The sequence below is a fragment of the Budorcas taxicolor genome, chromosome 4 (genome assembly GCF_023091745.1).
Source record: "Budorcas taxicolor isolate Tak-1 chromosome 4, Takin1.1, whole genome shotgun sequence".
NCBI classification, from domain to species: domain Eukaryota; kingdom Metazoa; phylum Chordata; class Mammalia; order Artiodactyla; family Bovidae; genus Budorcas; species Budorcas taxicolor.
This window is the reverse complement of record NC_068913.1, coordinates 49083225-49155313: the sequence shown is the minus strand read 5'-3', so window position 1 is coordinate 49155313 and position 72089 is coordinate 49083225. Positions and strand designations below refer to the sequence as shown.

General features: G+C 40.7%; 1 protein-coding gene across 2 annotated transcripts; it reads left to right on the top strand.

The window, feature by feature from the left end:
• Positions 1-26877: 26877 nt before the first annotated feature.
• Positions 26878-57405, top strand: SYPL1 (synaptophysin like 1). Of its 2 annotated transcripts, XM_052638552.1 has the most exons (6): positions 26878-26928; positions 27168-27239; positions 47037-47158; positions 48425-48632; positions 49551-49560; positions 53005-53187. In XM_052638552.1, the coding sequence occupies exons 1-6, from the start codon at positions 26878-26880 to the stop codon at positions 53064-53066; spliced, it is 525 nt and encodes a 174-aa protein (XP_052494512.1). In that variant the 3' UTR covers positions 53067-53187. The 2 variants fall into 2 exon arrangements, with proteins under 2 accessions (XP_052494512.1, XP_052494511.1); XM_052638551.1 differs by lacking the exons at positions 26878-26928; positions 49551-49560 and adding an exon at positions 55844-57405 and having other exon boundaries at positions 27106-27239; positions 53005-53193.
• Positions 57406-72089: the final 14684 nt, after the last annotated feature.

Here is a 72089-nt window from a genome sequence, read left to right as displayed (position 1 = left end):
AGATTCAAGGAGGCAGCATATGTACACCTATGGTTAGTTCATGTTGATGTATCACAGAAATCAAACCAATGTTGCAAACCAATCAATCAATTAAAAATAAATAAATATTAAAAGGAAAAAAAGAAGAAGAACGGTTAACATTTACCAAGCACTCATTCTATGCCAGGCACTTTTCATATATTATCTCATATAACTCTCATGAACACCCATGATGTAGATACTATTATTATCCCATTTTACTGACGAGGATGGACTTCTCAGGTGGTGCTAGAGATAAAGAACATGCCTGCCAAGAGAAGCAGGTGGGTTCATTTCCTGGGTTGGGAAGATCCCCTAGAGGAGGGCATGGCAACCCACTCCAGTATTCTTGCCTGGAGAATCCCATGGACAGAGGAGCCTGGCAAGCTACAGTCCACTGGATTGCAAAGAGTTGGACATGACTGAAGTGACTTAGCATGGATACAAATTGAGGATGGGGAAATTAACTAACTAGGCCAACATCACATGACTAGTAGTTGGTATACCTGAGAACTGAACCCCCAAACCTGACTTCAGAGCTTATTCTCTCTCCAGGGTGCAGTCCCCAGAGGAGGATGACCTCTTTGTCAGCTCTCCATTTCTAGAGGTCAGGTGACTTGTCCTAAAAATTCACCAGCTATTTCAAATTCAATTTTTATACTTCAGCCTGTTCTGAGAAGTAGAATTTAGCAACTGTGGGGATTCCAAACACTGGACTTGCATGAGCTCAAACCAGATCTTTATTTAAGCCTTGGATAGCAAATTCCCTGGAAAGGACCAACTAGGAATTTAGATAAATCACTTCTGAACACATAGCCCAGGAAAGACTAATAGCCCCACGATCCTTATTCCAAAAGGGAAGCTCAGGTTTGAAGCTTGTATAAAATGTCAAAATCTGAGCCAAGGCATCCCTGAAGCAATACAGAGGGGGAACTAACAGCTGGATGTCAAGATTTAGTATAAAGGTACAGTAACTAAGAAAATATGTTGATACAAGAGTAGAAAAGTAGAGCACTGTGTATAGTGGAGATCTCTCAACCCACACATATAGGGACTCTTGGCTCAGGATGAAGGTAGCTCATGGGGAAGGACCATGCTTTAACATTCATTGTTTGGTTTAGTTTTGGCTATGCTGGGTCTTTGTTGCTGTACAGGTTTGTTCTCTAGCTGTGGAGCTTCTCATTGCAGTGGCTTCTCTTGTTGTGGAACACAGGCTCTGGGGCGTGCGGGCTCAGTAGTCGCAGCTCCTGGTCTCGAGAGTGCAGGCTCAATAGCTGTGGCACAGAGCTTCGTTGCCCTCGGCACGTGGGGTCTTCCTGGATCACAGATTGAACCCCAAGTCTCCTGCACTGGCAGGTGGACTCCTTACCACTGAGCCACCGGGGAAGCCCAGGACCATTTTTTAGTAAACCTGATGTTGCGGGGGAAGAAATGAAGCCTTTCCTGTATCTCACACCATACGTGAAAACATTTGCCAGAGGACTTTACATCCAGTGACTAAAGGCAACTGAGCAGAAAATCTAGAAGAATATCTTTTAGACCTCAGGTTATGAAAAGTTCCTTAAACAGGTCATAGATATATTGATAAACTGGACATTACAGATAAGAACTTAAGCTCACCAAAAGATATTCTTTTTTTTTTTTTCCAAAAGATATTCTTATAAAAGTGAAAAGGCAAACCACCAAGTGGGAGAAGATATTTTCAACTGTTGACATAGAATGTCACCCACCCTATCAGTAGGGCTATCAGGCCATCAGCCACTACCACTGCCTAGATGGGGCGCCCTTAGGGGATACAGGATGGAAGAAAAAAGACAAAACAGGATATCGGCCCTAAATAGTTAAGGTTCTTATAAAAAAAAAAAGTTATCAGTGAGCATAGACTCTTGAATCTTCCCCAGCAAAGTACTAAATTCATTCACTTGAGAGGTCTATTTTTAATTAACAGCAATCTTTTGATGTTCTAACTACCTGGTTTTTGTTGCGACACCCCTAAATATCCTGACTCCTCCCTTACCTCTTTGAAACAGTCCCTCAGAGCTATCTGAAACACTGCCTCCTGGGCTAAAATCCTCAGTTTTTCCACCGAATAAGATAATTCTCAACTTTTTGGTTGTGTACTTTTTTTCAGTTGACACAGCTCATACCAACAATAAGGCACTCCCACAAATCAGTGAGAAAAAGAGGAACACCAGAGTAGGAAAATAGACCAGAGAACTGAATAGGCACATCACAAGAAATCTAAATGGCCAACAAATATACGGAAAGGTGCTCAGTCTTACTGGAAATCCAACAGATGTGAATTAAGACCACAATGAGACTAGTTTAATCAAGCCTTTACACCTAACTTCCAATTTACAAAAAGTATCAGGGAAGAACAGGTGAGACACCAAGAGGGAACATCAGACGAATGCAGAATGTGATGTTTCTTCAAGACAACTGGCCTGGTTAGTGTCATCAAAACAAAAGAGACTAGATATGCACTAACCAAATGCAAAGTATTTGAATGGATCCTTATTATTTTTAACTAGATATGAAAACCATTTTTGGGTCAATTGAGGAAATTTCAATATGGACTAAATATTGTATGATACTATGTAATTATTATTACTTCTCTTGGTTATTGTGTTTAAACAGTAAAATATCCATCTTCTTAAGAGGGTCGTTTTTAAGAGTGAGTGTTATCATAATTTTTTATATGATTCACACACACAAAACAGGTAAAGAATAAATATGCCAAAATATTTAATTACTGACTTAATGGTAGGTATGTGGGTGTTCTGTGTACATTATTCCTTGTATGTTTGAAATCTGTAATAAAAATTGAGTTAATCTGATAATAAATTTAGGCTAGAAAAAGATCTCATGTCCACACACAGTTATATACCAATGCACACCAAAATAAAAGCTAAACTTGCAAAGACTAGTGTTACCAAGCATTGGAGAGAACGTGAGGTGCTGAGACCTCCCACACACAGCTGATGGGAGTATAAATCAGCAGAATCACCTTGTCATTATCCAGTAAATTTAAAGGAACATAACCTATGACCTGGTCATTCTACTCCAAGGTATCCAGCCTACTTAAATGTGTGTACTTGAATACAGGGAGACACAGATGAGAATGCTCAGAGCTGATGTAGTCATCAAATCCCCAAATAGGTAACAAGCTAGGTGGATGTGTAAACACCTGTTGATTGCCTAAATACTATACTAGAGTAACAATTAACTACAGCTGTGTGCAACAACGTGCAGGAACCTCACACACACTGTGTTGATGAAAGCAGCCAGACACAAAGAACACATGCTGTGTGGACACACTTCTATATACTTAAAGACTTTGACATAAAAGATTCAAACAGCATTGTCCATGGGTGTCTATCTATTTATACAGTCAGATTTTAAAGTAAAACAAAGATGTGACTGACCATAAAAGTCGGGACAGCGATGATCTTTGAAAGGGGGAACTGCAGCGGAGAAGGGATATATAGGAGGGATCGGGGGAGCAAGGAGGGCAGTGTTTTACTTCTTGACCTGATGCATTTACTTTGCAGAAAAATTAAATTGTGTATTATGTTGTATATACTTTTCTCTATGACTGCTATAGCTCACAATGAAGAGACTGAAAATAAATGGCGAAAACTATCTGTAGAAAAATTAAAACCTGGCCCCAAACCCCTCAGTGTTATTGGGCAGGACTCCTCTGAACCATGTTTACCTGGGGGAAGATGGCATCTGAAATGAAACCATAGGTCTCTGGGCTCCTCCAAGGAAAACCTTTCCACTGACCTTGCTGAAGAAGAAATGGTCAGCTGTCACCAGACTTTGAGCTTTGGTGTCCAGGAAATAAGCTAAATTTTTTCTTTCAGAATTGTGCCCATCCTACCAGAGAGGTAATTCTCATTCCTCCAGTCTATATGCTCTGTAAGAGAGAATGAAAATCTCCCGTATTTGTTACACCCAGGACCTGAAGCCCAAGGCAGAACATAGAAGGCATCACCACATGACAGAGGGTGGGGTGCTCAGAGCTAGGTAGTCCTGCCTGGACACTGGGCACCTGGGATACAGTGACAGGTGCACAGAGCAGGATAACAGATCCAGGCCTCAAACCCAGGCCAAGCACATCACCTATGCTCCTAGAAGGAAAGCTTCTCTGTTTCTGGGCCCTTGGAGATTTTCCTTAATCATTCACTATTACAGAATTTAATTCAGCTGTGAGTAACAGAGCCCAACAGAACCAGTGAGGTTTTCACTTTCTTTCATTTAACGATCATTCTTCAGGTAAGTGGTGGTTGGTGTAGAGTCAATGACTAGGGGAGGAGGGGATACCACTACTATCTTCTAGACCTTTTCTTCATGGCCCCAAACCAGGACCAGCATTAGGATATATGATGCCTTTGTGCAAGGTACAAACAGTTGTCCTACTGAGCAGATGAAGAGTAACAGGACTCACTCACCCCCAGACAAACAGTTTATTGAAAGACACCCCACTAACAAAATCTGGTTTTATAGCTGTATCTACCAGACTCACCAAGGTAGTCAAGACATCTCCAATGAACCTCAGGAGTTCTTCTTATAGTACCGAAATCTACATTATATGAAGCCTAGGACCTAAATTCTGAAATTAAAAGGACCACCAGCCCAAACTCACACTGACTTCTGGAAATTAAATATTCAGAGGTTCATTTACTGGCAAAACTTAAGCAATCCATCAGACAGGCTCAGAAAGTTCACTCTCAAGTTGGGAGTGTGGGGAGAGGGGAATGTGGCAGGTGTCCCCTCAGACGCAGGTGCCAAGTTCAATGGCATGGCAGTTTCAGTGCCTGTGGACATGTACCATAGCCTGTGCAGGCCCCAGGTTACGAAACTGTTAGCTCTGCTGCGGCATTCACTTTTACACTTTGGTCAGCATCCCTTGACAATAGGGGGAAAAATATCAAGGGTTGGGCAGTGGTTTTCATCACACACAGGTGGAAATGGGGGCGAGGTGGGGGAAGGGTGTGTGCACAGCAGGTTAGCATTTGAATAAGCATTCTTCCTACATACAACTTGACCACTCCAAAGCCTTAATGGGGAAAGATCTGCAAAACAGGCATAGCAACTGCATTTATAAAGTATGAATCAAACTCTGACCTTTATAGCTGCCAGATAAGTCGCAAATTCAGGAAAGTGCATGATATTTTCTCTCCCAATTCTACATCAATCCCTAAAAAGGATTTCAGAGAAGCCTTGTCTGAGTCTGTTTCTGGAAATCAAAAGACCACCCTCTCTGATTAGATTTTACCCTACTTTCAAGTTAGGTTCAGTTCAGTCGCTCAATCGTGTCTGACTCTTTGCGCCCCCACGAATCGCAGCACGCCAGGCCTCCCTGTCCATCACCAGCTCCTGGAGTTTACCCAAATTCATGTGCATCGAGTCAGTGATGCCATCCAGCCATATCATCCTCTGTCGTCCCCTCCTCCTCCTGCCCCCAATCCCTCCCGGCATCAGGGTCTTTTCTAGTGTTGCTATTTGTCTCATGTTGCCGGAAGAGAGGGAACAGAGACAAGAAACCTCGTTGCAGCACAGCAGGCAGCAGACCATCAGCATCAATGCTGCATCAGGCCTCCCCCAGTCTCACCGGAGCAGCCAAGATGGCCTAACCTAGAAGAACACCACGCATGCAGTCGGATGTACCTGTCACTAAGCCTGGGGAACCACTGCTTTTATAGCAAGCAAGCCTGCTCTTTGTCCAGGAGGAGACAATATCTTGACTCCCAATGTTACCAACTACATAAACAACCTTGAGAAATGGCTGAAGTAACAGACTGCTCAGGTTTTTGTATTCTGGGCACACACAGCCCAGGGTGTGAGCCCAAGAAGACCAGGGAGATCCCTGTGTCCCAGCAGTGACCGCCTCTGTGGCTAGAAAGCCAAGCCTCCTAATTAATAGCCCCACTGGAACCTCATTCTGCAAAGGAAAGTAGCAATTCCCAAAAGAGGGCTTGCAGGCATAAACAAACGCGAAAACAAAACAGAATCAGATGTGGTCCTACCTAAACCACTGTCCTCTTGCGTGCACACTGCAGATGCCGTCAGGAAATGGGAGTGTCCACTGCTGTATTTCTGCCGTGAGTCTTTCCAGGAAAACCCTCTGTCACGCTCTTTGCTCCTGCTAAGCTGTGGGAATGGCCTTGCTGCTGCCTCCGGGGGCCACAGAGAAGTGAGCGCTACCCCTAGAGTCTCCGAAGGGCTCAAATACGACGTCGGAAGCCACAGGTGTCCACCAGGGAAGAGGGAGCACCGGCCTTTATCCTTGGGTTTCTGACCAAAACAGCATTCCTATCATCCAGAGTCGGACACATTTCAAAGAGCAACTTTGGCCATTTTACTGCCAATTCTCTCCATCTCCAAATTAAACTCAGAAGCTGTGCATGGTTGGGGGCCGGATGGAGGGCAAGGGGCTGGACAGAAGGCGTGGGGCAGGGGCCCAGGGCAAGGGAGGGGGCAGAAGTCTTCCTCGGCTCAGCTTCAGGTGGCCACACTCTGCACTGATTGTGAATGGTCTCACCAGGCTTAGCTCGTTTGCAGCACTCTGCCCTAAGGACGTTTCTCTCCTGGGAAATTTCTTAGCCTCCGTGGGCCGCCAATGCAGGAGACGTGGGTTCGATCCCTGGACCAGACGATCCTCTGGAGGAGGAAATGGCAACCCACTCCAGTATTCCCATGGACAGAGGAGGCTGGCAGGCTAAGTCCATGGGGCTGCAAAGAGTCATGACTGAATGACTGAGAACGCAGGCACACACGCAATGACTCAGGTTGGTACCTTACAGGTTTTGAGAGTTGCCAAAATGTGTCAAGGGTGGACTTTATTTAGGTTCAAATTCAACCATGTTAGTGTATAGAAACAATTTTAATGTTTCAGAACATAACAGTCTCTCTTGTTCTGCCTTCCTTTTTGCTTCCCCTCCTTTATCAGCTCTTAATGGCTGAAACCAAAGAGGAAGGGGTAGGGAAGTACTGTCAGACTTGGAAACTGTCAGGACTAGTGGAAACAAACCATTTCGGTTCCTTTCCAAATTAAATTTCCTGTTGGGAAATTTAAACATTTCAGCAAAGATTCCCACAGCCCCCAAGTGATACGCAGCATCTTTGCAGCCCTCTAGCAGTGGAGGCCTCCTCGCTGTTCTTGTTACCGGTGCTGATGGGTGGGAGGCAAGTAGCAGAGAGTGAAGTAGACACTGCTGAGGGTACAGTGTTGGACATGGACTTCAGGTGACCGGTTTCACTCACACTCTCTTCTCTGTGTCCTTGTGACCAATGCATTTGATTTCTAAGAGAGCTAGTAAAGATTAAGAACCTATGGAAGAAAGAAAGGCCAAGCATGGCCTCCTGAGCACAATGAATGAGCTATTCTCCAAATTCTAGCCCAGCTCTTGAGCTGGGATGGCACGCCAGTCTACCTTTTGTTACCAACACACAGTGATCGATACTGGCTTCCTAAAACAGAGATCAGGTTTCCCACATTTCCATACACGGTCAGATAATAAGGATTTTAGGCTTTTGGACTCTATGGTCTCTGTGGCAGTTACTCAACTCTGCCACTGGAGTGGGAAAGTGGCCACAGACAATCCATAATCAAGTGAGTGTGGCTGTGTCCCAATAAAACTTTATAAAAACAAGCAGCAGGCAGGATAAGGCCTTCCCACCATAGTTTGCCAACCTGCCCCATCTAGCAACCACTGTGTTGTAATGGAGTATCAAGGTGCCTCCAGACTCAGGGGGAGGGTTGTAATCAATTAGCTTTGTTTGCACAGATGTGTTAGGAGAGTAACAGGTTCTAGATCAATTGTCTACGAAGTGGGCTGTGCTTACCCCAGGATGCGTATAACATGATTCATTGAGCTATGTGAAAAAAATTAGAATTTTTATTTCTTTTTATATTATCTGTTTTCATACTAGATGGTTGATCTTGGTCTACTTACCATGGATCCATGGAATTTGCAGTGAGTCAGTCTTATATAATGTGCTAATTAGAAGTCAGACTTACAAATCTCTGAAGAGAATGGCATAACACATGCACCTTCAAGTGGCAAAACCTGCCCACTGCCTCTCCCTGCTGGTCTGATCTGAGCTCTGCATGCTCCAGGAATTCACCCAAGAGGAGAGCAGTGGTTCCTAATTCCTCCAAGACAGTTTTTTAGGGGGCGTATGGTGGACTTACCATGCTAGAGGAGTCTTGGACTCACAACCTTAAATCTGAGCATTGGGCTCGGCTACTGGTCAGAACTCAAAGACAGGGAGCACACCATCACCCCTGACCCTGCACATGCACACACATCGTTCACAAGAGCACTGAACAGCTGTACTTCCCTGGCTTCTGGTTGTCCCGCTCTTCCTTGGTAGTCAGACCTGCCATGGACAGGTGAACAGATTTATGCTGCACAAGGGGCCTAGGTAAGGTGGTATTACTCACAGAGTAAATATGGTAGGCGTATTTATTATGTCAATTTTCTGATAGATGAAAGTGTTGGTTGCTCAGTCCTATCAAACTCTTTGCGACTCCCAGGACTGCAGCCCACCAGCCTCCTCTGTCCATGGAATTCTCCAGGCAAGAATACTGGAATGGTTGCCATTTCCTACTCCAGGAGATCTTCCACACCCAGGGATTGAACCTGGGACTCCTGCATCTCAGGCAGATTGTTGACCATATGAGCTACCAGGGAAGCAGCATCTTATTCTAACATTACGACAGTTTCTGACCAATGGATGTGAAGTATTTTGAGTAAAGAGTGCCTTTGTCATTCCACAAAGGCAGTGCATAGGTTAGCAGCAGCCATAGCTATATGACCCTTCAGTAGGTAAAGAATAGAGAGGAAGGGAAATACACAGAATACAATAGATTAAAACTCTTCTGAGGCAGAGGTATCTTGTGGGCGGCCTTTACAGTGTGGCGGGGGGAGTGGGGGTGGACCTTTTCAGAATGAGCTAGAGTTTGAGTGCTCAGTTATGAGCACAAGTCTCCATGGGTCTGCCCTCAAAAGTCACCCCTACTGGTGACTGGAAGAGAAGGGGCAAAAGCACAGAAATTATTTCTTTCCTCATTCTCACTGCTCCCCTTTCACACAGAGAAGAGCCCAAAGAAGCAGTCAAAGCAGAGAACTGTGTCTTGATGTTAACCCCATAGAAGCAAGTGATCAAGTGGGATTCTCTGGAGAAAAGGCCCAGCTGCTCCCTGGTATCCCTTTTCCTTTCTCCTGGTAATAGCTCCTACTTCCCGTTTGGGAAATAAAATCTGAATCGCCCAACAAAACACCCTGCCTTGTGCTGGCCAGGGGAGTGCTGACGCGATTCCAGCTAGGCCAATAGGGCCTCCCCAGTCCTCTCTGTAGCAAGTAATGTTATGTGTCAACTTGACTGGGCCGTGGGCTGCCCAGATGTTCGGCCAGATATGATTCTGGGTGTTTCTGCAAGGGTCTTTTGGGGTGAGGTTAACATTTCAAACAGTTGGAGTAAAACAAATCGCTCTCATATGTAGGTGAGATCCCCCTGAATAGAACAGAACAAAAAGACCGTCCATCCCCATGTAACAGTTTCCCAGCTTTATCTCCAACATTGCTCTTCCTGCCTAATAGCCTTTGAAGTGAAACATTAGCTCTACCTGAGTCCTCAACTCTGACCTGCCAGCCACCCTGCAGATTGGTTGCCAGCCTCCATAATCATGAGTCAATTCCTTATTGTAAGTCAATCTCTCTTTGTTTCTAGATAGATAGATCCTATTGGTTCTGTTTTCTTCTCAAAAACTCTAATACTCTTTGCCCCTGGATTTTGCTGCATATGTCAGTTCAGTTCAGCTCAGTCACTCAGTCGTGTCCGACCCTTTGCAACCCCACGAATCACAGCATGCCAGGCCTCCCTGTCCATCACCAACTCCTGGAGTACACTCAGACTCACGTCCATTGAGTCAGTGATGCCATCCAGCCATCTCATCCTCTGTCGTCCCCTTCTCCTCCTGCCCCCAATCCCTCCCAGCATCAGAGTCTTTTCCAATGAGTCAACTCTTCGTATGAGGTGGACAAAGTACTGGAGTTTCAGCTTTAGCATCATTCCCTCCAAAGAACACCCAGGGCTGATCTCCTTCAGAATGGACTGGTTGGATCTCCTTGCAGTTCAAGGGACTCTCAAGAGTTGCATATGCACAGGCACTCAAAAATGTAAATATACTTGGAGAGCATTCATTCCAGCAGCGATAGGACTGTCAGGGACTGAGTTCCTGCTACCTAAACCCCTCCAGAGATATTCTCATTTTCACCTTTTTCAAAAACTGATTCTCAGTCTTACTAACAATTTTTTGATCCAATCTGTATCTTTTTTAGTTCCACAAACATTTACCTACTATATGCAATGGTCAATGCCTACTATATACTCAAGGTACTCTCCTACTGAGGAAGCAGCAGAGAACAAGCTGGCCTCTGTGCTCATAGAACTTATTTTCTGATAAACCCTTTTCTTCTCAAGTAGGTGAACTCGTATTAAAGAATTGGTTTCTGTTGCTTGCCACCAACTTTCACCCTCCAGAGAATGCTAGCTCCACCCCTTCTCTGGGTCACCTTGGATAAGCCAGATGCTAGTCCTCTAGAAGTCAGAAGTAAAGATCCTGGCTCTGTGCAGTTATTTTTTTTTGTTTGTTTAATCTTTTTTTTAATTTTTATTTTTACTTTATTTTACTTTACAATACTGTATTGGTTTTGCCATACATTGACATGAATCCGCCACGGGTGTACATGAGTTCCCAATCCTGAACCCCCCTCCCACCCCATATCATCTCTCTGTGCAGTTCTTGAGAGACACTTCTCTGTTATCACCCCAACGAAAAACCTGAGAACCAACCAGTGGACTTGTCTAAGGTACTCATTTTAGAATAGTAAATGGCTTGGCTGGAACACTACATCAGAGGTACTTCTCAACCAGATGCCCTCCATCGAAACCCATCTTCTCTCCCACTCACGGCCTGAGCATACACCACAATGAGCGTTAAATTGCTTGTGCCTCATTAGCACTGCTTCAGGTTTAATCTTCTTTGCCAGAAGGCTTTTTAATGCCCTCCCCCAAGGCCCACAGGATTTATTCTGGGATTAAATAGGAGACAAAATGAGAGAAGCTGATCGAAGTGGCCAGACATAGCTTTCTCCTCAGGTAGCAACAGACAGTTATTAAACGCAACTGCAACTCTATCGTGCAATGAGTAAACATGCTGTTTGCTTCACTGTGGGGGGGGGCTCCGTGACTATGGCTGGGAATTGTCACAGTTGAGTTTAGCACTTCCTGCAAACTTTGGAGCCAGCTTGCATAATGCAGTGGCTAAAGAACATGATTCCAGTCAAACAGAACATGTTCGCAGCTTTAAAAAGGACTCGGTCACATAACAACTCATACATAAACCATGAGGCTGCCGAACCAAATGAAATAATAGTCGCCAAGGGTTCCTGCACACCTGCCCCAGTCACTCAGAGCCTGCACTCACTGGGAATTGCCAGCACACGGCAACCAGCCCTGCCCTGAAGTCAAATGGCAAAAATAAACGTACGTACTGACCCAGTTAAATCAAGAAACACAAGTCCACCTTTAAGCAGGCAGCAGTTCAGGTGGCCTCTCCAGGCCAGGCCTCCTTGGGGATTTAGCTCTGTGTTCAAAGAGAATTAACTGTTGTAGATCCAGTGGCTTGAAAGCTGAGATTGAGTTGATGTGAATTCCACCCTCATTGATGAGTTTTCACCGCACATGCACCTGTGATGCTCTGAACAGAATACACCAAACTTGGAGCCCCTGACTCCTTCTAAACAGATAACCCTCTGCTCGGGCTGGCAAAGAGGTAAGAATTACAAAAGAAAGATTTGGGCTCCCATACCAGAAAACACACAAAAACAGGATCATGGGTCTAATTGGAAAGGCCGTCCCAGAAAAAGAAAAGAACTCTCACGCCTGGTGTAAAACTAAGCCATCAGTACAGCTGATACTGTGATATGCCGCCAGAAAAAAGGATGTAGAGGAACCAAAAGGAAAGAGGTTCCCTCCAACCCCACCGCCCTCTTGCCCTCAGCAGTCCTCTGGCCTTGGAAAATTGCTTCTCCTCCTTGTGCCTCTCTTCCCTTCTTTAAAATTGGTCTGCAGCACTTCTTTCCTTTTCAAACTCTCCGAAATGGCGGAAAGTTTAATTGGAGGCTGTGTCAGTTCTTTGTTTCTGGTTGTGAAATTCTAGAGCAATAATACCCTCAGTGCTTCAATCACCTGGGGAGTTTGTAAGAATTACAAGTACCTGGGATTACAATACCAGAGATTCTTGAGTGCTAGGCCCAGGGCACAGGTAGATTTAGTGTAATTTAGTGTTATTTTTTTAGCGTTATTTTAATATTTATTTATTTATTTTTGACTGTGCTGGGTCTTTGTTGCTGAACTTTTCTCTAGTTGTGGCAAGCAGGGGCTACAGTCTAGCTGCGAGGCACAGGCTTCTCATTGCGGTGGCTTCTCTTGTTGCAGAGTACAGCCTCTAGGCATGTGGGCTCCATAATTGCAGCACGTGGGTTCAGTAGTTCTGGCCCGCAGGCTGCAGAGTGCATGCTCACTAGTTGCCCCATGGCATGTGAGATCTGTCTGGACCAGGGATCAAACCTGTGTCCTCTGCATGGCAGAGTGGATTCTTAACCATTGGACCACCAGGGTAGCCTAGCACACGTAGATTTTAAGAGCCTCCCCACTAGGTGATTGCAATGTACAGCCAGGGTTGAGAACCATGAGCCATGATGGGGAGCAGTGTTGCTCTATTGCATCCCTAGGGGATGGAGGCAGACGGAAAACATGTGGGTGCTCCCACCTCCTCCACATCTGCAAATGATTTCCTTTCATGGGGTTGGACAGATTGTTTCATTCCCAGATTTTCTCTCACCAACTTCTCCCACCCCTCTGCCAGCATTGTTCAGCAAAGGAATAAGCTAAATTCCTTCAAAAGGTGACTAGTAACTCTTCATGGTTTTTAACTGGAGCAACCTTCTAAGTTACATGTAAGGGTATTACGGCCTTTACCTCCAAGAAGTTTATCTTTCAGGGATTATTCAGCACTGGAACATTTGAAGAAATGGCAGCTCACTCCAGTATTCTTGCCTGGAGAACCCTATGGACAGAGGAGCCTGGTGGGCTACAATCCATGGGGTTGCAAAGAGTCAGACACCACTGAAGCGACTTAGCACAGCACAGGAGCATTTGTAACCAACCAGAGGGTCCTACAATCCTTAGTCTGTGCTACTGTGTTCACAACAGGCTGCTGCCTTCACACCTGGCTGGGGATATCACAGCCTCTGCTGAGCTATAGGTCCTTAGTAAGGGGTGTGTGTGGGCATGCATGCTCAGTCGATTTATTCATGTCCAACTCTTTGTGACACTATGGACAGTAGCCCAATAGGCTCTTCTGTCCATGGGTTGCTCCAGGCAAGAATGCTGAACTGAGTTGCTATGCTCTTCTAGGAGATCTTCTGACCCAGGGATCAAACCCGATTCTCTGGCATTGCAGGCAGATTCTTTATACACTGAGCACCTGGGAAGCACCCACACCCCCCTGCATCCACCTGTGTGTGTGTGTGTTTTAGTCACTTCAGTTCAGTTCAGTTCAGTTGCTCAGTTGTGTCCGACTCTTTGTGACCCCATGAATTGCAGCATGCCAGGCCTCCCTGTCCACCACCAACTCCCAGAGTTCACTCAAACTCACGTCCATCGAGTCAGTGATGCCATCCAGCCATCTCATCCTCTGTCGTCCCCTTCTCCTCCTGCCCCTAATCCCTCCCAGCATCAGAGTCTTTTCCAATGAGTCAGCTCTTCACATGAGGTGGCCAAAGTACTGGAGTTTCAGCTTTAGCATCATTCCTTCCAAAGATATCCTAGGACTGATCTCCTTTGGAATGGACTGGTTGGATCTCCTTGCAGTCCAAGGGACTCTCAAGAGTCTTCTCCAACACCACAGTTCAAAAGCATCAATTCTTCAGCACTCAGCTTTCTTCACAGTCCAACTCTCACATCCATACATGACCACTGGAAAAACCATTGCCTTGACTCGACAGACCTTTGTTGGCAAAGTAAGGTCTCTGCTTTTCAATATGCTATCTAGGTTGGTCATAACTTTCCTTCCAAGGAGTGAGCGTCTTTTAATTTCATGGCTGCAATCACCATCTGCAGTGATTTTGAAGCCCCCAGAAATAAAGTCTGACACTGTTTCCACTGTTTCCCCATCTATTTCCCATGAAGTGATGGGACCAGATGTCATGATCTTCGTTTTCTGAATGTTGAGCTTTAAGCCAACCTTTTCACTCTCAGCTTTCACTTTCATCAAGAGGCTTTTTAGTTCCTCTTCACTTTCTGCCATAAGGGTGGTGTCATCTGCATACCCGAGGTGATTGATATTTCGTCCGGCAATCTTGATTCCAGCTTGTGCTTCATCCAGCCCAGCATTTCTCATGATGTACTCTGCATATAAGTTAAATAAGCAGGTGACAATATACAGCCTTGATGTACTCCTTTTCCTATTTGGAACCAGTCTGTTGTTCCATGTCCAGTTCTAACTGTTGCTTCCTGACCTGCATATAGGTTTCTCACTTAGTCATGTCCAACTTTTGTAATCCCATGGACTATAGCCCACCAGACTCCTCTGTCCATGGAATTCTCCAGGCAAGAACACTACAAAAGGCAAACAATTCAGTGTAGAGGATCCACAGTAAGTCCCTTGCTGCTGCTGCTGTTAAGTCGCTTCAGTCGTGTCCGACTCTGTGCAATCCCATAGACGGCAGCCCACCAGGCTCCTCCGTCCCTGGGATTCTCCAGATACGGACACTGGAGTGGAGTCCCTTAGTGGGGACTTAATACCTCAGCATGCGCTGGTCAGCCCCGTTTTCCTGTCTGCTCTACATGTCATCAATTAAGACCAGAACAAGTCCTAGAGGACCCATGGTTCATTCTGTATCCTCCATCAGCCTGAAGTTCAGTTCTTTGCCCTTGAAAGCACCCCATTTGCTTCTGCTCTGTCAAATCAAACATTTGGAAGGAGCTGGAAGCCTTGAAAGATGCAGCAAGGTCATAGAGTAGTGATTAAGAGCTTCGTGATTAAGGGGAATCAAACAGGTCTGGGGTAAAGCCTGTCTCCATCACTTACTAGCTATGCACCTGGAATAACAGACCTAACCTCTCTGAGCATCAGTTTACTCAACTGTCAAATTAGTTTAATTATAAAGTCTGTATCATAGGATTGGTACAAGGATTAAACAAGATGTGCCTGCATCCTGGGACTACCCCAAATGTCAGCCACCGTTACCAGTGTTCTTGGTAATAATGTCAGAGTGAGGGGTGCATTGTGGACAAGTGGCATGTCCAAGAATCAATGTGAACTGTGGAGCAAACAGGACTTGGTTGAGAAAACCTGAGTTTAGACCCATTCCCTTTCTTTATAATTTTAGATAAATCACATCATCTCTTTAAGGTTCTGTTTCAGTTGCAAAATTGTGATCATAATAATAATATTAATAATGACTACTTCACAGGGTGATTGGAAGTTTACTAAATGCCACAACGCATGTAAATGTGGTCTGCAAACCACAAGTAACCATATAATATTAGTAATTATTATCCACATGCAATTCTTAACCTTTTCTGGGTCTAGTCCTGATGATTGACAAAAGGAATAAATGGATTTTCTAAAATTAGAAATGAGGGAAAATGAGGTTCAACTCTCGTGTCTTAAGAAAGTCCAGGCCAAAACGTGAGCCCTAAAGAGACTGAGGAGTGTGATTAAAAGGAGCTTCTGTGCTGGGCTGATTTCACCTTTGAATAAGCCCTTCCTTTAATTCTGTAAGTGCCCCCTCTTTACTTACTGTGTTATCTCATGATGCCTCGTGAGACCTCCTAACATTAGTTGTTAAAGTCATTGATTTTCATAAGAGATGACCTTCACAAAAGATGACCTCATCTCGTGGGGCAAAGACAAAAAGGGCAGAAAACATCACAGTGTATGTTTCTTCTCTTGAGGAGCCTTTTTTCCTGGCTCTCAGTTTTTTTAATGTTTAATTTTTTTTTTAATACTGTGTTTTGGTTGACACTTTTTTTTTTTTTTAAATGAGTTCTCCCACCTCTGCTGACTATAACCTACACTATTTTCCAGTTCCCTGGTGGCTCAGCTGGTTAAGAATCCACCTGCAATGCAGGAGACGTTGGTTTAATCCCTGGGTTGAGAGGATCCCCTGGAGAAGGGAACAGCTACCCAGGCCAGGATTCTGGCCTGGAGACTTTCATGGACTATATAGTCCACGGGGTCGCAAAGAGTTGGACACCACTGTGCCACTCTCACTTTCACCTTCGCCATAAACAAACATTTCTAATTTGAAAGTTAAAGGCAGGGAGCAGCTATGCCAGCAACAGAAGGGGAATTCAAGATCCAAATGTATCTTGCCACCTGTAGCAGGTCCTGACGGCTACTATCAAAGCGGTCTGGTCTTTTGGGAACAATCAGAATTCAGCTCAAGGAAAAAATTCCAGTAGTAGAATGCTAGGCTCTTGAGGGCCCAAGAAGTATTACAGGAACAGGCAGAAGGTAATACTGGGGTCAGTCGTATGAGGTCTTTAAATGACTTCCTACCCCTTGCCCATTGCCCACTAGAGAGAAATTGGGGTCAAATGGATCTGCGGACATTGAACTATGCTAACTGGGAGGGGGGAGTCTGAAGGGGAAGTTGCGAAGAGCATTCAGGAGTGCCACTCCTCCAGAATTTTTTGCATGTTTGTAGAGGCCTTGGGGTTAATTCCCAGGGAAGAGAGGCAACCTTGCAATTAGGAATGTTCTCCGTCCTCATAAAGGTTCTGAGAAGGAGTGTCTCAGGGTTGGAGCATGTATAAAATATGCATTAATGATAAGAAGAGCCATTTTTGAGAGCTTCCAGCCCCAAGTAACTTTATTTTACCCACAAAGTAGAAAAGAAATTAAGAACAAGAAAGGAAAATTTTAAGTTGCTCAAGCCTACAAACTTAAAACCTCTGCTTCCTCAATACTACATTTCACCAGCAAAAGAGCAGTATGTGTTCATTTTAATCAGTGCCAAGTATTCAAACACAAGAACCAATGGAGGTGTTATGAAAGACACTGCACTTTGTTGTATAAGACAGGCAAACCAGAAAACGAATATTCTTAAATAAACAGAAAGCAAAGGAGAGCCTGAATTCAAATGATATCCATCAGTTACCAAGAGTTCTGGCTGACCTAGAAACCAGGTTTGAGGGGTTCTAGATGTGGAAAGGAATGACTAGGTGGACAGGTGACCAGGGTAGCGAGTCATTTTCACATCCCGAAAGTGAATTGGAAATCTGCCGTTGGTCCCCATGCCCCACTCTTGCCACACTGATGAAAGGTGCCTTCATCCTGCTGGGGCCAGCTCTGCCCCCACCCAAAGTAAATATTGAACAAATATTTGAAGAGTATCATTTAAAGGAGGTGGCAAATTATTCACCTGCTTGAAGCACTCATCATTATTTGGAATGCCTCTTTAAACTCTACAGCTTTTTAAACCAAGAGCACAGAGGGGAGGTGGTATAGCACCAGGATTATTGATGTTGGAAAGTGGGTAAAAATTATCTTTACTCCTTCACCCCTCACACAAGTGCCCAGTACCCTTTGGCTGCCCATGGTCAGGAAAGGCTGACGTGGCACAAGGAGAAAAAAATGCAAAATGAAGCTAGGCCTGTTCTTGCACCCAGTACTGTCTCAATTATGCTTGATGCCATGAGGCAGGACCAAGGGGAATATACTATTTTTTTTAGGACTTCTTAGGTGCCAAAGATTCTGCTCATTGCATTAGCTCTTTTGAATTCTCACAACTCTTGGAAGAAGTCACCACTATTTCCATATTCCATATGAGGCTCAAGGAAAGTTAAGGAATTTATCCAAATTCACACAGGATTCAAACCTAGGTCTAACAAGCTCCTGCTCATACGAGACAGTCTTATTTACCTTTTAGACTCTGTGTCATTCTGGCCTGGGCCCTTGGCCACCAGTTCTGGGTCAGTTGCCTCCACATCCCAAGAACTTACACCACCTGGGCTCAACCAAAGTCCTGCCTAGAGTGTCAGGACCTGCCCCAGGCTACTGTTGGGCATCTGGGCCAGGAAGCCACATGGCCTCAGATTTTGGCTTCTCCCATCACTTCTGGACTTGGCTAAAAATGCAGGCAGATTTCCTGGAAATCTGGTTTCCCTGACTGCCACCAAAGGAGGCCAGAGAAGCAACCCAGAAGTGGTGCCCAGGGAAAGGTACCTTCCCACTGGAGAGACCCAGGCTGACAATTTTCCTCTACCTCCTCTCTTCCAAGGACTGCTCCAGGCAGTCTCTCTGAACATCCTCCCTAAAGACTTCTCGTGTAGCTAAACAGACATATCTATGAACTCACAGGCCCCGAGTCTTTAGAGCTGTTTGTGAAAACATCCCTGGCATCACTTCCCATTCTTCCCTGACTCCCTTCACTTTTCCCTCACCATCATTGCTCTGAGATGGCACTTTTTAAGTAAAGCACCAGCTTCAGGCTGTATCCTAGGGAACCCAGGCTTTCTGGTTTTGTTTTCACTTAGCTATGTGTTTATTTCATTGTTCTTAATATGTGATCAGTAGCCTACCATTCAAAACAAATGCTAGAACCTTGACATAACCTTCATCTAACCATGTGGCTTCCCATCCCATTCCCCATCTTTCCCTATAAAACTGTAACCATGATCCAGAATTCCTTCACTTTTTAAAATATATAGTTTTATTGCATCTATACATTTTTATATAAAGTATACTCATATTCATTTTCTCAACTCTATAAAAATTATGTCATGTTGTGTACATTTTGAGCATTTGCTTTATTCACTTAATGTTTTGTTTCATTGCTAGCATTTATCCCCATTGTTGAGAACTAGTGTAGTTCATGTGTTTTTATTGCCATGAAATATTCAGTTGTGTAAATATATCATAGTTCATCTATTCGCTGTCCTATTGATGGGCATTTGAGTTGTTTACAGGTTTTCGCATTGTGATCAGTGCAACTATGAACATTCTTTCACACCTCTCCTGCTGTATATCTGCTTGAATTTCCCTTGGGTCCATCCCACTGAGTGAATTAATTGTTGGGTCATATGTATATGAATACTCAACTTTAGAAGATAATGCCAAAGTGTTTTCCAAATTAGTTATACAAATTTGTGTCCTATCACACCAAGAGTGTTCTCTGAAATTCACTTTTTATAGTCCCCCTTGTTCTGATAACTGCCAAAAATAAGAGTTGCTGGTTGACAAGGAAATATTTCATATCTCCTCTGGGTATTTGCATTTTTAAAGAGAATGCTTGGAGAGGCAGTGTTTTAATCCAGAGCAATGGATTTCTCTGACTAAATATTTCAGGGCCTCTATCTCTATATGCTATATCATATTTACTCATTCAATGCTTCACTGGAATGCTTGAATTCTGCAGCTGTGTGAGGCCTGAAGAGCAACTAGTGGGACCTGCCTTCAAACATCTTAATGTCTGTGTGAGAAAAACAAATAGCCTAATTATATTGGACTTGGATGCCATCTTGGTCTTCCTATCTCTTCATCACGTTTTCCCAGGTAAGTAAGGTATTTCTGATTGACATTTCAGTCTTAATTACCAGACAACTAGGGAAGTCCCTTGAAAATATATTTCTGTTTACTATGTTTTCTTTCAGCTTATCTTTCCTTTTAGAATGTAAACTCTCTGAGGACAAGAATATCTTATTCTGCTTTGAGGTGAGGTGAAGGTGAAGTCACTCAGTCATGTCCGACTCTTTGAGACCCCGTGGACTGTAACCTACTAGGCTTCTCCGTCCATGGGATTCTCCAGGCAAGAATACTGGAGTGGATTGACATTTCCTTCTGCTTCATATGACTAAAATTTACCAAAGTACCTGGTCCATATAGGTAATCAATAAATATTGGAAGGAACAGGTCTGTTTTCATGCCTCTCTTTCTTCTCAAATGATTGGCCAGCATTGAAATTAAATATGCTAAGAAAATTCAGTCTTCCCTAAACTAAATTGCGAAGGAATCCAAGTTTGTTTTATTTCTGCTTTCGCATTTTCCTTTTCTTCAACACTGAGCAGCCTCTCCCCATACTTCCCAGGCATTCAGAATCCCTTTTGCATCTTCTTGGCAGCCAGGAACTTTTTCCTTTAGTTAAGACTGTCCTCCTGGGATGGTGCCCCAGATTCCAAGATTATTCCTTATTGCCTACATTCCAATTAAAACTCCCACTTTTCTCACTGCCAGGAGGAAAAATAATCAGATAATTTTCTGTTGAAGTATTATGCTGTAATAGACCACTTAATGCAATAATTCTCCAAGGTTGGGTGGTTAGGGTTGTCCTCGTTCTCTTAGGATTATACCTTGATAATAGAAATCAAAGTTGATAAACTGTTAGGCTTCTCATCATTAGGTCATTCCAGGAAATGAAAAAAAAAAAAAAAAGAAGAAGACAAACAAGAAACTAGAAGAGTTTATCTAAAAACAAACAAAAACCTTGCTTTTACAGCAAGGAAAATAACAATAACCAAAGAAATTGTTTCAGAAAGCTAAGACCAATTTATCTAGCTTGTGAGAAAATTACAAGTATACTTGCTTTAAAAAAAAAAAAACTGGGGAGCATAAAATATACAAACTGATGAAGTATAAAGAATGATCACAAGGAGGTTCTCCAAAAGAATCCCTTAAATGGCCAACTCTTAAAGTGTTTAAAGTAAAATTCCATTTACAAAAATTATCTTTACAGTTAACTTTTTAGGAAACAAGCTACTGGATAAAACACTTTTTTTTTTGCCTCCTAGAGAAATTATATACAAACTTCCATTGCCATCATTCCATCAGCATCAGATTTTTCAAGGTCAGTTCCTACTCAGGTCTTTATTTTCCCTTTTGTATCACTTAAGAAGATTGGTTTCTGTTGTTGATAAGGGGACAGACTTCCTGGGCATGTCTTGATCAACACTGACAGTGGTCATTCGGGTGATCTGTTCTCTCTTAATAAATGCCACAGTGTCACTCAGAAGAAGATCATGGTGGTCCTAATACAAAATCGACAGGGCCAGAATCAGGAGGGAAACGCTTCCATGCATTTCTTTGGGTTTTTTATGTTAGGTACAGGAAGTTCAGATCCTGAGGCAAACCTGTCCAGCTTGCTAAAGAAAAAGCACTTCATCTGCTCAGTTTACTGTCCCATGTCTATCACACCCTGTTCTCTCCCTGGCAGTTCTCTGCACTTGCAAATAGAATAAACAAACTATCCATAGAGAACTAGTGGACATTTTGATTTTTATTTTCTAACTGATTTCACAAGAGTGAAATATTAGGTTGGTCCAAAATTAACTGCAGTTTCAGACCATGAATTTTAAATTGTTATAACTAGGCTCAAACATATCTTTATTAATCAAAATAGGAGCCATTACAATCAACACATTTTTGCCAATGAGAAATAAGTTCATTTATTCTTGTAGCATAAAAATGCATGCTTCAGGACTTGACAAGCTCTTGGAAAGCACTTCCTGCCTTCTGCTGGTTGTGGAAGCGTTTCCCCTGCGAAATGTTGAGATGCTTAAAGAAGTGGTCAGGTGAATATGGCAAATGAGGCAAAACTCTGTAGCCCAATTCATTCAACTTTTGAAATGCTGGTTGTGCGACATGTGGTTGGGCATTGTTATGGAGAAGAATTGACCCATTATATTGACCAATTACAGTTTTTGGTGCATCTCACCAATTTGCTGAGCATACTTCTCAGATGTAATGGTTTCACCAGGATTCAGACAGCTGTAGTGGATCAGAAGGGCAGCAGACGACCAAATAGTGACCATGACCTTTTTCTAGTACAAGATTAACTTTGGGAAGTGTTTTGGAGCTTCTCAGTCCACTGAACTGGTCATCATCAGTTGTCATATACAATCCACTTTTCATTGCAGGTCACAATCCGATTGAGAAATGATTCATTGTTGTTGCGTAGAATAAGACAAGACGACACTTCAAAACAATGAATTTTTTGATTTTGGGGTCAGCTCATGAGGCGCCCATTTATCGAGCTTTTTCACCTTTGCAATTTGGTTCAAATGCCAAATGACTGTAGAATGGTCAACACTGAGTTCTTTGGCAACTTCTTGTGGAGTTTTAAGAGGATCAGCTTTGATGATGTTCTCAATTGGTCATTGTCAACTTCCAATGGCCAGCCACTGTGTTAAGGCTCTCATCTCCTTTGCAAAACTCCTTGAACCACCACTGCACTGTATGTTTTTTAGCAGTTCCTTGGCCAAAAGCGTTGTTGATGTTGCAAGTTGTCTCTACTGCTTTACGACCCATTTTGAACTTGAATAAAAAAATCGCTTGAATTTGCTTTTTGTCTAACATGATTTCTATAGTCTCAAATAAATACAAAATAAACAGCAAGTGATGTCATTAGCAAAAAAAAGCAAGAAATGTGCATTAAAATGATATATAACATAACCACATTTAAGAATTATTCCAATACCAAATGGAAAAGTTCAACAATGTAAAACTGCAATTACTTTTGCACTAACCTAATACAAAACTACACTTGAAATCTCTATGTAAAACTTAGGGGGCAATCTGCTTTCTAGGGAGACAATAAAACAAGGAAGTTTTAAAATAACTAATTATGATTTAAAATGGCTCAGAATTGGACTCTAAAATTTCCATATCCACCATGTTCCATAGCCTAGGTTACCTCTTCCCCTCCATCCCTGGACATGATTCTGCAACCAGCTTATGACATCTTCATGTATGTCTTCATTCCCAAGTCCTGATTTGTCAGAACTACGTCAATGTTAATCAATATACGTAAAGTTGGTACCTTACAAATATTCCCATTAAACAGAAATAAGTCAAAGGAAATCAAATGGTAATGCTCCAGGAAAATTTGTAGATTTGACAAAGCTAGGGCAGGAGGCAGTGGTTTATGCATCTAGATGTTATGCTTTTGTTGTTGGCAGTATTGTGCTGCCGGTGCCAACCTGCTATCTATTCCTGCTTATTGTCTCCATATCTGGGACCTGAGATCTCATGACCGACAGGTTTAGAAAAGATCAGCTGTCTTGAACCTACCCGCTAAGGATCTTTCATCTTCTATACTACTCCTATAGTGTTTTTCCTACATGGAAATCTGACCATGTGTCTCTCTTTTGCCTCAAAACAACTCACTGCCAGAGAATAAAGTCCAAACTACTAGCCAGGCATATAAATCCCTTCCTCCACACTGCTCCTCCTACTCAAAGCATCAGACATAAATCTGAGGTATTTGGTGCCCCAAGAGAACTCCTCTCTCCTCTGCCACCACGCCCTACCTTCTGCTGCACCTCTGAAGAGAACCCTCTCATCCACCTTTGGAACTCGCCTCATACCTCTCAGGCTTCAGTGCTATAGCACTTCCTCCACAAGGCCTTTCCTGATAGTCTTTCTTTCCTCTGAGCTTCCCTCCCAGCAAAATGAATATCTTAATTCCTGTACCTTCCCTTCATTCCAGGGTCACATGGAAGAAATGACAACAGTCTCTGAAAAATGCAGAACACTACATAAACTCCAGGTTGTGTTATTATAAAAGTTATAATACAATAAGCCTTTTTTCTTCAGGAACCTAATTATAGTACTTGTGATCATTATTATGAAATTAGCCTCCACAAAGTAGAATGTTTCCTGTTTATTGCTTAAATGTGAGCTAAACTAAAAATGGGAATGAGAACTATGCTTACATCAGCCACAAATAGATTAAAATTGGACCTATACAGAGAGGATTAGTGTGACCTTTAAGGCTTCCCTGATAGCTCAGCTGGTAAGGAAACCACCTGCAATGCAGGAGACCCCAGTTTGATTCCTGGTTCGGGAAGATCCGCTGGAGAAGGGATAGGCTACCCACTCCAGTATTCTTGGGCTTCCTTGTGGCTCAGCTGGTAAAGAATCGGCCAGGAATGAGGAAGACCTGGGTTTGATCCCTGGGTTGGGAAGATACCCTGGAGAAGGGAACAACTCCAGTATTCTGGCCTGAAGAATTCCAAAGGGTCACAAAGAGTCAGACATGACTGAGTGACTTTCACTTTTGCCCCACTCGATTTTCAGTATTTTAGGGTTAGGGTTATTGTATTTCGTTATTTTGCAACCTTTCTGTAAATCTAAAATTATAGTTAAAACTTTTAAAGACCTCAGTTTAATTATTTTGGGATTAATTTACTGAGTCCATTGAGTCAGTCTATTGTACAATTTATAGAAACGAGTGATTCCTGTATTTTTCTAAAATGACTGTAGAATTCATCAGTGAGAAGAAAAGAGCTGCGTCTAAACCCAAAACTCAGACCTTAAACTCATGGGTCTTAAACACTATCAGATAAAAACTTTTGAAAAAAGGACAAATACTGGTTGAGAATGAGTTATAGTCTCATCTTACCAATAAAATGATCAGGACTCTGTACTGCCATTGACTCTAACTGCCAATGTTACAGTTAGCCAATGATAAGACTTCCCTAAACACAGCTTCCTCCTGACCTCTTGTACATCCTCAAATTCCAATGTCATATACTACCATAGGTAAGTCTCAACAATACTACCTCAGACAGGGAAGTTTTGCTTTACAAGTATTATTTTCCATAATGAACCTGGTAGAGAGTAGAGTGTGTTGTGTCCAGAACTTCTGGGTCTTTCCTCAGATTCCAAAACAAATCAGAATATGACCAATGTTATATTCACTGTTAAACAGTTATCTGAACATTCTCCTCAGATTTTGAACAGTTGTGCCTTCAGTGAGATGCTGTTTAAACACTCTTGTTTCTTGAGCATTCAAAAAATTCACAACTATCTAGTTGCCTAATCATATTGGACTTGCTCTGCCAGCCACTCCCAGCTCCTTCTTAGGGAAGTAGGAGCTCCTCTGAACTCAGGTGACTGGCAGAAGCAGTGATGGACTATACATCACCAAGGGTAACAGCTGTAGCTCACTCCCCCTTGGTTTTGCCCAGTCAGAGTATATAAATGAATTCTGATAAGTGACCAGATACTATTCTTCTGTGATCTCTCTTTTAAAAGTGGCACATGGCCAAGCAAGAGAGAACTTAATACTCAAGGCACATTGTCTTAGCACCAATGGCTTCCTGAAGAGAAACAACCATGCCTTCCATTAGTGGGTGTGAACCAGAAGCAGAAGAGAAAGCTAAAAAAAAAGAGGCAGAAGAGAGGAAATAGAAAGTTAAGCTTCTCAGAGGCTGAGAAAGGGCCATGTCAATTCCAGTTTCTGAAACCTTCAAAAAATTGGGGGGGGCGAGGAGGAATATAGAAAAGCCCAAACTGGCTTGCTACATTAGAGTACATTTTTTATTTACATGAACAAATAAAGCTGCAAAGTGAGCATCGTTCTGACTTGTCAGTGTGTATCTGATTTGGAAATAACATGAGAGTCTAATTTGCATCTTTGTGAATATGAAGCCCAAGCCAGAGAGCACTACTAGCCAACTCCAGGGCAAACCCCAAAACCTCAACAGAGTGGAAGTTAAAGTTTAGAAAAACAAACTACAGAGAATACAATGAGAAGAGTACCAAGGAAGCCAGTATGAAGATCACTACCATGGGAATCCCATAACTGGGTGCCAGAAGAAAATTTTTTAAAAGGAGGTGGGGAGCAGGAGGACCTGAGGTATTCCTTACAGTGGTCTCAGGAGTAGTGGGTACTAATGCATGGTCACCTTCCACCGATTCTGCCCTAAGGAGCATCTCTGAAGCCTTCTTGTTTGGTAAGAGGAATCTGCACTCATTCACTAAGTATCCACTGAATATAAGGCACTGTGCTGGGATTGAAGAATGGAAGTTAGGATCAAAAGAATAAGGTTGTCTCTGTGGACCAGGAAATTGAAATATGTTCTCTGCATTCTCTAGGAAACAAACAAGGAGATAAACAGGTCTCAAATGAGAAAGGGTTAGCTTCTTAGAAAGGTCAGGAACACTTGAGTAACTTCAATGGCGAGGAACCTGTTGACTCATAGATAAGCGCTTGGAAAATCAGTATACATAGGTAAATAATTAGAAGCTGGTATATTGAGATTCCATTGTGCTATATTCCTTTCTTCCGTATTAGGGGTACATGATGTTAGTCCCCTTACCATACACTCCAAAAGGCCAGCATTTCATCTCCAAGAACTTCCAAGATACTAGGAAAGCCAAAAAGATCATTTCTTCGGGGCTCCGATAACTGGGTGCTAGAAAGTAGGTGTCACCTACGCGACTCTCAAATGGGGAGCATCAATTAGCCTTCTGTAGAGACTCCAAGAGCGTCCCACGTAGAAAACTTGACTGACAGGGTAGGAGAGGTGGGCAAGTGGGTTAGAAGCCTGTCGGACCAAGTCTTTTTCTGTTAGGTATAACCTTATTTGTAAATCGTTCAACCCTGACTCCAATGGTAAGTTTGAAAATAAACAATTTCCGTAAGAATGTTTGATCAATCACGTTCCTGAGAGACCCTGTACAGCGTGGTCGCTCAAAGTCCGTTGTGCTGCAGTAACTTTCCATCATTTTAATAAAAGGTCTCTAGCACCAGCCTTGAATCGCGCCTTCATTTGTGTCAATGTTATAAACCTAGCTAAAACATTGGGAAGAGTGACGGGAAGCCAGTATAATAAAGCTGTTAGGCCAAAGCCGTAGGTTTCCGGTGGATGCTTTTCGCCGCGAGAAGCGCTGGCCCCAGCTACGCTGGCGTGGGACTCAGCGCGCGCATGCGCGGCAGGAATCCGAGCGCGGAGGCTGGACTTGAGGGAAGGGGGCGCGGCGCGCGCAGCATGGCGTCTAACATCTACTTGGTTCGCCAGCGGATCAGCCGGCTGGGCCAGGTACGGCTCGGGGAGGCACCGCCCCTTCCCTGCCCGTGTCCGCCCTCGCCTCCCGCGCCCGCCCCTCTCCGTCTCCGCCCCAGCGCCTCGGCAAGCGGCTCAACCGCCGCCGCCCCGCCCCGCGGCCTCCCAGGCCCGCCTCCCGGAGCCGCCCCTCCTGCCCTTCCTCGCGGCCGTGGAGCTGTGTCTGGTCGGTCCCCCTCCTCCTCCGCCTAACACGCTTTCCCTCCTTCCCTCAGAGGATGTCCTCCTTCCAGCTCAACCTCAACCCGCTCAAGGAGCCTCTCGGCTTCATCAAAGTCCTCGAGTGGGTGAGTGCAGCCTGCGCCGGCGAGGCTGGGAATCGCGTCGCCGCGCCCGCTCCGGTTCCTGCTCCCCTTCCGGCGCCCTCTGCCAGGAGACTGGGAGCTCTGGGAACGGGGGCGCAGCCCGCCCCGCACGGGCCGCGAAGCCGCCTTCGCCCCCGGGGACGGGCTTGGACGGGCCTGGACGCGCGGGGAGGGGAAGAGAGGCCGAGGCCTGGGCCTGCGCGGGGCGGGGACGCTGCGGTCGGCGTTGAATCACGAGTCCCTCGGCTGCCTCTGTCCCAGGCGGAGCCCCCCACCCCCACCCCTACACACACACACCGCAGCTCTCCTCTGGGTGTCCCCCGGAGAGTGGGGGTTCAAATTTCTCTTTGGCTTCACAGCTTTCCGCAAGGGAAGAGAAAACTTCCTGTTGCGGTCTAACCGAACCCGGCGGGCTGGAGTCGCGCTCAGGCCGGCAGGCGCTGCCTCTGCGCCTCTAGCAGAAGGGGCCAGTCAGTGCATTTCTGTCCCCTGCGGACTCGAGGCCGCGCTCCCTCAGAAGTTGGTGTGCCTTCTCCAAGTGATTTGACGAGCTCTTGGGTCTTAATATGCTTTTAAGATTGGCTCCAAGTTAAAAAGGATAAAAATAAACTGGGACAGGGAAGCGGGCGGAGGTGGGGGGAAAAGCTCCAAACAAAATGCGTTGTTAGTCTGATCCACTGAAACACACGTTAGGAATCGCATGTTGGGAACACGTTAGGAATCCAGTTTGTTTTCAGTATTTCGCAGCAGCATCCTGCAGTCAGCTTTCAGTCCTTCCCTGGGGACACTCTCAATCATTAACATCAAAGCAGATTCATTACTTCGACCTTGGTAATGATCACTTTGGAGAGCTTAGTGAATACACCAGGCACTGCCTTCAGAGTTAGTGGCCTAGTACATATTCCAGTGCTGGTTTTCAGGCCCGTATTAATAGGCAGCTGGCATCTGTTCAGTGTGCAGGCAGGTTGCTTTTGTAGCCAGCAATATTTACATCCGTAACTCTTCAACCCTGTATGTTAATGATAAAATGGTGAAAAAAACTTAGATTTCCTGTTTTAAATAACCTGGGGAGGTAACACAGAAACTCAGATTCTCTAATGAATGCCCAATCTGATTTCCTTCCTACACCCGAAGTTTCCTATGTTTCCCCCAAAGTTTTACTTGGTGTTTTCTGAAAACTGTGCTAATTTCACACAAACGTTTGCATTAAAGACACCTAAATGTACCTATTTAGGGTTCTATAAACATCCGTCCAGATTTAAATATAAAGAGAATTATATTTGAGTATATAAAAATTTTACATTGCAAGAGGAAAAACACAGTTAACTCGGCTAATCAAATACCAAGTTTAAGGAAAAAAATCTTACACCTAGTAGTTTAGTCTTCTTGAGGATTATAATTAAACTTATAATTAATTTAAAATTTCACTTAAATGAAGTCAGTTGTTTATATTTGTGCTTAATTATTCATCAATCTTTTTTAAAACAACTTTTTTTCCTTAATATTTTAAAATATTAGTGGTAAGTTTATTAATGATCATAGGTGACATTTTTGAAAGATACCCTTTTTAAGCTTAGGAAAATACTACTGTCAGTTTGAACAATTCATTTTTATACAGAGACTCTTTCATGAAAAGAATATCCATTGTTGATGAGGTAGAGAATTATTTATTCAACAAATATTTGAGTATGTACTATATACCAGTGCTGTGCTAAGCACTAACAGACAAATGGTGAATAAAACGTGGTTTTTTTCCTCGTGACTTAATAAAAAACATGAAAACAAATATAAATATGCCGTATGACCAATACTATAATAAAGGTATAGGTTAAGTGTAGTAGGTGAAAGGAAGGAGAAATCAAATTGCTTGGAGGTGTAGAGAGGATTTCGTAGACTAAAGAACTTGTTCACTTGGGGAATGGGTGGGGAATGGCTTTCTAGGTAAAGAGGAGCTTATGTTCAGTGGTGTGAAAAGCTGAAGCAGCAGAGCCCTATTTGAGAACTTAAGTAGTTGAGGTTGACTGCAGTCTTTACGGGGAGAGAGATGGTAGTTTGAGATGATTCTGAAAGGTCTCAAATAGTTTGAATAGTTTGGAGTTTATTCTACGAGCCAGTGGTTCTTAACCCTTTGGGTTAACCTTGGATAATCTAGGCCCTTAAGAGAATGCATACATGCAGGTACAGAATTTTGTATTGTTTATTGTACAGCTTCCACTTAAGACCAGCATTCCTATTGTGTGTAGTGGATTCACTCATTCAAGAGTAAATAAACAAGTGGATAATATAATTAGATTTGCCTTTTAGAAATTTTTATTTTGTCAGCAGTGTAGGGGATGAATTGAAAAGGAAAGGCCATAATTGAAGAAAGGGAAATCTATTGTTGGAAGTAGCAGTTCAGTTTGGTTGCTCAGTGGTGTCCGACTCTTTGCAACCCCATGAACCACAGCATGCCAAGCCTCCCTGTCCATCACCAACTCCTGGAGTTCACCCAGACCCATGTCCATCAAGTCAGTGATGCCATCCAACCATCTCATCCTCTGTCGTCCCCTTCTCCTCCTGCCCTCAATCTTTCCCAGCATCAGGGTCTTTTGAAGGCCTAAAACTAATCACAGTGGAATTAGAAAGCAAGAGGTTTAGAAATTAGAATATATTTGTGTGTTTGCATGTGTTTAGTCGCTAAGTCTTGTCCATCTCTGATCCCATGAACTGTAGCCCACCAGACTCCTTTGTCCGTGGGGTTTTTCAGGCAAGAATACTGAAGTGGGTTGCCATTTTCTTCTCCAGGTGATCTTCCCCATCCAGGGACTGAACCCGCATCTCCTACATTGTAGGCGAAGTCTTTTTTTTTTTTTTTAACTCTTCCTGAATTTTATTTATTAATTTTTAACTAATTTATTTAATTAGAGGCCAGTTACTGCAGCCATGAAATTAAAAGACGCTTACTCCTTGGAAGAAAAGTTATGACCAACCTAGATAGTATATTCAAAAGCAGAGACATTACTTTGCCGACTAAGGTCCATCTAGTCAAGGCTGTGGTTTTTCCAGTGGTCATGTGTGGATGTGAGAGTTGGACTGTGAAGAAGGCTGAGCGCCGAAGAATTGATGCTTTTGAACTGCGGTGTTGGAGAAGACTCTTGAGAGTCCCTTGGACTGCAAGGAGATCCAACCAGTCCATTCTGAAGGAGATCAGCCCTGGGATTTCTTTGGAAGGAATGATGCTAAAGCTGAAACTCCAGTACTTTGGCCACCTCATGCGAAGAGTTGACTCACTGGAAAAGACTCTGGTGCTGGGAGGGATTGGGGGCAGGAGGAGAAGGGGACGACAGAGGATGAGATGGCTGGATGGCATCACCGACTCGATGGACGTGAGTCTGAGTGAACTCCGGGAGCTGGTGATGGACAGGGAGGCCTGGCGTGCTGCAGTTCACGGGGTCGCAAAGAGTCGGACACGACTGAGTGACTGAACTGAACTGAACTGAACTTTACAATGTTGTGGTGGTTTTTGCCATACTTTGACATGAATCAGCTACAGGTGCACGTGTCCCCCCATCCTGAACCTCCCTCCTACCTCCTTCCCCACCCATCCCTCTGGGTTGTCCCAGAGCACAGGCTTTGAGTGCCCTGCTTCATGCATCGAACTTGCACTGGTCATCTATTTTGTATATGGTAATACACATGTTTCAGTGCTGTTCTCTGAAATCATGCTACCCTCGCCTTCTCCCACATAGTCCAGAAGTGTTCTTTAAAGCTGTGTCTCTTGCTGTCTTTCTTGCATATAGGGTCATTGTTACCATCTTTCTAAATTCCATATATGTGAGTTAATATACTGTATTGGTGTTTATCTTTCTGGCTTACTTCACTGTGTATAATAGGCTCCAGTTTCATCCACCTCATTAGAACTGACTCAAATGCATTCTTTTTTATAGCTGAGTAATATTTCACTGTGTGTATGTACCACAACTTCCTTATCCATTAGTCTGCCAGTGGACATCTAGGTTGCTTCTATGTCCTAGCTGTTGTGAATACTGGGCAAGCAAATTCTTTACTGCTGAGTTACCAGGGCTTCCCAAGAATATATGTGTAGGATGAAGAAAAGGCAGGGCTCTAAGATGACTGCCAAGCTTCTGACTTGGAGTAGTAGTGGCACATGTAACTAAGACAGGTCACTAAGGAAAAGCCGCAGATTTTAGGTAGAAGGTCAATAAGGTTTTGGATATATTAAATTTGTGGTCTTTTTAGAGCATGTAAGTGGTGGTACCCTGTAGATATATAGGTCTAGAATTTGAAAGAAATACAGGCTGGAGATTCAGCAAATATTTGATTGTAAAGGAAAGGGAATAGTTAAGAGAATGGAGAGAAATAACCTCACTGTTGGAGATATTTCAAGAAGAGTACTCAGCAATATTAGGTGCAATGTGAAAGAAAGTGAAAGTGAAGTCATTCATTCGTGTCCAACTCTTTGCTGCCCCATGGACTGTAGCCCACCAGGCTCCTCCGTCCATGGAGTTTCCCAGGCAAGAATACTGGAGTGGGTTGCCATTTTCTTCTCCAGGAGATCTTCCCAATCTAGTGATTGAACCCGGGTCTCCCGCATTGTAAGCAGACACTTTACCATCTGAGCCACCAGGGAAGCAGATTAGGTGCAATAAGTTAAGTAAAATAATTACTAAAATGCCATCTCTTGATTTTGGTAATCAGTAGGCTTTAATAAGAGCAGTTTTGGTAAAATCAGAAACCAGATGATAGTAGACCAAATGGATGTGTGTAGGAAAGAATACAGTGAGGGTAGACCACTATTTGACTGTGAAGATGGGAGAGAATGAAAGTGTTAGTCACTCAGTCGTGTCCAACTCTCTGCGACCTCCTGTAACCTGGCAGGCTCCTCTATCGATAGAATTCTCCAGGCAAGAATACTGGAGTGGGTTGCCATTCCCTTCTCCAGGGGCTCTTCTGGACCCAGGGATTGAGCCTAGGTCTCCAGGATTGGAGGCAGATTCTTTACCATCTGAGCCAGCAGGAAAGCCTGGGTGGAAGCCTATTTTAAAGATGGGAAAGATTGAATGTGTGTGTACACTGTAGAGAAGAGACTTTTGAATAGAAGGTTTAAAACAGAAGCTGAGAGGGATAAGACAAAGTTCTAGAAGAGAAAGGCCCATAGCAGGAATTTTTAAATGTGTTTTGAATGAATTGTAAGTTTCATAAGGTGTTGAAAGATGTATGAGTTGCTTCTAAAAATAGTCAATAAGTTTACAGTCAAATATAAAATCTAGATAAAGGCTGTTTATTATAAATATTACTATCAGAATAATTCTCCAAATCAGTTTATCTTTAATAAGATTCTAGAAGATGTTAGACTAAGATGCAGTCTGATAATATATAACTTTCAAGGGGTTACAAATCTGAAGGCCTCAGAGACATGAAGACAAGTGCCCAGTAAATATTTATTGACAGGATAAAAATCCAGTTGCCAAAGCAGAAGCATTTCTACTTTGCTTCTAAACTGCAGCTACTATGCATATATATATATATATATATATATATATATATATATAAAACTGTTGTTATCTCCATTTTACTGAGGTTTAGAGAAATTAAGTAACTTGCCCAGTATCCCATGGTTGTGATCACTATATCCTGGACACAAAAGTCTGTTCTTAGGCTTTTCAGTAACTTCCATTTGTGTTTCTGATTGGTCTTTTAATAAAGTTAATGAAAAGATTAGCAAAAATTTCAAGTTTAAGAAACAAAAATGTAAGATTCCTAATGTATTTTTTTCTTGTTACATTTATGTTTCTACTAGATCTTAGAAGTTAAAAACAAGTAGGGTTTTCTTGATTCATTTATCAAGTTTGAATGTTTTTTTCTGATTTTATACTTACAATTAATGAGCAAATTCAAAAGAACATTTCAAAGCATTATTGTTTAGTCCCTCGGTCATGTCTGACTCTTTTGCAACCCCATCGCTTTGGGGTAAATTATTCTCCAGGAAAGTTAGTGTGAAAAACAATGATTAAGAAAACATATAACCATTTGAGCACTACATATGTCAATTTGTTTAAACAGCATACTTTCAGAAATAGGTGCTAGTTTATATAGAATAATCATCCCAAGTAGACCACTAAGATTTTTGCAAACAGGGACCATGTTTTATTGTAATTTTGTGCTTTATAATATAGCACAGAAGAACACAACAGAACATACAGATTGTATTACAGAGTACAGGGGATGCGGCATATTTAGAATCATGTTTGTTTCATCCATTTGCTTAATACTTAAATTTTTAGGCTATCAGTCTATGACACTGACTGCATTTTAAGAAACTTAATCTTTCTCTTAACCTTGCCATTTGTGTTCACTTTTTTTCTCTATTGTGGACAGGGAAAAAAAAGGATTTCAAATGGTATTTTGTGCCTAACAGATCGTCTCTCTGTACATGTAAAACTTGGAATAGACTGATTTGACTTACCTCGTGCCTTTGCTTTCTGTTTCTTCTACCTGGAATCCTCTCGGTATTTACTTTGAACACTCTCATGGGATATACAAAATGTTTTTTCCATAGACTATATATATATTTATGTTGTGTGTGTATATATATGTACATATATATAGTCAGTGCTTTTAGAATGCACAAACATATACACATATGCACTTACCTCACACAAATAACAATCTCTGATAAAACATTAAAGGGAAATTTAAGGTAACCGAGCAATGCTTTATTATAATAAAGTGTTCTCAAACACTGGTCTCAGAACCCCTTTAAACACCTAAATATTGAGCACCCCAAAGAATTTTTGTGTATGTAGGTTATATCAGTCAGTATTTACCATATTAGAAATATAAGCTGAGATTTGAAAAAAAAATTTTTATTTTAAAATAATCACTTGAAAGTTAGAGTACACCAGTGACAGCAAATGTAGCTGGTTTTTCTTAAAGTGAAAGGCTCATTCTATTCATTAAAAAAAAAAGATCTGACAGATATCTGAGTCTGAATAACTATATTATGTCTATTACTCATTCTTTCAAGTAAAACTCGTATTCAACGAAAAAAGTGACTATTTCAGGGAACAACTCAGTTGCTTAAATGTTCTCCCTGGAGACAACCATTGTATTTCGGTATGCAGTAAAAGTGATTTTTGTTTGTTCATTTGTTATTAAAGTACTATAGTTAATTTAAATTGTTGTTTTAGTTTCTGGTGTACAGCAAAGTGATTCAGTTATACATACATATATTCTTTTTCATTTCCATTATAGTTTATTACAGTGTATTATAGTTCTCCGTGCTAAACAGTAGGACCTTATGTTTATGTTTTCTATAGTAGTGTGTATCTGCTGATCCCAAACTCCTAATTTATTTCTCCCTGCCTCTTCTTTGGTAACTATAAGTTTGTTTCTTATGTCTGTGAGTCTCTTTCTGTTTTTTGTGTTTATTTGTATCATACTTTTAGATTCCACATTTAGGTGATCTTATGATATTTGTCTTTCTCTTTCTGACTTACTTCATTTAGTCTGATGATCTCTAGTCTATCCAAGTTGCTGCAAATGGCATTATATGCATTATTTCATTCTCTCTTATGGCTGAGTAGCTTTCCATTCTATTTATAGACTACATCTTCTTTATCCATTCATCAGTCAATGAACATTTAAGTTGCTTTCATATCTTGGCTATGTAAATGGTGCTGCTACGAGCATTGGAGCATTTTCAAATTCGAGTTTTCTCCAGGTATATACTCAGGAGTGGGATTGCCAGATCAATGGCAACTCTGTTTTTAGTTTTTTTTAAGAACCTCCATGCTGTTTTCTGTGACTGCACCAGTTTACATTCCCACCAATAATATGAGAGGATTGCCTTTTCTCCACATTCTCTCCAGCATTTATTATTTGTAGACTTTTTGATGGCTGCCATTCTGATTGGTGTGAGGTGATACTACATTATTTGCAGTTCCCTGATAATTAGCGAAGCTGAACATCTTATCAGGTACCTGTTGGCCATCTGTATGTCTTCTTTGGAGAAATGTCTATTTAGGTCTTCTGCCCATTTTTGATTAGGTTACTTTTTGTTATGGAGTTATGTGAGCCGTTCGTATATTTTGAAAATTAAACCCTTGTCAGTTGCATTGTTTGCAAATATTTACTCGCAGTCCTTAGCTTGTCTTTTCAGTAGTAAAAGCATTTGCACATCTTGTTTCATCCCACAGAATTTTAAGAAGACACAAGAGTCAGGATTTAATAAAAGTAATAATTTTTCTGTTTCATCAAAGACACAAGTAAAACTGGCTTTTTTCATTAACTGCAAGTGCATGGCAATGAACTGACAGTTTGATGCTTTTGCTGATTCTTACTGAAGCCTAGCAGTTTTACCCATCAGTGCTTTTGTGTTGGATCAGCGCAAATGCCAACACAGTGTACAAAGCAAATGATGTAATAATATTGTGAAAATATTTTTGACCTCACAGACCCCTTGAAAGAGTCTTTGGTACTCCTTGGGATCCACAGACCACACACACTGAGAATTGCTTTTCTAATACAGGGTAAACATCTTTGGGGACCAGCAGTGGAACAGAAATATGGGTGGGAGAAGGACTATTCTTGGATCTGGGAAATAAATCTGAGAAAAAGCTTCAACCTATTTTTTGGATTTATGACTTCCATGGAGTCGAGTACTTAATATACTAACAAAGACTTTAATCAGTCTGCCTGCCTAAGGTCTGGATTTGTGATAAATTGAATATTCTCCTATGTTAGTAGTTTAGGGTCCCAAAATATAGATACAGTGTTTGCAAAGTAGGGAATTAGAAATGATTATAAAACTACTGGGTAGGGAAATTACTTATAAAACCACTAGACCAAGATGGAAAATGGGGAAATAACATACTCAAGTTGAGCCTGCATCAAATGTCCTGAAACACATGAAGAAACTAGTTCACTTAAAAGCTCAGATTATATCAGAGTACGTCAAGGCTGTATATTGTCACCCTGGTTATTTAACTTATATGCAGAGTACATCATGAGAAATGCTGGGCTGGAGGAAGCACAAGCTGGAATCAAGATTGCCAGGAGAAATATCAATAACCTCAGATATGCAGATGACACCACCCTTATGACAGAAAGTGAAGAGGAACTGAAAAGCCTCTTGATGAAAGTGAAAGAGGAGAGTGAAAAAGTTGGCTTAAAGCTCAACATTCAGAAAACGAAGATCATGGCATCTGGTCCCATCACTTCATGGGAAATAGATGGGAAAACAGTGGAAACAGGGTCAGACTTTATTTTGGGGGGCTCCAAAATCACTGCAGATGGTGATTGCAGCCATGAAATTAAAAGACACTTACCCGTTGGAGGAAAAGTTATGACCAACCTAGATAGCATATTGAAAAGCAGAGACATTACTTTGCCAACAAAGGTCCATCTAGTCAAGGCTATGGTTTTTCCTGTGGTCATGTATGGATGTGAGAGTTGGCTGTGAAGAAAGCTGAGTGCCGAAGAATTGATGCTTTTGAACTGTGGTGTTGGAGAAGACTCTTGAGAGTCCCTTGGACTTAAAGGAGATCCAACCAGTCCATTCTGAAGGAGATCAGCCCTGGGTGTTCTTTGGAGGGAATGATACTGAAGCTGAAGCTCCAGTCCTTTGGCCACCTCATGCGAAGAGTTGACTCATTGGAAAAGACTCTGATGCTGGGAGGGATTGGGGGCAGGAGGAGAAGGGGACGACAGAAGATGAGATGGCTGGATGGCATCACCGACTCGATGGACGTGAGTCTGAGTGAACTCTGGGAGTTGGTGATGGACAAGGAGGCCTGGCGTGCTTCCCTGGGCATGCCTCATGGGGTCGCAAAGAGTCGGACTCGACTGAGCGACTGAACTGAACTGAACAGATACTTAGTTTTCTGTGAAGTGACAGACTCATTTCAAGACAGCCATCCAGATCAAGAGTTGGAATGCTGATTCACTTCAAAAGACATAAAAATAATAGAACAGTCTGACATGATTTTAAAATAGGTATATTTTGGTTCCTCAGAGATTTCTAGTTCCATACTCAGCTAAAAAATTGTCTAAGAATAAAGGTGACATAGATATGTTTTCAACGTGTAATAATTAAGAGTTAGCAAAAAACACCTAGCTATTTCTTTCAGTAGGAACTTAGGTTTACTTCTCATGGTTCAAATTCTTACGGTTTATGGAAACTACTAGCAGGCTATTTTGGAGAAGGCAATGGCACCCCCTCCGGTACTCTTGCCTGGAAAATCCCATGGACGGAGGAGCCTGGTAGTCTGCAGTCCATGGGGTCGCTAAGAGTCAGACAGGACTGAGTGACTTCACTTTCACTTTCACGCATTGGAGAAGGCAATGGCAACCCACTCCAGTGTTCTTGCCTGGAGAATCCCAAGGACGGGGGAGCCTGGTGAGCTGCCGTCTATGGGGTCGCACAGAGTTGGACACGACTGAAGTGACTTAGCATTAGTAGCAGGCTACTTAGAACTTTCTGTGATTGTACTTTTCAAACAGATGGAAATAATAGAAAAGTGAAATTGAAGCACTTTGAAACTGACTTTACTGCTCAGTGCACAGTGGAAATAAACTGAAATATTAACATTAGTAACAAAATGTTTTTTATATCTTTAATAAATGATTCAGACCTTGGCTTAGCAATATCAGTACCTTGGCTCTAGGCATCTAATCTGACTGACTGTAAAAGCAGACATGCTATGATAGTTCATCTAAAATACTGAATGGTCATCTGATTTAGTAAAACAGCATGCATTGATTTTGGACATAGACCTTCATTTACAGTATACTTTTAGGTCTATTTCTGAAGATTTCAGTTATATAATTTTCCTGAACAGCTCAGTCATGAAACGAAATAGCAGAGGACCGTGCAACTAAAAACATGTAAAAGATATCTGTAAATTAGATGAGTACCAATGTTTGCCAGTAGGATCTTCTGTGAGCTGTGCAGTGTCTGGGAGTAGGAGCTGGAACTGGGACTCTGGCTGACTATCAGTATAAGATTTTATAGACAAAGCCCCAGATGCATGTTTTACTATGTCGTTATCTTAAGGCATATTATATACTCTCATTAAATTTCATTCAGATTTTTAAAAACCCTTATTTCAGATATTTGTCTAATAATTTTTTTCTCCCAACTTTTTCTGATTAAGTAGAATCTTTTTTTAACCTGGTCATATGGCTGGTGAATCCAATTCACAAAGAGTATTAATGCTCTTGGACATGAGTTTTTGTATTGTTACTGAGTAGTTTCTGTGAAGACATTTTTAAGCCACCAGTCCATTTTGTGAAGGTTAGTTTGGTTAAAAGTAAATAGTTTATTCTATGAAGTCAACTTGCCATGAACACTCACATTATGATACATGAACTCTGAAGTAGAAGAATAGGTGATGGTATCACTGTCTGTCCTATGTTATGGGACTCCCTTACTTTCAGGATACCCCACATACTGTCCCAGCAGCTGACTCTCTGACATAAGGCCCAACATGGGTTTCAGCAGTATATTAAATTTAATGAGGCGTTACTTCCTTGTTTAAGTCTAAGAGTAGATATAAATAGACACATTTTCTTCTTGTACACCATTTAAATTGAGTACTCCAGTCTACTTTCGAGAGTAATACTCTGGAGGGCCAGTCTAAAGTATGTGTGAGTTACAAATATCTAAGTCAGTGAGCATCTGTTGTGTCTCTAATGTGGGTCCAGTGGGCCAGAGAGGTGAGTGGAACTCTAGACTGCCATCGCGAATATGGGACCTTTTGACCTGAATGGAAGCTTGCTCTCTTCCTGGGCCTGGATTCTTAGTCATTACCCTACAAGTGCAATTTTATGTCAGCGGTTTCAGTCATTCTTAATGGGATAGAGTGGGGGCGGGGGGTGGGATTAGTTTCATAAGTGGCAAGGAAGTGTAAATCAGCATACCACCACAGCTCATTTTAGACTAGAAGTACAAACTGAAATGCATATTGGAACCCCTCATAAAGTAAATGAGTATAACAAGCTCTTTGGAAGAAGAAAGAATAATATAATTCATTGATTACTGGTAACTAACGTGCATTCTGAGGGGTGGATAGATGATAGAAAGTGACAGCAATCTGGAAAGCATATACCATTTCTTAAGTGTCATCTGTCACTCATTTCTATGGGACTGTCACTTTACGGGAATATAGGTCTGATGTTGCCATAACTTTGTTTCCCCATTCCCATGTGGGAAATCCAAATTTTCATGTGCAGCACGCTGATAATACTCACAACAGATTCACATTTTTCATGAATACTGGGAAGACCATAAATCTGTTTTCAGGCCAGGTTTCACCCGTGGGCTGCCAGAATATAAGTTCTAATTGAAATCAAAGTACTAGTACAATACAGGGAAAGGTGAGATGGTTGGATAGCTTACCCTCAGATTGTTTGTACTTCATTTAGTAAAAAGTGTGTGCCTCATCCCTTTTTTCCCATAAAATAAAGACCAAAATGACAAACATGATATTTATTTATCTTCATAACAAAATGACAAACTTGAAATGATGAATATGTAAGACTTGAAATATTGTTTTATTTGTACATTATTATTTTTTTTCCCTTTAGTTAAGCAGTTATTTAGTGAGCATTTGGTGTATGTCAGGCCTTCTTCTAGGTAAGCACTGAAAACCCAAGAATGCAAAGATACGACAGTCTGCCAAGGGAGGGGTAAAGGCAATAATCTTAAAAGCAATAAGCTGTGGTACAGTGTGCCATTTATCTACTAATTTTTGTCTTAAGTGGCAAACTAGTTTTTATTATTTAGGGTTTTTTTTTTTTTAATAAGCAAGATACACACAAATGCCTATAACAGAAGTAATGAGCTCAAGTCTGGCAGCCTAGTAGTCAGAATATTTCCACCACAAGGAATCGGACAGGGCCTTAACGGATGAGCTTGTTAGAGATGCAGGGTGGGGACGGAGGGGGAAATCCTGGCAGAAAAAAAAAAACATACATTCAAGACATAAATACTTGGTGTGTTTCAGGAACAGTAAGTATACAGCGCAATATGACAGAATTGTATAGGCCCTCGCACGGAGTACAGTGTATAAATCTAGAAAGATAATGTTGAGGCTGTGCCTCTCAGCCTTGCCTCTTATGCCAAATTAAGAACTTCGGGCTTTATGTTTTCTCAGCCATGAAATCTCAACCATGGGAATGACATGACCAGATTTTTATTTTGTATCAGCATGACGTCACTCTAAACAGCTCTGTGCCATAGAAACACAGTGCAGACTACAGATGCCAGCCATAGAGTACCTTTAAGCATTCCACTAGCCACACTAAAAAAGTAAGAAACGGGAGGTTAGTTTTAATAATACATTTTGTTTAACCCAATATATCCAAAATATTATTGTTTCAACAAGTAATCACTGTAAAGTTTTTGATGAGATATTTTGCATTCTTTTTTTCGTACTGACTCTTCATAAAGCATGGTATATTTTACACGTACAACCATCTCAGGTCAGGCTAGCCATTTTTAAAGTGCTCAGTAGCCACATGTGGCTTATGGCACCTTAATGGAGACTGCAGCTCTAGAGCCCACAGTAAAAGATGGATGGCATTAAGAATGAGTTTAAAAGTGAAGAGTCTGTTGGGTTAGTCCAAGGGAAAAATGGTGAGGGCCTGAACAAAGATAGTGGCAGGAGTGATGTACACAAGTGTTACTTGCTCATTCATGTCCAACTCTTTGCGACCCCATGAATCACAGCACGCCAGGCTTCCTTGTCCATCACCAACTCCTGGAGTTCACCCAAACTCACGTGCATCGAGTTGGTGATGCCATCCAGCCATCTCATCCTCTGTCGTCCCCTTCTCCTGCCCCCAGTCCCTCCCAGCATCAGGGTCTTTTCCAATGAGTCAACTCTTTGCATGAGGTGGCCAAAGTATTGGAGTTTCAGCTTTAGCATCAGTCCTTCCAGTGAACACCCAGGACTGGTCTCCTTTAGGATGGACTGGTTGGATCTCCTTGCAGTCCAAGGGACTCTCAAGAGTCTTCTCCAACACCACAGTTCAAAAGCATCAATTCTTTTGCGCTTAGCTTTCTTCACAGTCCAACTCTCACATCCATACATGACCACTGGAAAAACCATAGCCTTGACTAGACAGACCTTTGTTGGCAAAGTAAATGTCTCTGCTTTTTAATATGCTATCTAGTTTGGTCATAACTTTCCTTCCAAGGAGCAAGTGTCTTTTAATTTCATGGCTGCAATCACCATCTGCAGTGATTTTGGAGCCCCCCAAAATAAATTCTGACACTGTTTCCACTGTTTCCCCATCTATTTCCCATGAAGGGATGAGACCAGATGCCATGATCTTCGTTTTCTGAATGTTGAGGTTTAAGCCAACTTTTTCACTCTCCTCTTTGACTTTCATCAAGAGGCTTTTTAGTTCCTCTTCGCTTTCTGCCATAAGTACTGTATACCAATATAGTTTGTCTGCTTTCTTGTTGCTTCCCCTCTCCCCATATTCTGATATTATAAACAGTATTACTGTGAACATTCTTAATGCTTGTCATGTGGTATGCATGAGCAAGAGTCTGTCCTAGATCTATATGCTAGTAAATACTAATCATTTGTAACATTTTTGCAAATACTTTCTAATAGTTTGTAGTGTACCCCAAAGCAGATGATTCAAGGGAGTGAGAAATGAAGACAAAAACTACAGTCTCTTTATTACCTAATCTCAGAAAGGACATCTCATTCCTTCTACCGTATTCTGTTCACTAGAAGCAAGTCACTGTTCTCTCCACATTTCAGTGGGGTAGGTGGGGATTAATCTCTACCTTCTGAGGGGAAGAGTATCAAGGAGTTTGTGGATGTTTCTTTAAAACCACCATTCTCCTTTCCTTAGTGCCCTATAAAGCCAGTTCTGTTAGATACAGTTTGTCTCTATACACAAGTCTGCTTCTGGCCTCTTTATTCTGTTGATTCAGTTGTGTGTGTCCTGTTTCTTTTTTCTAATTCAAAATATGGATATATCCCTAGGACTCATTTCCTGGCCTTGTGTTCTCACTGTATATTCTTCTTTCTTAACTTTTTAACTCTTAACTAAAGATACCAAACTATGTATGGACATTATACCAGACTCTTCATATATACAACTAAATTCCTTTTCATATATCTTTCTTCATGGAAAAAACATTCCATGGATAGTTATGATCCTGATTATGGGTGGCCTGATTCAAGGCCCTGGATTAATCCATGGGAGGCATTATGTCAGTGTTCAACAGTATAGGACTTGCACTGAATTGCATCTGTTTGCTAGATGTGTGTAACCTTGAGCAAAACAGTGCCTGCTCTCTTTGAGTTTACATTGTAGAGAAAAATGGACAAACAAATAATGAAGTGCTGTCAGGCACTGTTCATTACAATGGAGGAAAAATAGATCGGTACAAATAGAACTGATTGCGTGGAGTGGGACAGGCACTGTTTTTTTTTAACATAGTGTGGTTAGGAAAAGGCTTTTCTGATAAGGTCACATTGGAACAGGGAGCTGTGGAGTAGGAAGCTAACCATGTGTTCCAAGCAGAGGAAGTAGTCAGTACACAGGTTCTGAAGGAGTTTATTCCATGTCTTTAAAGAATAACCGGGAGAACATTTGTGTAAAGAGGTTTGGCAGGGGAAAAAGTAGCTACATGAGATCGGAAGTATTAAAGGAGGAAAGGATCTTGTAGACCATTATATAAACGTTGTATTTGTAGAGAACTCAGAAGCCAGTGGAGAGTTTTGAGCAGATGATAAAGTTTTCTGCCTCACATTTTTAAAAGATGGCCCTGGCTGATGTGGAAAATAGATTGAAGAAGAGGCAGAGACTGAAGTAAGAGGATCAGCTTAGAAGACTGTTAGCATATAATTCAGGCAAGAAGTAATAGTGGCTTAGATGAGGATGTTGTGATGATGGTGGGAAAAGTTAACCAAGTTCTGAATATATTTCATAAATAGAGCCGTCAACATTTGCTGAAGGATTGAGCTCTTGGTTACTACACTATATCTTGGGTTTTTGTTTGTTTGTTTTGTAGAAAATTCATGAGATACAAAAAGAAAACGAAATTATCTTTTGTCTTCTTTTCAGAGGTGACCACTTAAAATTTTGATGCATATTCTTTTTAGTTTTCGTTGTGTATGTGCACAGATAATAGACTCATGCACAATGCATTGTTTAAACAAACTTTATATGTAATGAACCTTTTTCTCTATCATTAGATATTGCCCATCATTTTAATGACTGCGTACTGTTCTCTTTCGGGAATGAATTACAGTTTATTTGACTCCCTGTCAATATTTAGAATGCTTTCAGGTTTTTCCCTGTTGGAATAGCATTTGAGAAAGCATCGGTACATTTCTTTAAGCATATGTATGATAAGTAAAACAAATCTCCAACTACTTTCTGAGACCTGGAAATAGCCACAAGTGAGGCCTTATAAGCTCATGAAATAACATTTCTGCTTATAGTTTCTTTACTTTATAGTTACCCTCGGTTTTCAATTTATCCCCTTTTGATTTTGATACTAATAGATAAGACTTCCTTTGGATTTCATACTAATATTTAATAGGTACACTGTAATAGGAACAAATGTGTTGTTATATGGGCTGTTATACTAATTTCTATATTATACTCAGGAAAATAAAATCACATCTGTTGAGAGGTTGCAGCTGCTGCTGCTGCTAAGTCGCCTCAGTCGTGTCTGACTCTGTGCGACGCTATAGACGGTAGCCAACTGTGCTCCTCTGTCCCTGGGATTCTCCAGGCAAGAATACTGGAGTGGGTTGCCATTTCCTTCTCCAGTGCATGAAAGTGAAGTGAAGTAGCTCAGATATGTCTGACTCTTCGTGACCTCATGGACTGAACCCTACCAGGCCCCTCCATCCATGGGATTTTCCAGGCAAGAGTACTGGAGTGGAGTGCCATTGCCTTCTCCTCAGCATGTGCTACCATATGCTAAATACTATATTGAGTCTTAAGTTCAACCTTCACAATAACTATGCAGTAAATACTATGACTACTGCCTTTTTCCTTTTTTTTTTTTTTTCTTAACATTTTGGAAAACTGATGCTTGGTAGGGTGAACGCAGTATAAAATCCTGGTTAAAAACAAGCTCTGAAGCCAGACTGCCCAGGTTTGAATCTTGACTTAGCAGTTATTAGCTATGTAACCTTGGGAAGTTACTAACTTCTTTGTGCTTCTTTTCTTTTTTAATGGACATTACTTTTCTTGTTAAGAGTACAAAATAATGACACAAAGTGTTTCTCACATTATGACAATCTGGATTCTCATCTTCCCCTCACAGCATGGAATACAGTTTCCCTTCAATATCCTAAACTATTTCTAAGGACCTCACACTTGCTTTGCCTTGCTTTGAATTCTTCCTTTCTGCTAGCACGGCTAACATGGCCAGCTTCTTTTCTCATTATGAAAATTTCTTTACCTAAGTCTACAAATAACAAATGCTGGAGAGGGTGTAGAAAAAAAGGGAACCTTCTTACACTGTTAGTAGGAATATAAATTGGTACAGCCATTATGGAAAACAGTATGGAGGTTTCCCAATAAATAAAAACTAGAGTTGCTGTATGATCCAGCAGTCTCATTCCTGGGCATATATCTGGATAAAACTATAATTCAAAAAGATGCATACACCCTTGTCTTCACAGCAGCACTATTCATAATAGCCAAGACATGGAAACAACCTAAATATCCATCAACAGATGAATGGATAAAGAAGACATGGTATAAACATACAGTGGAACACTACTCAGCCATAAAAAAGAATGAGATGCCATTAACAGTAACATGGATAGATCTAAAGATTGTCATACTGAGTGAAGTAAGTCAGACAGAGACAAATATCATATGATATAATTTATATGTGGACTCTAAAATATGACACAAATGAGCCTACCTGTGAAACAGAAACAGACTCAAAGAGAACAGACTTGCATTTGCTGAGGGAGGAAAGGGAGTCTGGAGTTGGTAGTTGCAAACTATTACACATAGAATGAGTAAACAAGGTTCTATCATACAGCACAGGTAACAAAATCAATATTCTGTGACAAACTGTAATGGAAAATATGAGCAAAAATTATATATATAACTGAATCACGTTGCTATAAAGCAGAAATTAATTGTAAATCAACTATATCTTAAGTTAAAACAATTTTTTAAAATTCCTTATCTTAAAAGTATGATCCCCAGTTTCCAGAATGTGATTAGTAAGTATCATTTCTCATTCAAGGAACTAAGTTTCCCTGGAGATAATACACTGGATGAATCCACAATTAAGGCAGGAAATGTACAAACTTATCCTGAAATATTGTGTCCAGAAAACAAGTAAACTATCAAAAACTGTAAGGGTCAAGGGGGGAAAAAAGGAAGGCCACTTGAAACTACCATTAGCTAAATACAAGACAATTTGAGCATTAAAAGAATAAAGGCAAACAGTTGGAAAACATAAAATATATTAAACCTAATTTACAGTAATGCTAAAAATAATCCAGTTGTTACATCTGGAAGATACTAAGACACTAGTTTGCTATTCTAAAAATTGGTAAAGAAAAATAAAGAAGCAAGCATTTATACTGTTTGCCTCCTATGAACCATACCTCAGGTTAACCAAAATGATTATGTGACAGAGTTCTACACAGAATTCCAGGTAACAAAGAAATGACAGAATGCTGCATTTCCCAACCTCTAATAAAATAATGGAGCCAAGTCATGACCATCAGTAGCTGCTGAAACCACTAGAGGAAAGTCTAATGGAGAAATTAAAGGGTAGATCAGGCTGACAATACCTGAACCCACTAATTCATCTTAACATCATAACAAGAGAGTCAACTAAAAATTGGCTTTCTCACAAATAAACAAGACAAAACAAGTGACGAAAACAAACCAGAGTTTAATCTAGCCTCTTTAGAAAATACAGATAGAGGAATTATGCCACACAACACCATATGGAAATCTCTGTAAGACAAATGGCCTAGTTTCTTCAATAATAAATGAGAAAGAAGTGTGGGGCTATGGAGAGAAACCCATGACTTAAACTTTATATTAAACGAATGTAATGTGCAGACTCTGAAAAAAATACTTATGATTAAAAAATATGAATCAGCTTGGGAAATTTGAACTCATGACTTGCTATTAAGAAAGCATTGGGACTTCCACCTGGTGATCCAGTGGTTAAGAATCTGCCTTGCAATGTAGGGGCAAGGGTTCAAACCCTGGTCAGGGAACTAGGATCCCACACGTCACAGGGCAACTAAGCCAGCAGGCCACAACTACTGAAGCCCACATGCCACAAGAGAATCCGTTCACTGCAATGAAAGACTCCACGTGATGTGACTAAGAGCTGATGGAGCCAAATAACAAGTGAAAGAAAAGAAAGGAAGGAAGGATTAGTTGTCATGGAGTGATAATGGTATCATGGTGTTGGGGTGGGATGAAGGGTCTTTTGTTTCAGAGACAAACCAAAGCAGTCATAGAAGAAATTATATAATAGAAGCAGTGTGCATAGAAAGGTAACAGACACAATAAGGTCTGCCTGTGTTCATAATTTAAGTTGGTGACTAGTGCATGAAGCTGGGAGGTCAGAGAGGTTGCAGATACATTTTAAAATATTTTTCACCATCTTCATTTGTAAATAAGAATTCAAAGAATGTTAGCCAGTTTTTAATAGTCATTAATAGTCACTGTATTTAAGATTTTAATGACCTATGTTTGGGTAGAGTAATGCTTCTTTCTTTTCTTTCTTTGGTCTTTGTATAGATTGCTTCTATCTTTGCTTTTGCTACCTGTGGAGGTTTTAAGGGCAAAACAGAAATTCTAGTGTCTTGTGCTAAAGAACCTGAGAATAAAACGATTACAGCTGCTTTTGGTTATCCATTCAGGTAAGTTTGCTTTTGTGGTTTAACAACTCTTTTCACTCATTAAGATTTCCCAACAACTTATTGATCTTGGGAGTTAGACATTTTTAATTTCATGCTCGTTTGTAAGTAGTGATCATTGCTACTGAAAGTATGGTGTGTGGACCAGTGCCTGTCTGCAGTCTGTTTTCCTGAACTGTGATGAAATAAATACAGAAAATGACAGTAAGCATTCAGAAACTTTCATATGACATTGCCTTGACACTTTTATTCTGTCATCCCACAGTGGATTGGAAATTTCAAAACAAGACTGCTCTGTCACCTTAGTTTGAGAAGCCGTGTTGTAGAAGCAAACACAGCTTATGAAAAATCCAACCTTTTCATGTATTTGAAGTTACTAATGTGTAATGTATAGCTTTAAGACATGTATTTATATAAAGTGAAGAGTTCCTATGTTTCTTTCAGCAGCATAAAACTTTATTTTCTGAATATTTATGGCTATTTTGTTCTGTTTGACCTCAGGATTCATTAAATGTTTACTCCATCTGTCCTATGTTTAAGTGAGGGTATGAATCTTTCTCCACTTACTGACTACTTACTTAATTCTCTAGACTCAGTTTTTCTGTTCAGTGAATTTAAACCATTTAAGGTTCCTTTGATGATTAAATAAAATCTTACATTAAATAAAATAAAATTGATGATTAAATAAAATCTTTACATTAAAGATATGACAGATAGCAAGTGCTTGGTAATCAGTCTTTGCCTCTCCATCTCTTAGTCCTTCTCTTATAAAGTTCCTGTATAAGGAACTGTTATAGTAGCGTCTTTAGTGATAAGTGCTCTTGTGATTTATCGATAGGGAAGATTAAAGACTTTGTGGAGTTAGCTAATTAAAGAGAGTTAAAATGTGAATCATCATAATTGATTCTCCTGGTGCTAGTCACACAGACTCTGCCTCCTAGAATGGAATACAATTTCTCAAATTGTAAACAATTTTGTAACAGTGCTCTTAATCTGCTAAGTTTTTGTTACAGGAAGATAGTATCTGGGTGTGAAAGTGTTTAATTCAGTCTGTATTCAATGTATCATAAACCAAGTATCGGGGTAATAAAAGATTTATGTACTTTTCTTATGAAAATTTTAATTAAATATTTGAATTTTTCACTTTTTTTAAAAGGAAAGTGTTTTAATATATTTGGGGAGTATATTTTACTTAAATATTCTGCCTATGTGTTTCTGTTAGAAGAGTCCAAGTAATTCATAAATTGGTTTGTCCCTTCTTTTTAATAGGTTGAATGAAGCATCATTTCAGACACCTCAAGATGTAACTGTCTGTGGTGTAGATTGGAAAAAGTATGTCCTTATTGGAGATTACTCCTCTTCTGCGCAGTTCTATGTGACTTTTGCAGTCTTTGTCTTCCTGTACTGCATTGCCGCCCTTCTGCTGTATGTTGGTTACACGAACCTGTATCGTGATAGTCGAAAGCTTACCATGACTGTAAGTAATCACTTTCTTTTTATACAAAAATAAGTTATGTAGGTATATATTATATTTGAATTTAAATATGGATTTTCTTACACTGGGAAAAAAAAGTCTTGGCATAAACCAGTTTCAACATGCTTGACTTCTGCCACGAGTTTATGCTTGCTCTTGTCATGTTTAACCCAATTCTTGTAGCCTGTTTGCAACACTTCCTCTGTACTCCTTATACAGAGAGAGGTTTGTTCGTTTGTATCTAACTCTTTTTTTAACCTGGAAAGAACTCGAATATATGACAAAGCATATTAGGTTGCAAATAGCAGGGAAATTAAGTAGAAATTAATGTGTTTGATTTGAAGAATTGCTAACAATGCTAGTAGTCTCATAACTGTTTCCCTGTTTATGTTTTTTCTCTTTTCTCAGAGATACACCCTTTATGCCTGACACCTGGTCTATATTCTTAAATTCTTTAATTTAAAATCTGACCAAGGTAATTCTATAAAAATTATAGAATTTGGCATTAGTGGCATTCGTGAGCTAATTCTGAATCTTTAAGATGGCAACAAAGGATTTGAATTTGAAGTCCTAATACCTTCTTTGGCCTCAGGGTCTACTGAGCTAGAAATAAAAATAATCTCTGAGATTTAGTTAGTAGAATTCCCTTAGATTATTGGTGGCAAACCCAGAGATAAACTGTAGTTTTAAAGTGGACCTCCACTACTGAAGAATAACTATGAAGTCAGTATTGGCATTACTGATTTGAAGGGACAACAGAGATGTTTTCGTGATACTGGTCATTTGTATCCTAAGAAAACAGTAACTACTCACATCTGCTTATTATTTGTGAAGTTACTTTAAAGGATAGGCCAAATTATTAAATAACAGGTTTTATTTATTTACTTATTTATTTTTAATTTTTGCTGCCTGGATCATAAGAATGCACATGGTAAGTAAGTAATAAAACAGTATTTTATCCATCATATTTACTCCATGTCATGTATCTGAGAAGAAATTCTCAAACCTGATATTTTCATAAAACATTTCTTGGTTGGTAAGTGACTTTCAAAAGATAGACATCAGTCATTTTAATTTGCAATACTTAACAGAAATTTCATGTTAGTAATATGTAACTTCTGTGGACTTTCAAGCCTTATTTATATTTTGTTAAAGTTCTTTATAAATTCTAAATGAAGATGTTTCTTGCCGTCTTGTCATTATCCCAACAAATTTTAAGTTAAATCTTATAAAAGCAATGAACCTTTTATTTCTCTAATTTTGTTCATTAAGCCTTAAAAATATGACAGTTTTTAAAGTGGCATTCAAATCTACTTTCAAGGAGGCTTTTTCTGCCTAATAAAACTATAAAACTGATCTAGTTGTAGCATTCAGAAAAGTCAAAAATAATTTTCCACCTCAGAGTGATCATATAGAGAAATAATAATGGTCCTAGAGAGACATAATCTAGAATTAGTTCCGTAAGTGGTTTTTTGTTGATACAATGTATGATGGATACTTCTTATTTGTAAAAGTCCAGCCTCTAAATTAAATTTTGGATTTTACTTTAACCATGTAAATGTAAAAAAAATTTTTGTGATACCTAAATTTTTAACTATAGCCAAATTTGACATGAATTTTTTTTTAAGTACCGTTTGTTAATGACAGTATGCTCTTTCATCAGTGTTCTCAATTCTCTACTGAGCTATCTCTAGGAGAATTTCAGTTGTGACATTTTAAAATCAACTTTAGTTTTTAAGTAAATTCAACACATTTTTGTGTTAAATAGCCAGAGGTTAAGGATTCTAGGCTGTGTGGAGGATCAGAAATACCATAAAATGAAACCAAACAAAGATAGGGTATCCCAAATCCTAAAGCTGTTATGAGTTATATCCTTCTTACTGGTAGCACTAGGGCTGCCACAGGCATGTTGTGCATTGCCTAATTCCAGGTGGCATCGTTCATGTAGAACTAGCTAGAGTCCTGAGTCACATGGACTGTCTTCCAAGGCCCGCATTTCTCCCACTTCACCTCACCCTAAGATTACTTCATGCATCATTGTCAGAAAAGGACCTGCTTTTGAAATATAAAAATGTCATTCATAAGCCATTAATAGCTTGGACATAAAGAGCATAATCAGGAAAAAAAATTATGCTTTTTTGATTAGGAATTTGGAAGGAAGAAACCTTAAAATTAAGATTTGACATCTATTGGTCAAAGTGATGAACTTTAGCCCAGAGAGAATTTAACATGTGATAATCTCATACTAATCATCAGCTCTTTCTAGCAAGTGCTTAGAAAACATTTGCCACAGCACAATATACAGCTGAGAACAGCAGCGAAAAGGGGTGTACTCCCACAGTGCAAAATACTTAAATGTTTCTATTCTTTTCTCTTTGATACACATTTTTTAAAGAGGACCAGTAGCAGTGGAGAGCTTAAATGCAAATACTGTGACACCATGCTTGTAAAATTAGTCATTGTTTCAGTTCACTAATGCAAGGCGTTGATTCAGTGCCAGCTTGACCAGGTAGACAAGCTATATATAGCAGTTTCTGTATCTCATATGTGATCACTGGTATTTATCTGACATAAATGACTAAAAGCTCATTGGCAAAAATAATTTAAAACTAACCAGATTTATTTAAAAAAAAAATTATGTGATAAGCTCCAAAACCCATTTCTGAGCTTGGAGAGATTTTTGCTGCGGATAGTGAGAACTCATAATCTTGAGCATACCTGAATGTTCAGAATACACCTTTCAGTTCAGTTCAGTTCAGTCGCTCAGTCATGTCCGACTTTTTGTGACCCCATGAATTGCAGCACGCCAGGCCTCCTTGTCCATCACCAACTCCTGGAGTTCACCCAAACTCACGTCCATCAAGTCGGTGATGCCATCCAGCCATCTCATCCTCTGTCCGTCCCCTTCTCCTCCTGCCCCCAATCCCTCCCAGCATCAGAGTCTTTTCCAATGAGTCAGCTCTTTGCATGAGGTGGCCAAAGTATTGGAGTTTCAGCTTTAGCATCATTCCTTCCAAAAAACACCCAGGACTGATCTCCTTTAGGATGGACTGGTTGGATCTCCTTGCAGTCCAAGGGACTCTCAAGAGTCTTCTCCAACACCACAGTTCAAAAGCATCAATTCTTCAGTGCTCAGCTTTCTTCACAGTCCAACTCTCACATCCATACATGACCACTGGAAAAACCATAGCCTTGATTAGACGGACCTTTGTTGGCAAAGTAATGTCTCTGCTTTTGAATATGCTGTCTAGGTTGGTCATAACTTTCCTTCCAAGGAGTAAGCGTCTTTTAATTTCATGGCTGCAGTCACCATCTGTAGTGATTTTGGAGCCCCAAAAATAAATTCTGACACTGTTTCCACTGTTTCCCCATCTATTTCCCATGAAATGACAAATTTTACATTGTTCCCACTTTGCTTGTTAATTCAAAGGAAGACCAAAGGATATGGAAACTTATACTTTATACTATCCAAATACATACTTTAAAAAAGTGTTACTTAGATTTTTATAGCCGGTACTATAGTCAACAGAGTTCTAGTTCCCCAGCAGATTAGATTAGGGAGAGTACATTTTTTTCTTATTAGTTCTATAAGAAATTATCTAAAATATTAAAAATTCACTCCTATTCTTGAACTGTAATAAGTAGCAAACACTTTAGTAGAAAACTGGTAGTGACAGGGTGTTTTGAGAGAGATTTTATTGTTGTTCTTAATATAATGAGCATTCTTAAAATTTTGTAGTCATGTATTTAAAAACAGACAAGTCATCCTGGATATGTGCTTTTCACCATCTCACTATTCATATCATAGAGCGTTAGATTTAACTAAAGTTAGAGGTTTGCCAGAACAGTATGAGAAAGCAGGGGAGGATAAGGGAATTGAGAGTATATGTAAGAGATTATAATGAAGAACCTTAGAATCTAAATTGAAGGAAATGGAGATCAGATTGTAGATCTCAGTGGGGTCAAAGGACTTTTGAGGTTGGGATGCCAAAGAGAATGAGCTAGAAAGAGAGGTGATATTTGAGAGGGATGATTAAAACAGAGATTGTGGAGGTATACAGTTATTGGTGATAACAGAGTCTGATATATGATCCCAAGAGGGAGAGGGTTAGTTAGATAAGGTTGTGATGAGGGCTTTATAAAACTTTTATTTCTCCGTGTAAAAATCTTAAACCCCTCAGAAGATGACTGGTGTAGCTCAGGCACTGGTCTGGCAATAGTAAACAGCAGTGTTTGTTATGTTGATTGTGGCCTTTTTTTTATAAAGTATGTCATTTCTCAGGACTGAGAGTTCAACATCATTTCCTTGGTGGTGGATTTGAAATTTTATGTCTTTCAAGTATTCATTATTAATTCATACTTATTTTTGCTTTAGGACTTTGTAATTACTATTGTTGTGACTTTTTTGTGGTTGGTGAGCACTTCAGCCTGGGCTAAAGCTCTTACAGATATTAAATCAGCTACCGGTTCCCATATTGTCCAGGAACTTAAGCCTTGTAATCTTCAAGGAGTGGTGTGCCAGTTTGTCTCTGTGACTAGTATGGGATCCCTAAACGTGTCTGTGGTGAGTATGCAGTGTTTATAAAATACTTTATTTCACTTATAAAAACCTTATAGTGATTTAAGAAAACAATAGTTTTAATAAATCCCTGGATGAATATATTGATTTTATCTTTACCAAGCTTATCAGAATCCTAGTTATCATATAGTCTTTATAACAGCAAAAAAAAGTTTGTGAAGAAAGTTATTACTTGTAAACAAGGTTAGACAAGATCGTGGTTACATCTGTATTAAGATTAACTAGGTAAAAAAAAATTTTTTTAATTAAATTAAAACAAAAAAAGATTAACTAGGCAAGGCTTTGACCCTAAAGGCACTGCTGCTGCTGCTAAGTCACTTCAGTTGTGTCTGACTCTGTGAGACCCCATAGACGGCAGCCCACCAGGCTCCCACATCCCTGGGATTCTCCAAACAGGAACACTGGAGTGGGTTGCCATTTCCACCTCCCAATGCATGAAAGTGAAAAGTGTAAGTGAAGTCACTCAGTCGTGTCCGACTCTTAGCGACCCCATGGACTGCAGCCTACCAGGCTCCTCCGCCCATGGGATTTTCCAGGCAAGAGTACTGGAGTGAGGTGCCATTGCCTTCTCTGCTAAAGGCACTAATATAACATTTATTAAGACTGTATGCTAAGGTCATTACACATATGTCAATTCTGAGAGGAATGTGGGAAGTAGTGTTATTATCTTCATTTACAACTGGGAAAGAATACAGCTTATATGTTAAATCACTCAAAGTGACAGGGCTATTAAGTTGGCAAAGCCAAGGTTTGAACCAGATCTGACTTCTGTTGTTGCTGTTTAGTCCCTAAGTCATGACCAACTCTTTGTGACCCCATGAACTGTCCTCTGTCCATGGACATTAGCCCTTTCTCTGCTTTGCTCTGGGTCTCTGAAAATAGTACTTTCATAGTTCCTTCAGTTCAGTCACTCGGTCATGTCCGACTCTTTGCGACCCCATGAATTGCAGCACGCCAGGCCTCCCTGTCCATCACCAACTCCCGGAGTTTACTCAAACTCATGTCCATCGAGTCGGTGACGCCATCCAGCCATCTCATCCTCTGTCCGTCCCCTTCTCTTCCTGCCCCCAATCCCTCCCAGCATCAGAGTCTTCCAGTGAGTCAACTCTTTGCATGAGGTGGCCAGAGTATTGGAGTTTCAGCTTTAGCATCAGTCCTTCCAGTGAATACCCAGGACTGATCTCCTTTAGAATGGACTGGCTGGATCTCCTTGCAGTCCAAGGGACTCTCAAGAGTCTTCTCCAACACCACAGTTCAAAAGCATCAATTCTTCTGCTCTCAGATTTCTTCACAGTCCAACTCTCACATCCATACATGGTCATAGTTCTTTAAATAATCCTAAAATTTTAGCCTCTAAGTTTAAATATTATTTTGTCTGGTGTTTTATCTGAATACAGATATATTATTTAATGAGGGTATTGTTTTTAAGGAGGTTTCATGTCTTTTCAAGAAAGTATTTTTCTTTTTTTTTTAATTTTTATTTTTTTATTTTTTTTAATTTTAGAATCTTTAATTCTTACATGTGTTCCCAAACATGAATGGATAAAGTTGGTCTTGCCTTATAAAGCAATTTGGCCAAATTTTTGTTTTAAAAGTCTTTTTTTTTTGCATATATATTGACGATGAGCTGAGATAATTTCAGAAGTGTTTTTATACCCAAATACTACAAAAAGATAGAAGAAAGCAGTTGGGGCTTCCCTGCTAGCTCATTGGTAAAGAGCCCACCTGCTGGTGCAGGAGACACAGGTTCTATCCCTGGGTTGGGAAGATCCCCTGGGAGGAGGAAATGGCAACCCACTCCAGTATTCTTGCCTGGGAAATTCCATGGACAGAGGAGCATGGCGGGCTACAGTCCATGGGGTGGCGAAACTTGACTTAACGACTAAACAGCAACAGTACAAATATGATAGTACCCAAGCTTTTTACCCTGCTCTTGCCTCATAGGTCACTACTCGTCTTGTTTTTTTTTTTTTTTAATTTAAATACTGTGAAAATAGGCTATCTGCAGTTCCTTCATCTCTGAGACTTTCAACTTTCAGATTTGTACCTGGGAAGGTTGATTTCTTTTAGGTTGATTAATACAGGATGTGACGTAACGTTTTCTTCTAAGACTCCTTTTCTCTTGTGGCTGCAGCTGTGGAAGCAAAGGTGAATGCAGGAGGGGGATGAAGTAGGGAAGTAGGAAAAGGTGCACAAAGGATGTTTATAACCATTCAGATGGGAGAAAAATAAAACCCCTCCTAGTGAAGGAACCATGGATTCCTGTTGTTCTCTTCACCTAGAACCACTAAGGTCTAAACATGAAGTAATAAAAAGATCTTACTTAAACTTTTCTCAAACAAATTTAATTCCTTTTTTTAATTGGTAATAGTGCACATGTAAAAATAAGATATCTTTTAGTCACGATTTGATATGTTACAGATTTAGAGATTTCACTGGGAATAAGTCATTATATATCTAAATCGGGCATTGAAATACAGAGTCTTCCATTTTTATTCCACTTGATGTATCGTTCAGACTTCAAATGAAATGATAGTATATGGCCTGGAAATATTAACTATTTATAGGAAAACTAGGATAGGTATGAAACTTTAATAGTATACTAGATTTTCATGCTTGTTTTTCTCTTTCTTAGATCTTTGGCTTTCTGAACATGATACTTTGGGGAGGAAATGCATGGTTTGTGTACAAGGAGACCAGCTTTCACAGTCCATCAAATACTTCTACTTCTCAAGGAGGTATTCCTCCTCCAACTGGAATATAATTGAAGGGAGAAGTACACTGTATGAATTAAATGTCTGTACTATGACCTGTTGCCAACACCTTGAGAAGCATTTTTTGTTTCTAATAAAAGTAATGGCTTTTTCAGTAAATTGATGGGTTTAAAATTTTGCTGCTTTTTTACATAAAGCTTGTGCCTTTCCTAGAAATTTAAGATGTAAATGTATTCTCACATGTGAATTTGAAAATTCAGGGGCCTATTATGAGATGTGATACACATTTTTAATGAACAGTAATTTTCTTCACTAAGTTGTTTTCCTTCCAGAGTGTTTACACCTTAAGCCTTAACGTATATCTTCACTCAGAAAAAAGTTTTATTGTCATATCATAATAGGAAGAAAATCTCTTTTGGAATATACACTACTGTAAGTTTGTACAGATCATATTCCTAAGACCTATCTTTGTTTAAGAAAGTCTTGATTACATAAATCATATTTAGAAAGAAATAATTAACAGTTTATATCTGAACATTGTTTATATGTTATGAAAAATGCTTAATTACAAAGGCTGATGTATGTTTTATTTCTGTTTTTCTAAATGACCTACAGTACTTGGTAGATGTACTAAAATTGTTTAGGGAGTGGGGCTTAGAGATTTCTAATAGATGTATAGTTAATTTGGTAATTCTCTCTCATGAGGTGTAAGCTTCCATATGCTGGTTATTTAGTAGATTTGCTACATAAGTAAAACATGGTTCACCTAGATACTTTGATATGTACGGGCATTACTCCTAGTGATATTTGTTGGCTGTCTTTTGTTGCTTATGCTCCTTCAGTGCAGGCTGAGACCTAGTCTCCTGCAAGTAGAGTAAAATAATCTACCTTTTTTTTGCAGACCCTATTCATAGGATTAAAAAAAATTAAGATTGCCTTTTACTTTTGAAACATTTATATTCAATGAAGTTGCTGTCTTGAGTTTAGTATTGATATTGTGAAAATGAATGCAATTTGGATTTCACATTTCTTAATGTTTGTTCTTATTTCACAAATGGATAATTAAGGAATTATGCATCATAAAGAAGGAACCTAAGTGAGCTATATTATGGGTGTACTGTCTTTGCTCACACATTTGGGTGGCTTCTGGAATATAGGGTTTATTCACGTTTTGCTTCCTAATCTTTCTGTTGTACAGGGCCAGATCTCCTCTTAGCCACATGATTGTTTTTATGTGAAGCACATCTTACTATCACCTTATTTTGGTTGCTTTTGTTCACAAGAATTGTTAATATGAGAATGTGTATCCACCTTAATAAAGAAATTAAAATAAAGAGTGCACTGATTGTTATATTGTAAAGAAACTTTCATCTTAAAGGCATGAGCAGTATAAAATAGAATTGATTTACAAAGCAAGAAATAGAATATTACAGTAGTTTTTTTTGTTTGTTTAATGTTTGGCAAGGAATAAAAAATGCTTTGGAGACCCTGGTTCTATTTTTCTTTCAGTCTCATTTTTTAAATGCTCATCTGTAACTTTGAGGTTGAGTGTTTCTGATAAACCTTTTCTAATTGACTGTCCAGTTGGCAGCCAAGACTCTTAATTAAAAGTGCATGCCCTGGAGACAGACTGCCTGGGTTTGAATCTCGGCTTCACCGCCTACTAGCTCGTTGTTGGCTTGGTCTTGTCTGATCTTTGCGGCCCCATGGACTGCAGCCCGCCAGGCACCTCTGTCAGTGGGATTATCCCAGCAAGAATACTGGAGTAGGTTGCCATTTCCTACTCCAGGGGATCTTTCCAACCCAGGGACTGAACCCCCATGTCTTGCAGCTCCTGCATTGGCAGGCAGATTCTTTACCTTTAGGGAAATTACTTACCTCTGTGTGCCTCAGTTTGCTTATCTGAAAAATGAGAATAAGAATGCTGACCTCAAAGAGTTTTAAGTTAATGGCATTAAATGTTAATAAATAATGAGATAATAGATCTAGGAAAAAGTCGATTCTGTTGCCTTTCACTCTCTGATTTTGAGTCAGTGTTACAGGGCTAAGATATTTAGGATAATTTCCAGGACAGAGGTTGCAAAGAATTTTTTATAAATAGCATTATTACCAATGTTTTTGTGAATTGAAGTCACTTGAATAAAGATATGCTATAAATGTTAAGGTCAGTTGCTTGCTATATGCTTTGTTTCATGTTTAAATAAAAAATTTAAAATCATGTAACATTTAAGATAAGTATGGGCTTTCCCGGTGGCTCAGATGGTAAAGAATCTGCCTGCAGCACCAGAGACCTGGGTTCGGTCCCTAGGTTGGGTCAGGAAGCTCCCCTGGAGAAGGGAATGGCAACCCACTCCAGTATACTTGCCTGGAAAATACTGTGAACAGAGGAGCCTGGCTGGCTAAGTTCCATGGGGTTGCAAAGAGTCGGACATAACTGAGCGACTAACACTTTTTAAGATAAGCATAAGAAATAGTATAGAACCAAGTTTCCACCACTAAGGAAAACAAATATTAACGTTTTGTTTTATTTATGTCAGATTTGGTTTTGTCTTTTTAAGGAAATAAAGCATTATAGAGACAGCCTTTTCCTTGTGAAGTAGATTTTTCTTTTCACTATTACAGATAGCACTGAAATATGTTTGCAAAATACGTGAAAGCTTCTCTAGGATATACCACTAGAAGTAGAATAGTTGGCATGTGAACTATTCACATTTTCAGTTGTAACTTAGGTAGTAAAAAAATTGTTCAATAAGGTGCGAGTATGGTGTCAGTTTAGTCTCCCACTAACAATATGTAAGAGTCCCTGTTGCCTGTATTCTTGCCCTTGCTTGATGCTTGATGTTGTTGGACTGTCTCCATTCTAATGGGTTTGCAATAGTGTCTGGTAGTTTTGAGTTTGTATTTCTCAGACTGCGATCGAGGTTGGCTGTCCTTCCCTGTGCTTATTGGTCACTTAGGTTTGCCCTGCTCTGAATCACCTATTCATATCCTTTGCCAATTTTTCTGTTTTGTCTTTTTCCTATTGATGTGAGGTGCTCTTTATTCTGGATACCAATCCTTTGACATTTATGTAGATTGCAGCTGTCTTCTTCCTCTCCATAGCTTGTATTTTCACTTTGTGATTTGTCATACAAAAGTTTGTCTGAATATTGACTTAACTGTCTTCATGGTTTGTGCTTTTTGTGTCTTAAAAAGTCCTTCTCACTATCATAAAGATATTCACCCCTCTTTTCTTCAGAATATGTTAGTTTTGTTTTTCACTTTTGGGTCTTTAAACCATTGGGAGTATACTTTTGTATATAGTATAAGGTAGGGATCTAATTTTAATTTTTCAAATACTCTCAATTTTCATGATATTTATTTAAAAGCTCATCTTTTGTTCCCTCTGTTGTATATCATTGCTGTGTTATTGTAGTTCTTTACATTCTATACCAATCCATATCAGCCCTATCACCCTTTAATTATGTAACTTTACAGAAAGAATTGCCATCTGAGAGGATGAGTGCCAAAGCACCGTCAGTGTTATTCACAGTGGTCTTGGCCATCTTGAGCCCTGTACCCTTTCATATAAATTTTAGGATGAGCTGGTCAAGTTCCTAAAAACCTTTGGGGTTTCAGTTGAAAAGAATTGCTTTGAATTTATATATAAAATATATTTATGAACATGATGTATGTCTCCCTTTATGTCCTTCAATAAAGTTATAATTTTCTGCATAAAGATTTAGATTGACATTTGTATCTTGTAGCCCTGGTTACTGTTATACATAGTAACACTTAAGTTATGTTCTAAATTGTAATTTTTATTGCTGGTGTACAGGATTTCTCTATTATTTATTGACTTTATTCGTTTTTCTACAAGGCAGTCTTTCTAAACCATGTGTATGTGTGTGTCAATGTATATGCTCAGTTGCTAAGTCTTGTCCAACTCCTGTGATCCAGTGGACTGTAGCCTGGCAGGCTCCTCTGTCCATGGAATTTTCCTGGCAAAAATACTGGATCAGGTTGCCATTTCCTGCTCCAGGGATCTTCCCCACCCAGGGATTGAACCTATGTCTCTTGCATCCCCTGCATTGACAGGCAAGTTCTTTTACCCCTCACCTCTAAACCTCTTAGTAATTTTAATAATTTGTAGGTTCCTCTACTTTTTATATAGATAATTATATCATCTGCAAAGTGATAGTTTTGTTTTTTCATTATGTTTGGAAATTAGAGTAAATATTATCTTTAATTATAGTTACGTTATACTTGTCATTGGAGTCTATGAAAAATAGAAAATATGCTTATTTGAAATTACAGTAGCTGCCATTTTGCTTCAGTATAGTAAACCACAGATTTACACCACTTTGTATATTGGTTATTTGAGTGATATGTAAAATTTGGTCAATATTAATAGTTCTTACATTGTGGAACAGACAAATAAATGGAAAATAGTTACCAGTTAAAATTAAAGTGATTAATACTGTTATATAATTTACAATATTGTCATACAGAGTCTATTTCCTAATGTTAGAATTTGGATTTTATTTGTATAAGAACAGTAATTACAAGTGAAGCCTTACTTGCTAGTCAAATTTGAAAAATTTAGCTGTTCAGTTTTTTTTTGCTGTGCCACACAGCATATAGAATCTAGTTCCTTGACCAGGGATCGATCCCACACCGCTTGCAGTGGAAGCACGGAATCCTAACCAGTGGTCTCATTCTCCATGATGATCTCTCTCACCTATCTATTCCCCAGCAGCTAATGACCTTTGTTTCTATTAGTTTACATTTTTTTAAATTGTATGTAAATAGAGCCATAGAATACATATTCTTCTTGTTGGACTTCTTTCACTCAGCATAATTATTTTCAGATCTACGTTGCATATATCAACAACTCATTCCTTTTTATAGCTATTACACACACTGTGTGGATATACCACGTACGTTTTATACCTTCACCTGCTGGTAGATACTTGGGCTGTTGCCAGTTTGTGGCTAATATAAATAAAGTCACTACAAACATTTATATAAAAGTCTTTGTATGAATATGTTTCTCTTGGGTACATAGGTCATTGTGGATGGGATAGCAGAATCATGTGGTAGAAACATTTAATTTTCTAAGAAACCACCAAGGTGGTTGTGTCATTTTAAATTCTCACCAATAGTGTATGATAGTTCAGTTACTTCACATCTTCATCAACACTTGGTATGGTCAGTCTTTTTAATTTTGGTCATTCTAATATGTGTGTATATCTTTGTGATCCTAATTTGCAATTCTGTGATGGCTAATGTGGGCTTCCCTGGTGGCTCAGTGGTAAAGAACCCGCCTGACAATGCAAGAGCTGTGGGGTCAGTCCCTGGGTCGAGAAGACCCCCTGGAGAAGAAAGTGGCAACCCGCTCCAGTATTCTTGCCTGGGAAATCCCAGGGATTGAAAGAGCCTGATGGGCTACAGTCCATGGGGTCCCAAAGAGTCGGGCATGACTGAGCGACTGAGCACAGTCTTTTTACAGCATGTGTTGGTCTGTCATCAGAACTGAAAAGGGAGCTGTGTGACCATAGTAGAGATCTCAGATAAATAAATAGGGCCTTCATCACAGTGTCATTCTCAAGGTCCTGGAGGATGCTTTGGTTTTCCTTGTCTCCATTACACTTCATTCTCTTAGCTCCATTACCACATGCTAGACCTCTTTACCCTAATTGCTCCTTCTCTGAAATCTTTCTTACCCTCATTTTAATAATTTCACTGCATCTGTTCTCTGACCTTATCAGAACTGCTGGTCAGTCTCCTCACGTTCTGGTCATGTCTTCTGGTTTTACTTTCTTCCCTGACTGGCTACTCCTCTTATGCCAGCATTCTCAACTTCCTTGCCTCGCAGAACCCCAACCACAGATCGTTCTTTCAGCTTTCTCTGTTCCTACTTTAAGACTGAACATGTTGCTTGACAAAATCACTCAACTCTGCAGATTGATCTTACTCTTGAAAGTGCAAGTCGCCCAGTGGTGTCTGACTCTGCGACCCCGTGGGCTATATAGTCCATGGAATTCTCTGCTAGAATACTGGAGTGGGTTTCCTTTCCCTTCTCCAGGGGATCTTCCCAACCCAGGGAATGAACCCAGGTCTCCTGCATTGTAGGCGGATTCTGTATCAACTAAGCCACAGGGGAAACCCAGTTATACTGGAGTGAGTAGCCAACCCTTCTACAGCAGATCTTCCCAACCCAGGAATAGAACCAGGGTCTCCTGTATTGCAGGTGGATTCTTTACCAACTGAGCCACAAGGAAAGCCCGATCTTACTCTTAAATGTCTGAAATTTTACTAGGTCTCCTTGGCAACCTTTCCTGGGCAGCTCTCCCATGCTTCACCATGTGTATGCATTTCCTGAGCTTTCTATAACAGATTACTACAAACATGACAGCAGTTCATTACTGACACATCAGTATAATACCCAGCCCGGAAATACACCATCTTATAAATAGTGACTTAGAATAAAAGGAAGTGTCAGAAGTCAATGGATTATAAAAGCATCATTCAATAACTGGTATTGAGAAAATTGGACATTCGGGGAAAGCAAGCTAGATTCTCAACATTACTCCCCTAAATAAATTTCAAATTGATTTAAAAAATTAAATGCCCAACATTTAAAGGAGAAACACAAAATGGCTAATAACATTCCTGGAAAACAGTTTATCCAATAAATATTGATTGGCTAAATGCTGAGCACTCTGCTAGATGCAGGGATACAAGCATGATGGATATACTGTTCCTGCAGTTGAGCCCATTTTCTGGGCTATTTCACGATATACACGTAGAGTCTTGAAATTGCAAAAGGTGAAATGTTTTTTCACTCGAGTCATTTATATAAAATGCAGGTGTAACATGGTACCAGTGCTTACAACCAGTTAGGACCTTGAATTTACATTCTGCCATGAACATTTTCATACTTCTGGTCCTGCTAATTCCACTTTGAGCATCTTAAATGATCAGTGATGTGGTTCTACTCTTCCCTCCCTGACAATAGGGAAGTCTTGGATTTGGCCCAGAATGGCACTCTTGAGATCAGCAAGTACACGAGGTTGAATTATGGATTAAGGAAGTAACTTGCAGCTTTTTTGAAGACTTCTTATTTGTTTTTATAATTTCACAGAAGGGCTTAAGACATTTGTGATAACTAGCCTAATTGCTCATCTTCATTTCTGGGCAACATCCCCAGTATATGGTAGAGCCTCCTCATTACCAACCAATAGCCACTCTAACTTTCTATCTCAAATGAACAGAATGCCATTTGCCCTTTGCCACCAGCTAAAAGACTATTTCCCAGCTCTCTTGCAGCTATATGTACCTTGATGGTTAAGTTCTGGCCAACTGATTGAAAACAGAATGTTGTGTGATAAAATGCTTCTAAAAAAGGGGGGAGGGGGTGGGAACTTCCATGGCGGGAACTCCAATGCAGGGGAGCTGGGTTCAGTCGCTGGTTGGGGAAATAGATCACACAGGCTGCAACTGAGACCTGCTAGCCAAGTAAATAATATACTTTAAAAAAAATGCGTGACTGCAAACATTTCATTAGAATCCAATCTTAAATAAAACCACTACAGCAAAACGGTGCTCGGTAGGAAAACATTAGAAGTTTTCTTTTGAAAATCAAAAAATTTAATTTCAGCACTCTATAGAGACCCTACATAGCACACTAACTCAAGAAAAATAATTTGAAACACATAATGTTTGAAAAGGAAGAAATAAAACTCACTATGCAGATAATATGATTGTCTATATAGAAATCCCCCAAAAAAGTCTAAAAATAAACGATTAGACATTATAAAAGACTTCAATATGATGAACACAAAAAATACAATTTCTACACACCAGACACAAACAGCATTTTTAAATATTAATATTGATTTACAATACCATAAAACTATGAAGTTCAAAGGGAAAAAATCTAACAGATGTGCAAAATTTATACATAAAAATCATAAAATTTTAGAGACAAAGAGCAAGGATAACCCAGATATAACTGAAGAAGGAAAATAAGGAGAGGGGCCTATCTTTGCAGATACAATGGTTTATGATAAAGTTAGAATAATTTAAAAAGTATGGTATTGGTTCAGGACGATACCAGCAAACTGTCCAAGGGATAAAATATAGAGTCCAGAATTAAATTTGCTTTTTGGAGGTTTAAGTCACACTGGAAATAGTGGGAAAAGGAAACACTGATAAACAAATGGGACCAAAAAACTGAAAGGGGGCCTTACTTCATATACAAAAATCCAATCTAGAAGTATTAAGAGCTTAAATATCTAAAGCAAACTCTAACTTTTAGAGGAAAATACAAATGAATATCTTTCTAAGTATGATATCATAAAAGATAACATTAACAAATTCAGACATTAAAATGAGCCATCAAAACATGTGAAAAGATACTTTCAAGAAAATAAAAGCTACAACTTGGGAGAAGTTATTACAACACAATTACTATGCAGAATAAATAAATATTTCTACAGACAAAATAAACTAATAGAACACTGCACAGAAAATTCAAACAGGTGTTTCACAGAAAAGGAAATAGAGCTAAGAAACATTTGAGAAATGTAAATGAAAACCTTACAGAAATACAGTTTTACAACTATTGATACACGTTAAGAAGTCTGACACATCAAGTTTGAAGGCTATATGAATCAATGTGATCATGTTGCTGGTAAGAGTGTAAAGATAACCACTTTTGAAAATAATTTGTCATTTATCTATAAAGTTGTTCATGCTTTAAGACCCAGTAATTCCATATCTAGGTATATACCCAAAAGAAAAATTGGCACCTGTGTAATATAGAGAGAAGATTATTCATAGCAGAAAAGTTTGTTTTAGAAAAAGAAATGGAAACAACCCAAATATCTATTGGCAGGAGAAAATAAAGATAGAATTTGGTAGAGTCACATAATGAACTATAACAGAGGTGAAAATAATGAACTACAGTTCTACTAACTACATGAATGTCTCCGAAACAATGTTGAATAAAAAGAACAGGCTACAGAAAAGAAAGTATAATGTGACACCCGTTTTATTAACCAAGCAAATAGGATTATATACTATTTAGATATATATGCATATTGATAAAACTCATTTTAAAAAGTGAAAGAATGACAAACACCAAATTTAGGTGAGCAGTAACCTATGTGTGAGGCAGAAGTCAGGGACAGAGAGGGTGCCCTTAGGGCAAGGGAAGATGGTGGTGAAGTTATCAGCTAGGTGCTTTTTCAGCAGGTGTTCATTAGCAAATAACAATGTAAAATAAAGCCATGCAAGGAACAATGATGAGGGTGTGTCATGAATCAAGACTTTATATTAATTGTATTTGGGGCACTTGAAGTTTCTTTTTTAAATGTTGTGAAAAGTTTAAAAGAAATTGTCCTTAATCTCACTATACCAGTGCAGCAAGCAACTCCTCTTAAAAGTCTCAGTTAATGACCTGAAACATGCCTTTATGACTTTCCAATGAAGTGTGAAGTGTTGCTGTTCTTGTCAACAAACTGTCAAGCCACTTGTGCCACTTCCAGCGGCTCTTAGGTCAGGGGAACAGTTTGGAAAACCTTAGCTAGGAACTTTAGGAAAGAAAAAAGGTGTCAGCTAAGGCTCCTCAGGAACCATGTCTAGTGTATTTTAAAAATCTGGTTTCAAAAGCTTCATTTAAATTCTAGAGAAAACAAATTGTAGTATTGCAAAGTCAATGTTTATTTTAAGTGTCAGCGTTTTGGGTCACGTTTACATCGTAACCCACTTCGTACTTCTGTGTGAGTCATGATTAAAGTTTTCTTGAGAACTTTGTATAGCCCTCAGTTTCCATCCAGATAGACAAATTTAGAAAGAGCAACCCAAAAAAGGAATCTGGGAGGCTAGAATGTGTATTTTTAGAGCAGCATCCCTTGAAAATGCCAACAAATACGAAGTCCACCCCTGACAGGGCCATGCTTAAAGGGGTGGACACTGATTCATGGAAAGTGACCAACTTAGGAGGAAAAAAACCCACTATATAAGTCCCTGCTGTGATTCCAACTAGCTGTACCTAAGATCTGTGCACCTAATACTTCACGTCACATTAGTGTAATGACATGGAATCAATCAGTAATCAGTGGTCAAGGGATCAGCAGTTTGGGGGGCAGCTACAAGGGACTACTTGCCAACAAAGGTCTGTACAGGCAAAGCTATGGTTTTTCCAGTAGTCATGTACTGATGGGAGAGTTGGACCATAAAGATGGCTGAGTGCCGAAGAATTGATAGTTTTGAATTGTGGTGCTGGAGGAGACTCTTGAGAGTCCCTTGGTTTACAAGGAGATCAAACCAGTCAATCTTAAAGGAAATCAACCCTGAATATTCACTGGAAGGACTGAGCTGAAATTAAAACTCCAATACTTTGGCTACCTGATGCAAAGAGCTGACTCATTGGAAAAGACCCTGATGCTAGGAAAGATTAAAGACAGCATCATGATGATTGAACAGCATCATCCACTCAATAGACATGAGTTTGAGCAAACTCAGGGAGATAGTGAAGGACAGAGGCTGCAGTCCATGGGATTGCTGAGTCAGACGTGACTTCGCGACTGAGCAACAACGGGACCATTGGGATGCATGGAGTACCTTTATAGTACTTGGGGCACAACTTTACTATTGATAATGACCACGGAGAGTTTAGAATTATTTTTGCAATTTCTGACAGGAATCATCAAATCATATCTGATGTGTTTGATGTCAAATCCCTAATTAGGAATGTAACTCCCAAGTTTATAACCCTGATCTCATGATATAAAATATAACCCACCAGGCAGAAACATGTTTTATGATGATCTGATTTATGTGATGGTTTCGAGAAAATTTTTATAGTGACAACTGAGGGTTGCCCCTAATTGAAATTTAATTACATCATCGGTGTATTTACACCATAAATGTTTTCCTAAAATGGTGCCCTATGAAACAAATACTTGTCCCCATTATTTCACATTATCACTTCAAAGTACATGATCTTTCTGCTTGAATCACCCTTTGAGGTGGCACCTCCAAAATGTCAGCTCAGAGTTTCTCTGCCCTTCAGCCTCTGTGATGAGTGAATTAATGATCTGTAAATGAATCCTTAAATGTCCTAAGGAATCTGCCATTTGAAAGAATCCTATTAGAAACCAAAGAATCCTTCTGAAATGCAAAGTACTCTTCTCCTTACTGAACTGACCTGAAGTGGGCTTTCTGGAGGGGAGCAAACCCCCAACAGAGCCCCTGCCTTCTTTTTGGTGGTTTTCATTGTCTTTTGGGGGTCGGGGAGAGACCGGGAAGAAGCAGAAAATCTTCATCTCTCTTTTTTTTTTTTCAAGAAGAGTAGGAGGAAGATCGAAAATAGTTAGGTCTGGCGGCTTAATCTGGGTTGCCTGTTTTTGCCAGCAATCTGTAAAATGTGTTTTTCAAGGATAAGAAGTTCGGGCCCTGGGCCAAAGCTCATGCTTGTCATCGACAGGAAGATAAATGATCTCTTTAACCCACTGCTATACTCCATCTACCCTAGTACTTGATTGTGAGCACGATGCCTGCTGCAGGCCCAGAGCTGCCCAAAGTTGATCCTTCTCTTTTTCTAGGCAGGACCTTCATGTTCCCAGCTGGGTGGGCATGACAGGGCCCCCTTCCCTTTGTGGGTGAAATGCCAAACCAGCACCCATCCCTAGAATTGGTATTTAGCTTCTCATATTGCCTAAGAGGCTCAGGAAGGGAACTTGAAATACTCTTACTTTCTATTCCCCACAAAGGTTATTTCCCAAGAGGTTGGAAGAACATACACAAGGTTCTTACAAGGTCCCAGTGGCTGCCAACCACCGACCACCGGGAGTCTCTGGGGCAAGAATCCTGGCGGCGTTTGAGCTTCATGCATGGAGCTGGAGTGGAACGGCACCCTACTCTGCAGTGTTAACGGGATGTCTGTTCAACTGTGTTTCCCGTAAATTTACCACATTAGTGCTGAGGGCAGAGCTCAGAGCAGAAGGTTCAGGTATGAACAAGGGATAGGGTTGACAACATGACAGAGGCTTGACCCCTTCCTCCTTGCCCTCTCCTGCCTTTCCTCACCAACTGGAAAAAAAAAAAAGCACATGTAAAGGTTGAGAATTGTGTTATTTGGCAGTCTTTCTGAGAACTCCAAGCCCAGGAGGCAGTCTCTCAGATAGGTAGCTCTAAGGGATTGCTCCCAAAAGGTAAGGGAGGAGCCAAGATATATAGTTCAGTCAGTTCAGTCACTCAGTCGTGTCTGACTCTTTGCGACCCCATGGACTACAGCATGGCAGGCTTCCCTGTCCATCACCAACTCCCAGAGCTTGCTCAAACTCATATCCATCGAGTTGGTGATGCCAGCCAACCATCACATCCTCTGTCATCCCCTTCTCCTCCTGCCCTCAATCTTTCCCAGCATCAGGGTCTTTTCCAATGAATAAGCTCTTGGCATCAGGTGGCCAAAGTATTGGAGTTTCAGCTTCAGCATCAGTCCTTCCTTCAGGACTGATTTCCTTCAGAATTGACTAGTTTGATCTTGCAGTCCAAGGGACTCTCAAGAGTCTTCTCCAATACCACAGTTCAAAAGCATCAATAGGAGTTTTGCAATAAAGATCAGGTAACTTGGACTTGAAAAGCTGACTATTAAAGAAAATCAGGTAACTCATGTTAATGAATTTAGTGCTTTTCTGCCTACGGAAGATCCAAGAGCCTGGGTTCATTGAAATCGTTCTTTTGATATGCGCCTTAGCTATCCAGGGCCAGTATCCCATGCTTCTCCATCCTGAATCCCCTAGGGTGCATTGCTGGGGGTGACTGGAGTGGCTGAGGGCTTGGCAGTGGGCAGCCCATTAGTCTTTGTCCTGAGTTCCCTCAGGGCTCACTGTCAGTCTGACTGTAGTGGCTTGAGGGCCGCTACTTCCTTTGTTTACTGATGTGGCAGGCAACATTTTTCATTCACCCCCCGCCCCCATTTCATTCACAGCCCCAGGAGGGCTGTTTCCTCAGGGGTGAAAAAAGAGCTGGGGCGGGGTGGGGGGGTTCTCGCTCCTTCAGCCATGGCACAGGACAATGCTTCACAAGTGCCTGAGCACACAGGAGATTTCCCTCCGCCTGTGCCCCACCCTTCTCCAAGCTTCCGACTTTCTCCTTCTCCATCCAGACCAAGTGGACAGGCCCAGACAAGAGGTGAGAGAGAGAGAGAGGCCCTCTGGCCGGAAAGCAGGGGAATCGACTGGGAGTGGGGTCAGGGCAACAGCCAGGAACTAAGTCACCTGCTTACCCTAGTTTCCCCAAATCCTGCTTCTCAAACTGGGGTCTGAGTGTGAGGAGGACAGGACCACGATGCAGCTGAAGGCTGGGATGCGATGGGAGGGATAAGAGCAGCTATGGAATCAAAATGGTATCATCTCCTCGATCCCTCGATCCTTTCCAGATTTGGAAAGGAAATGTTGGGTGTTTTTTTTTGTTTGTTTGTTTTTTTTTTTTTTTTGTAACATTACTTTTTAAATGAAGACAAACCTTTTTTTTCTGAAGTTGGGTCCAGCTAAGCACCATCATTTGTGACTAAAGAGCAAAACCCAAAATAGTTCCCCCGCCTGTAGCCTCCATTCACTTAATGCCTCTCTCAACAGGTGTTCCTCAGACTCCCATTGTGTGCCCAAAAGGGACAGTACCTTTCTTCCCTCAGGAAGCTCAAAGTCCAGGGATGAGGGGACAAGCTCATGGGTGCTGTCAGTGTGAGAGGCTGGGCTCTGACGGTGACCTGGGAGAAAGCTAGAAGGAAGGGTAGTAAAGCACCAGATTGGGGTGAGGAGCGAGCGCTCTACCAAGCGGTTACACCCCCTTGCTCAGGTCCCCTGCCCTCTCGGGCCCCCATTCCATCACCTGTCAGATAAAGGAGTTGGAGGCACCTGATGTGTCTTGCTGGCTTGATATGTCTGCGGTTCCCTTCACGCGCACCTCTGCTGAGCTTTCTGCTCTCCGGGCATAGAGCCCAGCCTGAACACAGTGGGAAGGGGGTGGGAGTGAGGGTGGGGGTGTAGGTGGGACGGTTGGGCATCATGCTGACTCCAGAAATCAAAGACAGGCGGGGCCGGCCCCAGGGTTCCCTGTGTTGCCTGGTGAGTGGGAGTAGTCTGTGATAGCACTGGTCCTGAAATCTTGCCAGCTGGGTGTGGGGAGCAGGTCTGGTGGAATCTAGGGTGTGTTCTCCCCAGAGGAGCCAGACTTGATTCTGGCTGCAGAGGAGCTAAGGATTTGTTCTGGAAAACTGAACACCACAACCCCACCGCAGAGCGCATGCCCCCTACACCCCCAACCGTGCAGCCCTCTCATCCCATTCATTGGTTGCTAGGCAGTTACCTGAAAGGAAGTTCACCTCATGTGGGCAGGCAGCCAAGGGTGCATTTGTAGGGGATTTCGTACTGCCTTATTCCACCAAAAAGCACTCAATATTACAGCATAAATGTGAGACTTAGGAGCTCCTCCCTCAGAAATGAACTTGTCCTCCCTATATGCAGTGCTCTTTTCAAGACCAGTATTTACATCCTCCTGAGGAATTCCTGCCCCAAGTCAAGATTTAGCCTCAGAGGTCTCCTCCTGTCTATCCTGTGGGCTTTCTCTGTGCTCGGGCTCAAGAGTAGTTCTGCCATTCATCTGTGTCACTTTCCCCACCAGACAGACCCTGAGCAGATTCTCAGGAGTAGCAACTGTCCAGGGTGGGGCTTCCATCACCTAATACGAGACCTCTGCCAACACCGAAGTTCTGTGCAGTCACTTCCAAAGACTCTTTTCTTAACTCTCCTCATTTTAATTGTTATGGTCTCAACTCTTTCCATAACAGTTTACTTACTTATTTTGACCTCATTACTGAATGCTGGTGATGGGTCATCTGTGGTCTGAAATATACAGTGAAAAAATGCTGATACTGTTGCCTACTATGATTTCTGGGGATAATGACACAGGGGCCTCATGTCTTCCACCAACACCTATGAATTGTGTCAGGCTAACTTATTAGACCAAAAGTAGGGAGAGACGTCAGTCAGGCCCTTCACATTGCAGGCCGAGGAAGCAGTTATGCAAAGGCTCTGAGGCTGGAGGAATCACAGCCTGTTCTAGGAGTTGCCAGGAGATCAGGACGACCAGGCATACACTTGGGTGTAGGGTGGCAAGCAATCCCTACCTTCAGGCTTCTGCTCATTAATTTATCTTTTTGGTTGTGCCTAAGATAGCCTGGTGCTGGAGAAGACTCCTGAAAGTCCCTTGGACAGTAAGGAGATCCAACCAGTCAATCTTAAGGGAGATCAACCCTGAATATTCACTGGAAGGACTGATGCTGAAGCTCCAGTATTTTGGTCATGACTTATTGGAAAAGTCCCTGATGCTGGGAAAGATTGAGGGCAGGAGAAGAGGGCATCAGAGGATGAGATGACTGGACGGCATCACTGATGCAATGAACATGAACTTGGGCAAACTCTGGGAGATGGTGAAGGACAGGAAGGCCTGCCATGCTGCAGTCCATGGGGTCGCAGAGAGTTAGACATGACTGGGTGACTGAAGAACAAGAACAACAAGATAGCCTCGATAACTGGCAGGTCCAAGGAGCACCAGAAAGGAACTCAATTCACAGTGACCGCGGGTAATGTCACTTTACCGCAATTGTTTCTGTTTTACTGATGAGCAAGACAATTTGGGAGAACACACCAGTGGTCTGCAGCAATTATTTTCATACATTTATGAAGACTTTTAAAATTCCCAAGGACCAGGGCTGGGGAGTAGGTTGAACCAGGATGTACGATGGGGTCCCAAGTAATTGGAGAGTGGCATTGAGCTACCTACAGCCTGTGGCCCAAAGTCAGGGAGATGGTTTTTCTTTATCATAAGTGGAAAAGGTTTTCATTTCTGTGTAATCATGCTCATGCTGTAAAGCATCCATCACTAGGATTCAAAAGAAAGAGGTAACCTCCTAATTTCTGCTAAAGAACTTCTCACATCCTTGATTCCTGGTGACCATATGACATTCTCAAGACCCTATTTCCCGTCTAAGCCCCTTCCCAGACATTTCTGATCTCTCAGGCAACTCCACTGAAATACTGAGAAATGTCTAATGCTAGACTTCTCAGGCAACCCCAGAGATTTCAGAAGAGAAAGAAAATTCTCATTGAATAA

Excerpts from the sequence above, each read along its gene's own strand:
- SYPL1 (XM_052638551.1), top strand. The coding sequence starts at position 27,171 with ATGTCCTCCTTCCAGCTCAACCTCAACCCGCTCAAGGAGCCTCTCGGC. Across the intron at positions 27,240-47,036 it reads TCATCAAAGTCCTCGAGTGG|ATTGCTTCTATCTTTGCTTT; the intron begins GTGAGTGCAGCC and ends GTCTTTGTATAG. Across the intron at positions 47,159-48,424 it reads GCTTTTGGTTATCCATTCAG|GTTGAATGAAGCATCATTTC; the intron begins GTAAGTTTGCTT and ends TCTTTTTAATAG.